Raw genomic sequence first — 72,089 nt, 5'->3', positions numbered from 1 at the left:
AAGTCCGAGGCGTTCTGCACACAAGCATGTGCTGTAACTGGACGTACCGGATCGCACAAGGAATTGAAATATCACCTGTATAAGTTTCAGACACGGAAAAACTGAGTGCGGATGACCTCCCAGGAAACTGCTGGAAGCCATGAACGACAATTCAGGCGTGTGTGACAATCTGATCGTGAGCGATGAGGCCCATGTTTATGCGACAGGCTTTGTTAACAAGCAAAACTTCAGGTAATAGTCCCTTGAAAATACTGATACTCTTCATGAAACGCCAATTCACAGTCAAACTGTGGTGAAGTGGTGGGGCACATCATCATTTGGAATCGTAGGGCCTTACGTTTTCTGGAGACTATTTCGTCAGTGCTGTTACGTTCACATGTTGAACAATTCTCCACTGGGACACCTTGCTAATCTTCCTTTTACTACAGACACATTATTTCAACAAGACGTTGCCAGATGCTACACCTGGCGTCACTCGATTAATGCGCTACAAAACATCTCCTCTGGTCATCTCATCTCCAAGAAACGGAGTATCTACTGGCATCCAAGATGCCCCGATGTTTCAGTGTGTGATTTCTTCTTTTAGGGTCATTTGTAATCTCAGATCTCCGAATGTAACCCACCACACACCTACCGGGAACTGAATGATTGCGGCGTAAGTTAATATAATTACAGTGTCAGTCCTGCAAGATGTCATGTCTAACCTCCATAAACGTCCTTAGAAGTATGTGAAAGCAAATGGTAGCCAGCTAACTAATGTCACTTTAAAGTGGTGCGTATTTTTAATTTCAAGCATCGAAAATTCATATTATATTTCTTTTATATTGCTGTGAACAAATTTGTGTTGCCGGTGGAGGTTTCAAAGTCGTCCGTTTCGCTTCCGCAGCTGTACAAGTGTTTGGTACAGCTTTTTGCAAGAATGTAAAAAGGAACTCCATAGTAGTTAGCTAGGTGATGAACCATCAGTGCCGACAAATAAAAAATCTCATGAGAGTCGGTCTGGTAAGGCACATAACCTGCAGAATTCTATGGGCTGCTTTATTTAAACATCGTTTGTGTTGCCGTGGGAGGATGTTCGATGCATACCGGTTTTGACACTTGACGTGGCCATAGCCTCGTGAAAGGATGTCATCACTGGTCGGTGGTCACTGCCAAGACCGTCTACAGTTTTCACGCCCTAGAGCCTCCATTAACGTGGCAGTTACACCCACTCTCAGGTTTTAAAGCTTACGACAATATTTCTAATTTCGCAGTGCCTCAGTCGCCTGTAACTTACATGGCCTATTGCAGTTGCTGCGTATTGGCTCGGATGTCGAACTTCAGGGCATTTCATTGCTTATTCATAGGTCCTCCTCTGCTTGCGAAAGAAGCGTCCAATGGTTGTAAGACTTACGAAGTTCTCGGTCGATTACACGGCACCACTAGTAAAATGCCATTATAGTGCAAAGAACATTCATGGTAATACAAATGACTACTCGTTTCAATGTGAATTAGTAAAATGAAGCCCTAGACGAAATTCTGTCTGCCTTGGCGTAAGTCATCAATTATGCAAACTGAAGCAAATTTCTGGATTATTTCCAGAAGTACGAGTACTTGATGAATTTTGTAATACATTACTGGACCACGTCATTCTGCCACATAGTTTTATAAAACTGTTAAACCTTTACTGGAATAGTGATTAAAGTGCCGTCAATTACTGACCTGTTCCAAACATAATTTTCTAATGCGTACTCTACAATAATTTGGATTTCAGAAGCTGTTCTTTGTTTCGTCTTGTTTTGAATTTTTTGGCCTCCAGAGATTGTACCCTATTTACATAGAACACGTGACTGTTCCGAGGAAATGCATATTAGTTTTTCTCACAAGAAATATTTAACAGTATGATTAGCAAACTAAACATTTTTATGTTATCAGTTCAGACTATTTCTTAAATTTAATAATAAGCGTTACAAATGAATGAAAATGAGCCCTATTAAGGCCTACAGATTTTTCCCTGTACTCTTAAGAATACTGAGAATCACTTCAGAAAGGCGGATGTTTTGAGACGCTGACTGAAGGAGGAGCTAACCCATATTCATCAAAGTCTTCAAAAGTTCCGGTAGTTCATTGCGAAATTTGGAACACAAAATGTGGTTTAAGTCAGCTTCTCATTCAGAGTCACATTTACATGCAAGGGGATCGTTAATGTTGATATTACATAGATGTACTGGAAATGAGCCATGGTTAAATCGGAGTCAAATGACGGTGGAAATCTTACATCGGTCGAAATGCCTTCTCGGAAACCCTGGACTTGGAGGAATATGAGGTTGTAACGCCGCGTAATATCCACCTTCCCTGTGTTGGGATACAGGATGTTCCTTGCCATTGCTGTTGCTGTTTTCCGTTGCTCTTAACCTCACGTAACACCTCTATAAGGGTAACTTCAACTCGAGGAATGTTCTTGTGGATGTAGTTCGTTTTGCTAAGGCGTCCAGTTTCTCATTATGGTGTATGCCAGCGTGGGTTTTTAACACTATGTATTAAATATAGAAGACTTTCAAGGCACGACAAGGAAACAGTAGCAGGTTTTAACAGAAAAGGGAAAAGTCAACGTGTAGGAAAACACGACTGAGTACAAAGATAAAAAGAGAGAAACTGAGAATGAGGACAAATCGGAGTTTTGTTACCGTGGTGTGTCGATATGAGGTGAAAAGAAGGCAATAAATAATGAGACCCAGGAATGGAAACAAGAATAGCGAAAAAAAAGTGTTTCATTATTACAACCTAATGGAGGAGGACGTGACAACTACATCCAATCAGCTTGTGTCCCCCACCTTTGTTCCCTTTGTTTGACGTAAACGTGCAATAACCACTCACAGCATTAGCAGTGGCAGTTACATAAACTGTACGGGGGTGAGAGGGGGGACGCGGAAAACGGTGTAGGCGTTGTCCCAATGCAGAGACTCAGCGATTTTCAGAACAACATGAACGTCGACTTTCGGGCCACGAGTGGAGGCATTTCCGAAAGGGTTAAGTTTGTGAACAGTTACCGTCCTGCCATGGTTAAAGTATACCATGCACGGCACAATGGCTCTCTATCCAAAACCATCGCCGAGGCAACTCTGGTGCATCTCGGGCTCAAGAAGACAGGTGTCACAACGGCTCTGAAGATGTGACGGGGAAACAGACTTAGGAATAGTGAGCAACTAAACGCCCAGATGAACCAAGCGGCTACCAACTGTTTCCTCAGAGACCGTTCAGAGAACGGTAATGTGATGAGCTCCCGCGCTCATGGCTATTGACGGTTACGGCATAGAATGTCTGAGAGCAAACACCACCAACAATCGTCAAAAGAATAAAGGCTGGCGGAAGGATATGGTCTGGGGAATGTTTTCGTGGCTTTCCTTCGGTTATTTCGTCTTTCTCTCAACAGTTGTGGATGTCCCTTTAATAGAAGCATGTGTAAATTTGTAAACTTAAACAGCCGTCGCGCGAGAATAGTTCTTCCGACTGATATTATTCTCTGTAGCTTTTGAAGAAAAATTTCATGTCTATGATCTGAGAGGACGAGTGAGGTACACACCCTACTTGTTAAAAGAACATAACTTCAACTTCTTCCCTTTGTAGCTGATACTCAACAACAAGTGAAGAAACTTAATACAGATATTTCATAAGCTGACTTCAAAATCAACTATAAGAAGACAAAAATTATGGCGAGCCAAAGTCAGAAAGGGAACAGTGCAAAAAATAACCCCACAGAACGTGGGCTTTTGCGTATAGGGAAGTTCAAAACAAGGAACTGACGGGCAGCAAGAGAAAGGATCAGAAGGTCAAAAATGATATGAAGCAACAATTTTAGTAAACTAAATACGACTGTCCAAAACATTCTTCCGATGTGTGTGGAGACTGAAGTTTACAGTCAGTGGGTATTACGTTTTCAGCTAAGGCATCAGCAGGTAGCCTTCTAATGCAATACCATTCAAAACAAGTGTGTTGCTGAAGCGGCAGTGGAGAGATGCTTAGTGTCGTTGTAGGACGGACAGGTAATGCATCAGAGAACAATTTTGGTATTTATTTTCAGTCATATATCTGCAGCGTTGCAGTTCTGGCGGCAAAACACCGCAGTATGCCGGTAGGAGATCCAAAACAAAATAAGTGTGTCACAAATTTTCGCGAGTGATTAAAAAAAATTAAGAATTCACCTTGTAATAATAAATGTAATGCATTACTTGTATCACTCAACAATATTGATGAACTGAACGATTAATTAAAATTGCAGATAATATACAAATCTGAAGCAAAGGGGGTAGATAGGGAAGGAACTGACATCAGCTGTACCGAGATTTTATGAGGAATCAACAGCGACCTTTAAAATGTGTGCTCGACCGTTTCTTTTCCTCTACTAATTTCCTCACTTCATTGAATAGAAATATCTTTACAGAAAAGGAGAGTGTAATGCTACCGCCATTTTTACCTTAAACTTAAGAAGCACCCCAGGAAAGATCTCCACCACTTCAGTTATTGGCCACTGTCAAGGAGACCCCAGTAACGTCTACCCATCAGCATACGAGGATACAAGACTTTTTATGTTATAATTTCATTTCTTTTGTTATCCATCTCCGGTGCACCAAGGGACTCGAACCCGGGATCTCCTGCTTACTAAGCAGTTGCATTACCCAGTGCACCATTTCGACACAGTGTTCATGACAAAATGCGCGGACTACCTCGACACACTCCCCAGCCGACTCACATTCCCACCTAGCGCTACCTGTCCGCAGTCCGCATCCATGTCTTCCACGCCTGCTTATTTCAGATTCCTATTGGATGTCGAACACACATGTGCTTCAGCACTGAATGTTGTGGTTTCATTGCCACGGTGTGAATCAATTACATTAACGTGTGGCGTCTATTCTCTCAGACCCTCTACAAATTAAATAGCCAAGGGCCAGAAGTGAACTATATAAGGTAGTGTATAGCGCCTCCGGAATACATAATATGTATGTCCCATATACATTTTGATGGGGCAATAAAAAGCCACATATTTGACGTCTAGCCCTTAGCTACATAATTTCCGGTAATTCTCTGGTCTGTTGGAGTGAAACATTAAAGAAAAAAGAAAAAAAAAGAAAATACAAATGAGGGCATGGCATAGTGGGCCGGGAGGCCCAATCCTGGGAAGTTCGGCCTCCAACTGTAAGTCTTCGGTCATTTGACGCCACATTGGGCGACTTGGGCGCCGGTGATGATAAAATGATGATGACAACCCAACACCAAGTCTACGAGCGTAGAAAATCTCCAACCCCGCCGGGAATCGAACCCGGGCCTGCCTGCATGGGAGGCAAGTACATTATCACCCAGCTAAGCAGGTGGATAACATTTCAAATAAGGAATGTCACATATTACATGTGACGTGTAGCTACTCCATAATTTTAATGTGTAACGGTCGCCGTTTCCCTTCCAGCCGATGGCTGGGTTCCACTGAAAGAATGTTGCTGTCTAGATCGCTTTAAGATATTTATTAGATTTTTTTCTTGTGACGTGGTTTGGCTGGTTTTGTCCTAGCAGGTCTCATTGACAATAGCCGCAATGTGTTAAATGGAGTAATCTAACAAACAGATAATCATTAATCTAAGTAAAACACACAACTGTAATGACGTATTACTTCCGTTGTTGAAAATAAGTGGAGGTGGGCGGTATATGTACCCAGGCAAATGAAGGACGATCGTGCGAAAGAGGTACTTTTTGCTGAATGTGAAAGATAGGAATTGGGAAAGTGCCCTACTTCCCTCCGAGGGACATATCCTTGTCGAATATGAGGTGCGACAATAAAGTAATGAGACTCATTTTCTTTGCAAGATGTGGCAACCCTGCAGGCTTGCGTAGGCACAATATCATTGACCTTGGTGTATAAGCTGCTTCTAGTCCCAGCGGCACATCGATGCTCAGTCGTGAGTTGTGCTGTAATAAGTTAACACGTGTTTGTCTCTCTTGTTACGGAAATGGAACCGCATAATACTGCGCAACGGTATGTCATTTCCTTTGCATTAAATTGGGTGAAAACGCGACGACAACTTTCTGTAAGCTTCAGAAGGCATTTCGAGAGGAGGTTACGCCAAGAGCTCAAGTTTTTCATTATTATAAAGTGTTTAGTGAAAGCAAAACGAACGTTCAAGATGAAGACCGCAGTGGACGACCATCGACCTCAGACGGATGTCAGCTTGGCCAGGGTGCATGAACTCCTACGATCTGATCGAAGATTATCCGCGAAAATGATTGCAGAAGAACTGAACATCAATCGACAGACGGTTCGTCTGATAATAACTGAAGATTTTGGTATGAGAAAGATTTATGCAAAAAATAGTTCCCAAAAATATCACACCACAACAGCGGGAAACACGGAAATATGTGGCAGCTGACCTGTTAGAGCAAACGGAAATCAATCCAGAATTGTTCAGCCGTGTTACCACTGGTGATGAAAGTTGGTTTTTTTTTTAGTGCCATCCAGAGACTAAACGCCAAAGTTCGCAATGGTGCTCAAAGGGACCACCCAGACCAAAAAAGCTCGCATGTCAGAGTCAAAAGTGAAATGCATGCTAATGTGCTTCTTTGATTCCAAGGGAATTGTTCATAAGGAGTGAGTGTCTCCAGGACAAACAGTTAACCAATATTACTACAAAGAAATTTTAGACAGACATCGTAAAAGAGTTCCTCGTGTCCGTGCCAAAATTGCTGACAATTGGATTCTGCATCACGAAAAGGCGTCATTCCATACTGCTCTGTCAGTACAACAATTTTTAATCTCAAAACAAATTTCAGTATTACCACAGCCACGTTATTCATCAGATGTCGCTCCGTGAGACTTTTTTCTATTTCCAAGAGTGAAAACGGCGGTCAAGGGACACCACTTTCAAACAACACAAGATGTCCAAAAAGCTGTGACGAGGGTCTTGGGGGATATTACGGAAGATTAGTTCCAGAAGTGTTACCATCAGTGGCAGAAGCGCTGGAAAAAGTGCGTCCAATCAGAAGGGAACTACTTTGAAGGAGACAACACTAAGCTAGACTAAAACGGTAAGCAACATTTTTTCACATCAGTCTCATTACGTCATATATCTTCGGTGTCGAGCGTGAGGTTTGGTGTACATCTGGGAAACTAAAAGCTATGCCAGAAGTTGCCCAGTTACCAGCAGGGCCACCCAAGACGAACAGGCCTCCACAGAGGAGCCACAGAATGTGTGGCACGTCGTAGGGCTTGGAATGAGCGCTCAAAGCGTGCAGAGAAGCGAACCATCCCAGTAGATGAAGCCCTTAACAAATTCAATGTTCTCGACGGAGGGGACTGGGCGAGGTGCCACTAACATTACACTGTTAGAAAGTCATAAGTTAATAGTACGAAACCAAAAGAAAAGTTCCGGGTAACGAATGGGACATACAAAACACGATTTTGACCGAGAAAAAGAACAAAATATTAGGCTACACTAAATTGGAATATATGAACAAGTTCGATGTCTGCAAAAATGAAACAGTTAATTGTGAGAGGTTATCAGGTAGAATATTGTGCATTACGAGAAGCGAGATGGTAAGGGGCAGGATGAAGCAGAAAGGAGAAAAGATCAGTGTGGAATACATTGTGACGATAAAATATATCGATAAAATATATCGATAAAATAAACCGAATATATGGAAGTTGAAAAAGACAACCAAACCGTTTAAAATGATTACGGAGAAGTCCACATGAATTTGAACCTATAAACGAAAGAATCAACAGACCTAGGATGAAAGGGATATTAAGGAATATGCCGTTGATAAGAACATACGTGACACAAGAGGAAGCAGAAGGAATAATATTACTCAACGTCCTATTCACAAATTAGAATTGGAGTGAACAAAAGTCCTTACGTCCGCGTTATCTGCTAATTGTAGTCCATTCAAAGACCCACGATCGGTTTCGCACGTTAAAGTTGCATCCTCAGGTGCATTTCAGTAATCACTTCATGCATGATGATAATTACGATGTTCAAATGCGCAGTTTTAAACTGAAGTGTGTGAGCCCTCAACGGTTGTCATCAAACTAAAAGGTTATTAAACACCGATGGTCAGTATCCTAATTAAAATCTGTAAGCTGAGAAATTGAGGGCGTCTCTTGCACGCAGAAGTGCTCGGTGGAAGTCGCACAGCAACACGCACTGTTAGTTGGACAGAAATGGGTGGAAAAATCTCTCTAATGACCTTCGTTAACTGGATCAAATAGACCCAATTTTAAAAAGATCTTGAAATGACTTCCAGTAAAGTACAAAACAAGACTTATTGCTCGTTTCTGGAGACTTTAAAGGAAAGTTTGTGCGATATGAATCTGGATAAGTATGAAGGAGATACACTTTCAATGAAGAAAATAATTACAATGGAGTTATCACATGCCAATTTCCTGCTAGAAATAATTTGCTCATTAATAGTACCTGTTTTTCACAAAATAGTGTACATCTAGGAACACAGAAATCCAATATTAGTGCAGTAGTTACTAAATTGACGACGTATTTATAAGTGCACGTTATGCTTCGTCAGCCATAGATGTTCGAAGCTGAAATGGTCCGAAGTATGATTCACAATACTATGCAGTAACACGTAGTGAGAGAGAAGTTAGCAGCAGTACATAAACATGGAACAGAAAAGGCATAATGGAATGTAGAATAACTAAATAAACATGAAACTGTAAAGGCGGACCAAAAAAAATTGGAGGTGATTTGACGTAAGACAGAGAAATGATAGGTGACCAAGATATTTAAATTTGGGTTCATAAAGCAGTGAAATAGAAAGTGGAAGAAGCAAAATAAGAAAAGAGCAAAGAAATGAATATTTTGATGTTGAAGGTAGACTACCAATAGAGAGTGAAAATACAGCAATACTAGGAATGTTACACACACACACACACACACACACACACACACACACACACACACACACACTGAAGTCAAGACGTCATAGGATACGCAAGAAAAATAAAATAGAATGATTCAAACTAAAATTCCAAGAGATACAACAACTAAAGGAACAAGGATATTATATTATACAGTAGAACATATAAGGAAAATACTCGACTCAACACTAAACGGAAGTAAAAACTGAAATGATTAGACAGTTAGAGACAACCGCATAAATTACAGAGATCAGTATTATATTTTTAAGGTATGCTCAGAATTAACTCAAATCAAGCATCAAGAGATCTACGTGCACAGTAGAAGAATATATAAAGGAGAATATGGGCGCGAGATAAGAGGTATGGGAAGAAGGGAAAAGACAAACGATGCAAGAGGTGGAGTTGGCGATATGCAAACAGAGAAACAGCAGTGCGCCTGTCGAAGACGGGATACTGACAGAACTCATAGAATTAGGTGGTCAGCAGCTACCATATGAAAAGCAGGCACTAACTGAATAACATATCGGTAAATGAAAGAATCGCTAAGTACCGGAAGGTTGATTAAGGAAATGAAGAAGAGAAACTTTAGCTTGCGAAAACTATGGGACAAAATAATAAATTTTGTACAGTCCACAAGGTATTTTCAGGATTGTTGACCGAAAGGATAAAAAAAGTGTGCTGATAATCTCTTTGGGTAATACCAATGTGGTTTGTAGCCAAACGGAGGCACTTCCGATCCGTTGTTTGTTACTAGTCCAATAATAGAAAAAGTTCATGAACTGAGATATTTACTTCCTGTTTCCGTATTTCAAACACCCTTTTGACAGTGTTAAGAGACCAACATTGTATGAAGCGCTAAAAGACTTGTGCATCTGTGACAAGTTAAGAAGTTTATTTGCGTTGACAAAGACACGAAGACAAAACTAAGGTGAAGAACAAAATTACCTACAGTTTAAACTTACAGCTGGCGCACGAAAAGGGGATAGTCTCTCTACAGTCCTGTTTACCATTACACTGCCTAGACACAAAAGTACTACGATGTACAGTCAGATGCATGCATACGTAGACGTTTCCGAAATTGTGGCAAAATATTTAATGGTAAGGAAATGTCGGAAAGCTTCACCATTTTACATCTCAATACAACATACTAGTTCTGTGCAACATGTAAAACACACAATTACAGAAGAGAAACAACAATCCGAGGTAAAGACAAACTTCAACCAACAGCAGCAAGTGAGAAAAAACGTTTCACATTCGAAAACAGGACACTGACTGCTACGAAAGCCTCTCATGCTCAAGTATACAGTTTAACGAGAACACTAGTTCAGGCATGACAGGCTACACTAAAACAACTAACTAAACTAGACAAATCATATCAAAGACTCCAGAAAAAAAAGGGGCAGCACCGTACGAACCACGATTCGCGACAAGACAATGTCGCTCGCACACACGATCGGCCTCTTGCAGCAACAGCTGAGCACGTTAACGTCCACACCAAGGACGTTTTTTTATTTTTTTAATGGACTTGTAGTCCGGGGTGATAAGTTACAAAGTTACAATACAGCATCACCGGTCTATTGCGGTCTAACTGTGTCGGTGAGGCAGTAAATTTCCACAGGGCAGTGACTGCGTCACTGCAATTCACTTTGGAGGTGTGGCCGTGGAACTTGTAGTCCCGTACCACCCCCTGACGGTGATAGTACTACATGAGTCAGGCAGAAAAATTTTGCCTAACATGGGCAGGTGAAGGTGTGGCAGTGGGACTTGTAGTCCCGTACCGGGGATGACCAAGGACGTGACAGGCCTCGCTGTACCCAGGCGTTTTAACCCATATTCAGCTGCGAGAAAATGGCAAGCTGACAGCTTACACGTGTTGACGGTGAGTCTGCAGTGTCCATCTCGAAGTAGTTTTTTGTACTCGTCAGTGAAGTAATGACTGACGCTCTACATTCAATGTTTTGTACACCGCGTCATCCATACAGGCACCGCATTGTGTGCACACCACCGAGGATTGGCAAGCAGGGCATACCTGATGGCAGCAGCCCATACCTGATGGTAGCAGCCCAGGGCTGCCATAATCACTCGCAGTCGGTCAGCCACAGCCACATCTCAAATACACAAGCTGGTTGCTAGAGGTACACAGATCACCCTGGCCAGTTGACATGCAAATGGCAGAGCATGCATAGAGAGAGCGGTAACGATGAAGATCGTAAAGGCGCTGCAGGTGAAACGCCGAGTGCTATAGCAGAAGTGCCATTCTAATCTGAAGCCTACACTGCCTTGTTTTTGTAAATATTAAGTGGAAGTTCTCCACATTCACCCTTGCATGGTGACCACTCCAAAAGATCCGTGACTTCTGCTTAGGATAGTGTCTAAGAAAAATTCCGCCGGTAATTTCAAGTAAAACCCACACATTTCTCTCGTTGTTATGTTGAAATTTGCTGCTTTTGGCAGAACTCAGCGGAGCTTACACAGTCTCACCTCATTAATATGATGTGTAGACGCAACTGCGAGAGAATTCTGAGAAAGTGGTTTATTCAGTACACTAATTGAGGAACTGGGGAAAAGTAAGGTCAGTATCTTAAGAAAAATCACATTCTTGGTACAAAGTAAATGAGTAAAGTCTTCACTCATCTAGTTTCAAAACCCATACCATTTCTCGTTTCGTCAGCTATTAATGGACGTTAAACATCACATTCTTTCATCGAAAAAGTCTGTAGTAAATGGAATAACACGTTAGATAATGAAGATCCGCATAATAATCATATGGAGAAATACTCTTCTCTTTGCAAGCTATCATTTGCCAAAATCTCATTTCAGCGTCTCAAACCGTTCATGAACTGTAAGGAATGTTACTGGTATTTCACTGTGGTCTTATTGACGGCCCGGCGAGATTGCAAACGAATGCGCTTCATCAGATCAATTTTCTGGAGATCAATAGCAAATAGAGGTCTCAACCCGAGTATAAAGAAAAATTCATTATGTTAACTGAATTTCATACGCAGTAACATCTTACGTAATATGCACCAAAAGCAAGATCATAGCGACCCCTATTTTCCTTGAAAACTTTTTCTATTTCGTGGAATGTCTTAATTCCACATAAATATCACGATAACTGTGACGTTTAACTATATGATGGGCTGATCATCATGAACCTGGCATGTTAAGCTACAAGTAAAGCAAAAAGTACTCTTGTACAAAAAGTTTTTGTAAAATCGTATGAGAAAGATCGTAGCGCGTGCACCTCGATTTTGTCATCACCAACCGCCCGAAAGGTGGCATTCTGGAGACTCTTTCTGCCTCCCCTTCCGAATAAACGAATGAACTTGCCCAGCGCTTTGGACGAAAATTGGTAACTGCGCATCGCTGACTGCATCCTACTTGGACCCTACCCAAGACATTGCAGGGCATGGTATGTTACCGTCCTCATTCATAGGCAGACTCCAGACTGTGTGTCCACAACAACTAATGCTGCTCTACCTCTCCCTCTGCTTTGACCACTGACAACAAGCCCCCACAGTGCACTTGGAGCAAGGCTTTCTGATATTGATGTCCAAAGACGTGTTTTTACGGCTCGAGAATACGTAATTAGAACAACTGTAGATGACCTGAACATGTCCAACAATCGTTTTAAAGGTGTTAGGTCCTGTAATTAACTCTGCTCTTTTAACGAGACGTTGTGTCCTAACCAGGATAGAGTGAAGAGAGTGGGTTTGGGGTCAGTCCTTAATTTCCAAGCGGTGAGGAGCGAATGCAGAAAGACGGATTCCCATTGAAGGACTTTGATGACTTAGATCAGCACCAAACAGTATCACAGGCCACCTACGAGAAGCACGAGTTCTGGGACAGGATGCTTACTGTAGGAGACTAACGGATTCTGTGGGCTGATTAACACTATTTATTAGCGATCAGTATACCTACCACACTGAATGCTGATTCTAAATATCAGAAAAAGCAAAGGAGCCAACAGCGTCTGCAACTGCGTGGGTGGGTGCTGACAGAAAAGCAAACACTAGCAACATGTTAAGTACAAACTTTAGAGGAGCACTCAAAGGAAACAAAAGACATCTCTGGCCACAAACGACACGGAATCGGTGCCCCAACGATCTGACTGAGAAACTCCTCCGAATACAAAAACACGGTATTTTAAAGAATCGTGGCGGAGCACTACTTATTCTTTCCTGTAGTTAACCCACCAATCCACCGGCATTTAACAATCTTCGGCCAGTCTGGCGTGTCGCTCTGCACTACAGGACGCCTCTTGTCAACCACATTTAGATTCCTCCACTTCTCCCACCAGGAAGTAACGATTATTCTGACCTTTCCATTAACAAACTCCAAGTCTGGTATCAACAGCTGTCACCTGAAAGCTAAACATCAGTGCCACTCTTATCGTGCCAGCAACACCAGGGTTTTACGTCATTTCGCCCAGCCCTCGGTCATTTTGAGAGTGGGAGCTACTGTTGTAACTTGTGTAAACCCACTGACGCTGCAGTTCTCAGGAGGATGTATCAAGCTTACTGCCGCTGCTAAGACGGGCCTTTTCGTGGCCATCTACTACTGTGACGCCGTACAACATCGTATAGGCGGTGGATGGAGTTATCAGCTAATTCTCTAGGTTCAAACTTCACCAATGGGACAGGTGCCCCGGGCGTCTGTAATTAGTAGGGCTCTTGCGATACTCTTCAGCTCCGGTAACCTAAATGACACCACTTTCACCTGATTTCTGCGTTTCGAAATCTACCAATTCGCGATCACCTTTTCTAAGATAAACTGTGCCCACTAATCGCTGTACTCAGTGAAGACTGTCTTTGCGTAGTCAAGATGGTGAGTCTAAATGACGTTATTTGATGAGCTGTATATCTTGTCCAATAAGAAGTCAGCATCGCTAGCGGGCGAGCAAAGTGTTGGTTATTAATATTGGGCACAAAGAATCTTGTCTTGATAATGGTCTGTGGCTGGTATGATGTATGTAGGCAGAGAGGTTGGCTGATAGTTGCAGCTTTGGTTTGTATATCAAAACCAGCAATGAGATTTTCTCCCTGCATGTGCTGGGAATGATTCGAAAGCTACGAAGTCGCATTGCTTTGCGCATCTTGTTCTATTACACTGATGCAAAGAATTCATGTCCGTTGTGAGCCATTGCCAGTGATACTATTCAATACATTTCTTAATAGGGGACATAGTCTGGATTCATGTGTGCCAGAATTCATTTCCTCTATGTTACGCATCTGGAAGACCATGCATATAGTCACTGCCGACATTATAAACGTGGTGAAGAATCGCCACTTCAACGAGCAACAACACATCCAAACTTCAGAACCGGTTATTAAAATACTTCCAAAATGACACAATAAAATGTAATTGCTGCTTTTATAGGCACCAACATACATTAGTCGTACTTGCAACAGCTCATTGTCATCAGGAACTCCCGACACTGCAATTAAGTGTGGGTAAATGCAGCAGTCAGACATACTGATACGATTCGTCGTAAGCTTATGGTTCAGTAAGGTAGAAAACATGGAATGACAGATGGTTACAGTGTATATTTTTGGTGGCGGCTATTCTTTGATTCTAAACTTGAATATGCGACACTGGTTTAACAGAACTACGATAGCGTGCGCTGGTGGACGTATTGAAACACAATACGTCCAAATATGATTATACACTACTGGCCATTAAAATTGCTACACCACGAAGATGACGAGCTACAGACGCGAAAGTTAACCGACAGGAAGAAGATGCTGTGATAGGCGAATGATTAGCTTTTCAGAGCATTCACACACGGTTGGCGCCGGTGGCGACACCTACAAAGTGCTGACATGAGGAAAGTTTCCAATAGATTTCTCATACACAAACAGCAGTTGACCGGCGTTGCCTGGTGAAACGTTGTTGTGATGCCTCGTGTAAGGAGGACAAATGCGTACCATCACGTTTCCGACTTTGATAAAGGTCGGATTGTAGCGTATCGCGATTGCGGTTTACTGTACCGTGACATTGCTGCTCGCGTTGGTCGAGATCCAATGACTGTTAGCAGAGTATGGAATCGGTGGGTTCAGGAGGGTAATACGGAACACCGTGCGGGATCTTAACGGTCTCGTATCATTAGCAGTCGAGATGACAGGCATCTTATCCGCATGGCTGTAACGGATCGTGCAGCCACGTCTCGATCCCTGAGTCAATAGATGGGGACGTTTGAAAAACCACAACCATCTGCACGAAGAGTTCGACGACTTTTGCAGCAGCATGGACTGTCAGCTCGGAGACCATGGCTTTGGTTACCTTTGACGCTGCATCACAGACAGGAGCGCCTGCGATGCTGTACTCAACGATGACCCTGGGTGCACTAATGGCAATACGTCATTTTTTCGGATGAATCAAGGTTATGTTTACAGCATAATGATGGTCGCATCCGTGTTTGGCGACAGCGCGGTGAACGCACATTGGAAGCGTGTATTCGGCATCGCCACACTAGCGTATCAGCCGGCGTGATGGTATGGGGTGCCATTGTTTATACGTCTCGGTCACCTGTTGTTCACATTGACGGCACTTTGAACAGTGGACGTCACATTTCAGATGTGTTACGACCGGTGGCTCTACCCTCCATTCGATCCCTGCGAAACCCTACATTTCAGCAGGATAATGCACGACCGCATGTTGCAAGTCCTGTACGGGTCTTTCTGGATACAGAAAATGTTTGACTGCTGTCCTGGCCAGCACATTCTCCACATCGCTCACCAACTGAAAATGTCTGCTCAATGGTGGCCGAGCATCTGGCTCGTCACAGCACGCCAGTCACTACTCTTGGTGAACTGTGGTATCGTGTTGAAGCTGCATGGGCAGCTGTACCTGTACACGTCATCCAAGCTCTGTTTGACTCCACGCCCAGGCGTATCAAGGCCGTTATTACGGCCAGAGGTGGTTGTTCTGGGTACTGATTTCTCAGGATCTATGCACCCAATTTGCGTGAAAATGTAATCACATGTCAGTTCTAGTATAATATATTTGTCCTATGAATACCCGTTTATCATCTGCATTTCTTCTTGGTGTAGCAATTTTAATGGCTATTAGTGTATATTTACCGTGGCGTTCACGTGTGCTGAACGCAAGCTATGGTGTTGGAAGTTGAACCTGTGATAATACTACATAGTTCTGAGATAGTCGGCCTTTTTTAGTGAAACATGTCAGTAAAGAGAAGTGATATGCAACTAGGGGCTGATCAACAATTTTAATTTCAAATGGTCCCTGTTCTACCTACACCGATGCTTGCGCACGCTAAGAATAAAATCACAGTAGCTCTGAGTATGACTTCATCAGAGCCTTCGAGATCTTAAAAATTGCCGGTACATATGTCGCAAAATAGAGGAAAGCGAAGTAATAAAGCGTCAATTAAGAGAGTTAACTGTTCGTATTCGATGGAGCAAACTTCAATATTGAGGCTGTAGGCTTACCGCTGCTTTAACGGCGACGAAATTCTTGCGGAGGGAGGATAACGACGTGTTTATTTATTTATTTGTTTATATATTTATTTTTTTTGTGTCGTGGATCATCAGACTAAGGAATCACCCGGAATAGTGATGACTTTTGTATCGTATTTATGGTTCTTTCGCACTATCTGCCGTATTGACATTATTAGAATATGTCACTAAACAGTAATAATAATAATATCCAAATAAATTCAAATAATATCACATCACAGCCAATACAGATTAAGCGTGGAATCTACCAAGGAGACTCATTAACTATCACAGGTTCAACTTCCAACACCATAGCTTGCGTTCAGCACACGTGAGCCCCACGGTAAATATACACTACTGGCCATGGCAGCAACAGATCAACAACTCAACCAATTACTAAAGATAACAGAAGTATTCAGCAATGATATAAATACGGCTTTTGGAACAGGCAAATGTAAGAAAAATAGCATAGTCAAGGGAAAACACACTAAACAAGAAGATTACATATTGGATAACCACAGCGACTGCATAGAAGCGATGAAAAAAACAGATGCCTACAAATATCTAGGATACAGACAAAAAAATAGGAATGGATAATACAAATATTAAAGAAGAACTAATTGAAAAATATAGACAAAGACTAACAAAGACACTGAAAACAGAATTGACAGCAAGAAACAAGACAAAAACTATAAATACTTATGCTATACCAATATTGACCTACTCATTTGGAGTAGTGAAATGGAGTAACACAGACCTACTCGTAGAAGCACTCAATACACTTACACGATCACAATGCCACAAATATAGAATACACCACAGACATTTAGCAACAGAAAGATTCACATTAAGCAGAAAGGAAGGAGGACGGGGATTTATCGACAAAAAATACCTACCTTATGGACAGGTAGACAATTTAAGAAAATTCTTTCTAGAACGAGCAGAAACTAGCAAAATACACAAAGAAGTCACTCATATAAATACATTGGCTACACCACTGCAATTTCATAACCACTTCTACAACCCTTTAGATCACATAACATCAACAGATACGAAGAAAATAAATTGGAAAAAGAAAACACTACGTGGCAAGCACCCGTATCATCTAACACAGCCACACATCGATCAAGACGCATCCAACACATGGCTAAGAAAAGGCAATATATACAGTGAGAGAGAAGGATTCATGATTTGAAATACAGGATCAAACAATAAACACCAGATATTACTGCAAGAATATTATTAAAGATCCCAATACCACAACAGATAAATGCAGACTTTGCAAACAACTAATAGTAACAGTAGATCACATCACAAGCGGATGTACAATACTAGCAAATACAGAATACCCCAGAAGACATGACAATGTAGCAAAAATAATACATCAACAGCTTGCCTTACAACATAAACTTATAAAACAACATGTTCCCACATACAAGAATGCACCCCAAATGTACTGGAGAATGATGAATAAAAATTATACTGGAACTGAACCATTATAACAGATAAAACAACACCACATAAGAAATCTGACATCATACTCACCAATAAAAAGAAGAAATTAACACAACTAATCGAAATATCCATACCCAATACAACAAATATACAAAAGAAAACAGGAGAAAAAATTGAAAAATACTTCCAACTGGCTGAGGAAGTCAAGGACATGTGGCATTAGGATCAAGTTGACATTATATCAATTATACTATCAACTACAGGAGTCATACCACACAATATCCACCAGTACATCAACGCAATACAGCTACATCCGAACTTATATCTACAACTACAGAAATCTGTAATTATTGATATATGATTATTATTATTATTATTATTATTATTATTATTATTATTATTATTATTATTATTATTATTATTCTAATAATAATAATAATCTCACACGTTATGTCTGTCAAAATTGGAGAGTGACGCTGACCTTGATCAAGCGTGACTTCCATTTAACTGTACTGTATATGTTACATTGCATTTAGGAACTTTCGGGTGATTGAACATGCATCAAGAATTACAGATTTATTATTATTATTATTATTATTATTATTATTATTATTATTATTATTATTATCTGTTGCCAAGCTGGTACAACGTACAGCAAAAAATTAATACTTGTGAACGAACAAAATAGTCAACCACAACCACACGTGTCTGCCCTACTCCATGTTGAACTGCGAAGTGCTGCTTATAACCACACATAGCATTCAGGGGTTGGCGCATTACTTTGGTTAACACAGGTACGGCGTGTTAACTGTAAGGTTAAACTATTTCGAGTTTAATTTGCAACTGCGACTGTGTTTTGTTACGCCAGGAGGCGATTACAGTATTCTCACAAGATGTCTGTAGCTCCTTAAAACTTGTCGGCGGAATTGGAGACGGGTATGATTGACCGCTATAGTACGTTCATATTGTTACTAATATATTTAACGTCGCGTCTTAGTCTCATACGAACCAAGAAGTTGCATGATAAAGACCATGCAACGTCTCATTTTAATGCTCTCCGTGTGCATGGAACGTCTGGGAGTTAAAACGGCTTATTACACGATTAATTGTAGTCTTACCCCATTATGGTATTAAGTTCCCGCTGATGCAGTTAGGGAGCGTTATATTGCAAGTACTGTCGTTAACCAAGGCAATGAGGGGTAGATAATGAGGCATAACTCCCCTGCAGCTAAGAAAAGAGGTTAACGCATCTAAAGTGTGCTTGCGCATTTAATATCCAGTAATCCGCTTGTATTATGTACGATATATCCGTTTACTCTACTCTATTGGTCATCAGAATTACAACACTACCAAAGAGCAGATATAAGCTTAAGCAAGACATGACACTTGCTTCTCCCTCCCGCCGCCCCCATCCCCCTTCCCTCATCCAAGGAATCTGCGATGAAGTGCTGATATACACAGTCCAGCCGTTAGTCTGAACTCCGCCTATGTTCCAAGTCAACGGGCAGTAACCACTCACTGATGGCAGGTGGCAACACTAATAATGGAGGGTATATAGAGCTTGTCAAGGGAACGCGGAAAGAGCAGTCATTGCCGCAATACGAAAATGGAGCGACTCATCTGATGTTCGAAAGGACCTGATAATTGGCTTTCGCTGAAGGATTGGAATCATTTCAGAAAAGGCTCAGTTTGCAAACTGATCGCGTGACCCCGTCGCTAAAGTATACCCTGCATGGCAAAATGGCGCTATCGAAAACCAGTGCCAAGGCAACTGCGGTGCACCACGGGCCACAGATGAAAGGGGTAAACAACGGCTGTGGAGATGTGGAGACGTGCAACTGTTGAGCAACTCTTCGCCCAGTTAAATCAATGGGCTACCAACAGCTTCTCTCACACGACCGTATGGCGAACACTGATCCATATGGGCCTCTGCAGCAGGCGTGTTGTTTATGGACACATACTGACTGCTGTTCATTGGCGACGAAGGCTGCAATTTACACGCCAGTACCGCAACTGGAGGTCCACTGGCGACATGTAGCCTGTTACGATGAATTACACTTTTATGCTCCGTCGGACGTCCAAAGCAAAGACCTGCAACAATCAACGAAGGGTCCAGGACGAAGGAGGGAATACCATAGCCTGGGGAATAGTTTTGTGGCTTTCCGTGGGTGATCCAGTCATTCCGAAGGCAAAATGGAACACCACTTGCGTGCATCTATCCGTCTGGATCATGTCCACCCCCCTAAATAGTAAGTTTCTGCTCGGCACGATGGTATGTACCATCAGACCTATGCAATATGTGACACAGCTTGGAAGAGCACCAGCATGAGGTTGTCGTATCCCTCTGGCCACAAAAATCCACTGGTTGGAACCCAATTGTAATCGATGTGACCACATGGATTGGGCTATTCGCGCCATGGATCTTCAAGCGAGAAACCTAGTGGAGCTGGCCTCTACACCAGAGTCTACATGGCCCCACATTTCTTTCTGTGCTTTCAGAACCTCACTAACACTCTACCAGCTCGGCTCGCCGAGGTCCGAGCTTCAGAATGGGTTCATTCATGCTTTTGAAAGATGGTCACATCACTGTGACCGGATAGTGTACGTTACAGAATTCCCATACTCTACGGGCAATTATCAATTCCTGGTATGTAATAACTTTTTTGTATCTCTTTTAACGTTTAGTTCTCGTAGCATGAAACGTCTCGAAAATGACGAACTCGTTAGCATCAAAAATGGCAATTTTAGCCTTGACCATCTGTATGGAATGGACTCCCATCGGCAGCCCTGTAAGATTTACAAAGTAGCGAACAAGAGGAAAGCCAGGGCATTCCTTTGGATAAAGTGAACACAGAAAGGTCTTACACAACTTAATATTTAGCAAGACTTGATACCTAATATGGATCACTAGCAATCAGCTGTTGAAATCACGCGCTTTCTAACATCCCTTACACAAACTAATCGCAATGAGACCGGTAAATGGCCCGAGGAAATCAAGACAGACACCGGTAGGAAAATAAAGTAATGCTGGGTTAAAGGAAATGATCAAGGTGATAACAAGGAAACAGCTAATAATCTCACCAACAATGCCAAAAGTGAGAAACAACAGAACAGCGACCCCACAAATACCGTGGTCCACAGGTGGTCAAAACGAGTTAAGAAAAGACGCTGTGAACAGAAAACAACTCACCAGTTCATCGTTAGATAATAACCTGAAAGCAGCTGCAGTATCCAGAACAATCTCATCACTGTGGACTACAGAATCTACCAGCCCAACGAGTAGCTTGTGCAACTGCGCATCGCAGGGGGTTAATATTAACGTGGCCACAGATACACCGCCATTTGACGCGAAAAGATTGGAAAAATGGTGGTCAGTCTGACGAGTGGACTTATCCATAGCTACGACCATAGAATATCGGCATGCCGTAAGCCACATGTCACGACGCATCAGACTTCATACCCTCGACTAATGACCCGTTGTAGAGTCGCGGACTTTTCAGCCAAGTACCCGGCGAGCTGGGATTGAGGCAAATGGAGTCCCAGATGGGAAAACCTGCGACGAAATTTCCTGTTTTTGAATTTCATTCAGAAGCAAGATAAAGCTTCTGAATGTCTTGGTCGGAACCGAGGGATGGTGTGGATTTTTTCTTTTTTTTAAAATTCTAATGCGATATGAGCCAGAGAAAAATATGAATGCCTAGTGTACCTGAAAGAGAGTACTTCTTAACCTACATATTGAGTAAATTCGATGACAATCGACTTTTGGGGCGTACCTACGGTGACTCATGTTCATGCAGTACAACATTATCATCAGGCATGACGTTTTCATTTACTTCATTTCTACGTGAAACAAGAGACGTAAGCTCACTTTGAGGAAGTGGAAGTAAAGCGAAAGGACTAGGCGTCAAATAAGCACCATTCGTATAATGAACCACGTACAGAGCGAGTCAGGAGGAAAGGTACATACTTCGAGGGACGTCAGTATTAGTGATTAGCAAAAAGACCTTCCTATGAACATATATTCTATTCCGAATTGTTTCAGACATAGAACACGTCTTGTTTCTATTTTCTGTACTGTTCAAACATTATCATTAATTACAACGTACCACAGTATTGCAGAGGAAGTTGAGACGAAAAATCAGATGGAGACTCATGGTCCATCAAGTCTCGAAACGAAAATTGGCCTACACGAAGTACCTACGCTACGGCACACACTCGTCGTGCGAGATTTTCCTTATTCTCACACTCTCTTGGGGCAAGCTATTAGCCCTACAGAGAAATGAATAGCGCCATTTCTTGTAGGAAATTTAATGTAGTTTAATTTTGTACTGCGACACGGTTTCGTTGGAGGGAACGGTTTTCGAGTTATTCAAGAAAAACATACAAAAGTGATATTAAATGTTTCCTACCTGCGTAACCATTCGGAATAGATTATGTGTAATATTGAAGTTTTTGTTCATAACAACTGTCATCCCTAAAAACGTGTACGTTTCTTCCTGGCTCACCCCGTATTTTACAATATATGATGTGAATCACCTAAAACTTGCATCGCTAATATTGCGGCAATGGAATGTGCTATTGATTTGCGGTTTTCACAGAATGGCTTGGTAGTCAGGGGCTCGTACTGTTACTCAATAAACAGTTTTAATAATACTTAGTAAGTGAATTTTTCATGCTATGAGCGTGGGTCGTCAATCATTCTTCCCAGTCGGTTAGCACTTGCCTACGAAATTCAAAGGTCCTAGATACGAATTTGGGCCTAGCTCAAAGTTTTAATCTGCCAGGAAGGTTCTCTGTAATTATTAATGTACCCGTAAATGTTTACGAACATCAAATTTTAAAGGAAAAATAAAATATATCTCTAGGTTTTTATCACGTATTCACAATTGTACTGTGTTATCTGGCATCCATTCTTATACACTGTAGTATCTCTCTTCACACATACTCATTTTAAATTCGTATCTGTTGATGACGGTGTCGAGTGTGTCATAAGAAAAACTGCAACATCATTGCAATCTACAAAAGAAGTTCGCTATGCAGACAACCGTAACATCATTCGTAATTTTACCAACGAACTCATACGAAAAACATCCACCAGTGGGGTCATTCGAGGATGTGATTGAACTCAGCTGATCGCGTAAGACTTACACCCAATAAAGCATCAGCATCACACTAATACTATCGAAAAGAGAAAATAATCACCGAACTACTAAAAGGAAGAAAAACATGAAAATACGAGGGTTGGAACTTAAATAGTGGCAGCTATTTATTCACAACCGATACAAAAGAGTTACATGCTTGCACCTGTTACTGTCCTTCAAAGTAGTCACCAGCGTCGTGTAGAACCCGTTGCCAGCGATGTAGAACGCGTAGTATACGGTTAGCAGAGCTTGTTCTGTTGACGGTGCGAATAGAGCGGTCTACTGCCTGTCGAATCTCTGGAACAGTTCTGAAGCGAATGGCACGAAGTGGTTCCTTCATCTTCGAAATCAAATCAAAGTCACAAGGACTTAATTGTTGAGGGCATGGTGGATGATACAGTACTTCCCAGTCCCATCGACCGAACAGAGCAGCCACAGCTTGCGCTGTATGCGCCCGAGCGTTGTCGTGAAAAATAATGGGTGGGTTGCGCAGAAAGTGTCGCCGCTCCTTTCGCAAATCTGGTCGCAGTTGATTCTCCAAAAACGAACAGTAATACTGTGCATTGTCAGTACCAGAGATTCGCCACGCAGCAGACCGCTCCATTTGCACCATCAACAGACCAAGCTCTAACGATATACATCGCATTCCACATCGCTGGCAACGGATTCTATACAACGCTGGTGACTACTTTGAAGCACAGTAACAGGGAAAAACGTGTAACTCCTTTGTATCGGTTGTGAATAAATACTTGCCACTATTTAAGTTGCAAAAAAAAATGGCTCTGAGCACTATGGGACTTAACATCTGTGGTCATCAGTCCCCTAGAACTTAGAACTAGTTAAACCTAACTAACCTAAGGACATCACACACATCCATGCCCGAGGCAGAATTCGAACCTGCGACCGTAGCAGTCGCGCGGTTCCGGACTGAGCGCCTAGAACCGCTAGACCACCGTGGCCGGCTAAGTTGCAACCCTCGTAAAATAAATAATGAAAAATACCTCTTAACCTTAAAAGAAAATTATCATGTATACAAACAAACGCTGAAAGGAAGATGCTGCTAAATGATTAAGTGAGTATGGCTAACTACTCACTGTTTACACTGATTGATCATATAATACACGGTGCTTAAGCCAGAACTTAAATCAGCACGCACACATTCACAGAAAAACAGTTGAAATCAAAATATGTGCAAGTTGGTGCCACTTACAGAAACAAATGACACTACACACACAGAAAACAGCAGCTAAATTGCTATAAATTGAAAACAGTGACCAAAAGAAAATATGCATGTTTTCAGCCAGTTTTCAACTGAGAGAGATCTGTTTGCTTAAAATTAATGAATTAGGCGCTTGTCTGTACGTACTTTCGCATTTTATCTTAAAAACCTCAACAAAGTATTTTAAATATGCAACCTGTAAGTGGAAATGGTAACCTTCATGTGCAAACGAAAAACGTATGTAATATTCCAGGACACCCACTGAGAATGGCTTGTAACTAAGGCGAAACGAACGTTGGTGCACCAAATAAATAAAAACATAATGCGTAGCATGCAAAATGTGTTTTCCTTTTGTACTACTGTAATTTATGAAAAGAATATTCCTTACTTTAGTCTACCACGAGATGGTATATCCCTCGAAATCGTTCATACCAGTTCATACATCAGTAAAGGAATACGTCGCATACACTTCTCAAATCATACTTCGTTACTCAACAGCCTACTGAAACATATTTTTTTTTCCTATTCAGATGTTTACCTTAAGATTCTAGACCTTCTTTCCGTAATACGAAACCATTTCAAAGCTGTATTTTCGCCGTGTGAAAAGTATTTGCCTACTGCGACTTAGCCAAGCTGGTTGACGTATTTGCAACAACGCTGACGCATGTACACGTGGAGAGGCGTTATTGCACACGTGCCGCCAGTGGCGAGTCTCGGATAGCGCTGACGGGCATACACAATGCGCGCCGCGATTAGCCAATTTACATAATTAGCTCCAGTATCGGTGGAAGTGCTACGACAGCTGCCGGACACCAAAGCACGCTCCTGGCGGCTGCATACCTACACATATATGTTAACCTATTTTTATAAGCATTATCCAACGGACAGCCGCAAAAGTCACGCTTTATTTAACCAATTCATTAAGTTTGAAAACCTTTAGTACAATAACAAAAAATGGCTCTGAGCACTATGGGATTCGACATCTGAGGTCATCAGTCCCCTAGAACTTAGAACTACTGAAACCTAACTAACGTAAGGACATCACACACATCCATGCCCGAGGCAGGATTCGAACCTACGACCGTAGCAGTCGCACGGTTCTGGACTGAATTACCTAGAACCGCTCGGCCACCGCAGCCAGCACTACAGTAGCAACTAATTTTTAATGTAAAAACATGAAAATCATAGTACAACAGATACCTTATATTTATGCGCTGAGTGTTTATTGCAAGTAGACTGCTACGATGTATAAGAGGTATGCACGAATTATAAGCATTTATTGCCCATTCACCATGTGATCAAAACTATCCTGACACACCCGAAAACATATGTTTTTCATATTAAGTGCATTGTGCTGCCACCTGTTGCCACGAACTCTATATCAGCGACGTCAGTAGTCATTAGACATCTTGAGAGAGCAGAATCGGGCGCTCCGCGGAAATCACGGACTTCGAACGTGGTCAGGTGATGGGGTGTCACTCGAGTCATACGTCTCTATGCGAGATTTCTACACTCCTAAACATCCCTACGTCAACTGTTTCCGATGTGATAGCGAAGTGGAAACGTGAAGTGACACGTACAGCACAAAGGCATAGAGGACTACCTCGTCTGTTGACTGACAGGGACCGGCGAGAATTAAAGAGGGTCGAAGTGTGTAATAGGGAGACATCTATGCAGACCACCACACAGGAATTCCAAACTGCATCAGTATCCACTGCAAGTACTATGGTAGTTAGGCTGGAGGTGACAAAACTAGGATTTCATGGTCGAGCGGGTGCTCATAAGCCACACATCACGCCAGTAAAAACCACACGACGTTTCGCTTTGGTGTAAGGAGCGTAAACACTGGACGATTGAATAGTGGAAAAACGATGTGTGGAATGACGAATCACGGTACACAATGTGGAGATCCGATGTCAATGTGTGGGTATGGCGAATGCCTGGTGAACGTCCCCTACCAGCATGTGCAATTCAGAGGCGGTGGTGTTATGGTGTGGTCGTGTTTAGAATGGAGGTGGCTAGCACCCCTTGTTGCTTTGCGTGGCGCTATCACAGCACAGGCCTACACACCTGTTATTAGCACCATCTAGCTTCCCACTGCTTAAGAGCAGTTCGGGGATGGTGATTGCATCAAGCACGTGTTCATAATTCACAGCCTGTGGCGCAGTGGTTACACGCCTAACATCCCTGATATGGACTGACCTGCACAGGCCTGACCTGAATCCTATAGAACACCATTGGGATGTTTTGGAAAGCCGACTTCCTGCCAGGCCTTACCGACCGACATCGATACCGCTCCTCACTGTAGCACTCCGTGAACAATGGCCTGCCATTCCCCAAGAAACCTTCCAGCACCTGATTGAACGTATGCCTGCGAGAGTGGAAGCTCTCATACAGGCTAAGAGTGGGCCAACACCATACTGAATTCCAGCATTAACAATGGAGGGCGCCACGGACAGTTATAAATCATTTCCAGCCAGGTATCCGGATACTTTTAATCACATAGTGTACATTTCATAGGATTGACGTGACTGCTGTTGCCATATTTTCTACCTTAATGTTGTAGAATTTTGCGGGGTGGTCTGTAAGTCAGATGTCAATCTGAACCCCTCGATTTCATTTAATCTAGTTTTGAGCTTCGTAAGGTTTTCATATGTTGTCTGCTCTGTAAATAATTCATCTTCACTGTAATGGGACAAAAATGAGCACGTTGCACAATTAGTAAGATTTCTGACTTCGTGTGAAATGTAGTCTGTTGTGCACATAGTCTCCAGTCAGTTATGCAACGCTGTGAGCATTCTTATTTGAAGTATAGTAGCAAGCAGTCGAGTTTTTAGAGGAGGCTCCTTGATATTTGTGAATGTGAAATTATCCAGCATAATTTATTCTGGAGATGAAAACTTTGTTTTAAATACTTATTATTGCTTCTATTGCTAGAGACTATTTTTTTTGAGGAATTTTTCAAGCTGTGCATGTGCGAGAATGGAATGTTCGTTTGTCGGAACCATTATCTGAAAGAAATATTTGTCCCTCAGATAAATAACAACATTCATAATTAGTGTTAATTTGATCTCATTCTTTTCATTGCGTGACAAACAACGCAATTGGTTGCAATATCTGCAATTTTTGTATTGAGAGAATATAGTAATTGTTAGTCTCTTCTTTTGTTGTATGGTCTCTTTTGACAATAATCAGAGCTTAAGTTTACAAGAACGACTTTCTTCAACGTAAAACTCTCCTCCATCACTCTTAGTAAAAGTCTGAATGTTTAGTGGTGTGTGCTTTGCACCTTACGCCACGTGAAGGCACAGATTGTTTCTGACAAGAGAAAACAATTTTGTAGCGAATAGTTTTAGCATCTGCTGTTACTTGCTTTAGAGAACATCAGTACACCAGACACAAAACATGCTAAGCATGAGGCTAGTTAATTTTATTTTAGGTCAGAGCTCACTTTACTTTCTTATGAAGCGGCACTGTCATTTGGAAAAGGAAAAGTCAGATTTGGTGCAATATTTCTGAGTGCACAAGTTACAGCGAGGTGCAGGCCTGTTTACAGTGAGTTACCCTCACCAGCAGTTGCGAAGTAAAATAGAGGCGACAGGGGGCGTAGAACCGCCCGAAAAAGTACACGCAGTGGTTTGCATGGCAAGTCACAGGCAGAAGGAGCCCACTGGCCAACCTAAGTGTTATGAGTACGTGACACAGAGCGGAGCATTTAGCAAAAACGAGGCGCAGAGCCGCATATAAATAGGTGACAGCTCACTAACAAAGCATTCAAGTGCGGCAGCTGTCCTGGACGGCGGGGTGGGTCACACCACCAGCTACACGCAGCAGCAGATGGGGCGCCAATGATCCAGTCCACGGCGACTCACTGGTTCGACCCTCTGTGGCCGACGTGGGGTCCGTAGCCAGACATTGGCAAGCCATTCCACAGTTCGCTACTGCGGGTAGTCGTCTTGGCTCCCAACACACACCTGAGACATCCAGGGCGAGGGCTGCCGATTCACCTGCAGTATGGCGAGCACTTGTTGTCGCCGCGACCCAAGCCACAACAGCGGGGATGCACGGTGTGGGCCACCTTGCAGTTCTTAGTGGGCAGCGCTAAGGCAGTGCGGGATGAAGGCTGCTGAGTTGGCTGCCAGGGCAGCCTTGACGCCGTCATATCACCGCAGTGGCCGTACATGGCCGACACATTAGCAGAACACTTGATGGGTCCTGAGGTGGCGTCCTCAGCATTGCAGGACCCAGTGACACAGGCCGAGGGGAATGCAGCCCTGTAGTTGGAAACAATAAATCACTTGCAAAGCTCAGACGAGTGCTAACACAGTGCCTCTTACCTCTTCCCACTACATTTGGCGTTGCTGTTGCATTCGGTGTCAGTAGTTGTTATTACGCTTATAAGGAAACAGTTCCTAGCCGGAATTAACAGGTGTTGTGCAAAGTGAACAGATTAATTTGCAGTGACTGTGTGGGGTGACCTCAATCAGTTATTTTTCTTATGAGCAGAAAGTAATTACTTTTTTGAGGACATTTCAAGTTAGAAATTGCGTTTCACGTCACGCAGTTTTCATCATGGACCTCAGTACTGAGTTCCAGTAAAATAGTTTTCACAACATACAGAAATACATTTGGTGTTTAATTATATAAGTTTTCATTATTTCAGATTCAGTGTTCCAGTTCACATCTGCAACTCAGTGCCAACCAGCATTCGGTATTGCTAAGCAGTGGAACATGATACGTGAGGCACACGTTACATGATGAGAAAGTTTTCGAAGAAAGAAAGGAAATATTCAGGATTTTAATGTATAGAGAAATGTCAGAGAAAGCTTACACCTTGACTAGTGTTTCCTATCCCCATGCACTTCAATTTTTAGATACATTTTGACTGAATGTAAAAAAATGTTTCTTATTTGCTTGGTAGTAATAGAATCATGGCTTGAACTTTCATAATCTTAGGCTGTAATACAGTTTACATGGCATAGCACTTTAAATAAACCATTTGTTGATTATCGTTGCAAACACAAAAGATAAAATGCAGTTCTCACTAGTGGTTTCTGTAGTTGAAAATTTAACTTTGTGCACTCTGATCTGTTACGTGAGAATATGCATAACACCAACTGATATCCTGCTATGAATGTATGATCTTTAATTTGCAAAACTATGTTCTTGCAACTCTGATCTTGCTTTTTAGAAATGAAACACTGTATCATTACTGTAACTGATTACGAAATTAAACATGTCTTACTCTACTTTAGTCTTTGAAATGCACTGAAAATTACTCTTATCACACGTACAGAAGTTATAGTATGCAATGTTTTCCAAACATAAAAGATGCAGTGGATTTTTTAACATTTGAACAGTATTGATTGCCACGGCTCACAAGAGAGCATGAAACTAAAAATGAAAATGATTTCAATATTACTAGCCGGACCAAAATTCAACACAGCAAAAGATCTCACACAAGTAAAGTTTTAACTCTGAGTTATGTAAATTATTTGCGTAATTAATATTGTACTAGCAGTTGCCAATTTCCATCTGAAAATGACATAATAAAATCTAAAATTATTTCTTTCTGCTTCCCGGAGACCACAGAGGAGAATTTCAATGTACAACAACCTGCCCGCTTAGTTGCGGGAAAACTGCTTTCATTCAATTACAGTTTGAAGTTGCCGCTGCAGCGGCTCCCGCAACGTGGCTCAGTACTGCGTCACAAAAAATACTAAATTCGCTGAAAAGGGCTAAAAATTTGGGATAAAGTACTGAATAAGCGAACTTCAAGTTATTACAAGTACTTTTAACAATTTCTATATTCATAAAACTCAAAGCACACACCCTACTTTATACATAAGTGCCCAATGGCGTCTTTCTCGAACAAAAAACAAATGAAATAAACTAAGCGTTCGAGAGAGCATCACAGGCTCTTACAACATTCACGGCTACGAGAAGACAGAGGTAGTCCGATATTTATAAGCAATTTAATATGCTAATGTATATCTTTGTTATATTTTTAATTATCATTGTCTGTTTTGGTTTCCACACTCGCCGACCACAGGCGTTATTTGCAAAATTGACACTCATAATATTATACAAACATAAAAATGCAAAATGATTATTTCTTTTATACTGAATCCACAATCGATAACTGTTCATACAGAAATGAAATATAAGAACACAGATAACTATTTTGCATATTTTACACAGTTATTACAAATGTCTTGCCCGGAGACGTCACACTAGTAGCGTTAAGTCAGATGACACCAGCAGTCTGAAGTTATATGGTTTGTTATCGGAGAAAGAGTGAATAGAAAGTTAACCAAAGAGCACCACGTACTTGTCTACCAAATATGGTAAAACGTTCAGTGATATTTGTGATTTGGTCGTGAACGTCTTCCGAATATCGAATCTCCATCTCGTCAAGATATCTGCAGGTTAAATTAAAAATTTGAAGAAACTGCGTCTGTTGTGAAGCTACCTCGTTCACGTTGGCCAAAGTCTGTTGCTACATTCTTTAACCTCAATGTTTTACGCAGTCACCAACTAAATGTCAAAGAGAAGCGTCCAAGGAGTGAGGAATAGCAAGAACAAGCCTACGGAGGAGCCAGAAAAAGCTGAAATTCAGACCATATAGGATTTAACAAAAGGCCTCAACGAAGAATATGTCGGAAGAGAAATGGAATTCAGTGACTGGCTCAAAATCAGAAAGAAGGTAATAAGAAGTTTCAAAACAGCATTCTTTTGAGCGACGAACCGATTTTTAAGGTGAAATTTGGCGAAAAGACACCACGTTGTCTACTACCACTATATGAATCCCCTTGTTGCGATGGAGTGTGTGTTACTCTCCTGACGTGAGTGTATGGGCAGGGATTTTGAGCAGTGGGCTAATCGTGACTTATTTCTTAATGAAACTGTCAGTTTTCTACATTACATACAAAAAGTTTTGGAAATATTGTTATAACGGGAAAATAGACCAGTTTTGTATAATTGCAGCCGCTTAATAGAAGTTGATACGCCAATAACATGGAGTAGTTCCCTATTACGGATTTATCGAAAGACCTTTTCTAAGTGAAACCTTGATGAGTAGGCTGGCAGACGGGCAACTATTGAAAGGCCTCCACGATCACCAGATATAACACCCATGGATTTATGGCTGGAATATACAATGAAATGTGGCTAATGCCGTAAGGATTCCTGATGCTGAGGATTTGAAGAAGTGAATCCGATCAGGATTTGAAAGCCCACAGCCCCAGAAGGTTTGTGACAAAAGTTCTAAATCGGTGTTGAAAAGATAAAATGTTTTGTTAGAACAGCGTGGTGACCACTTAGAGCGTCTATTGCACGTTCAATGAACTGTATGGGAATCTCTTTGTTTTTTAATAAATCTGTACTCCCATTTGTCTAATATTATTGCACCAAACGCATTTTCCACCATCGACTTATGGCCCATCCTGCGTTATCAGTTCTTCTGTCTTACATCTCTTTTTCATTAGTATAACCTGCAAGTGTCCGACTAAATGATGAAGTTTCGAAATACGGGTGCAAAAATTAAAAAAAAATAATTTCATTCTTCTTCCAGTATTAGGTTTATGTTAAAAATTACGGATCTGACGTATAAGAACATCAGAGAAACAGCCATATTCCTGATGGCTCTATAAAAAAATAACTGGTTTGAAAGTGCTTTTGACTAGTATCCCACGTGGATGCCATATACAGGGCATGTAGGTAAAGGTTTCGGAATCTTTTGGGCATATTCCTCCCAATAAGAACAAAAAGCCATGTGGGTGCACGTTTAATGTAGTTCCATTTTAGAGTTACAATGAGAGTTTGAGAACAACTCGGTCAAGTAAAAAACAACAGCATGCTGAAGATTCTGATCAATAACGCAAATTGACTGTGTGCCTAATATAGTTATTTAGGCATAGTTAGCAATTGAAAGATTTTGATAGAGAACAAAAAATGTATTTACCTTAATAGCGTTCAAAAGTCATATTATCAGTTTATGACATCCAGTCTTACAAATATCCTTTTTTTCTGACGGACACACGTAAAGATCGTCCGCTCACAGTAACTTCTCAAAACTCTGGCATATCTCTCCCCACTGTTGGCAGCTCACCTCCAACTGCCCAACGCTATGCGCTGTTCACATCCAATTGCCCAACACTACAATAGCGAATAATGCAATAATGAGTCCAACCAGCCACAGACTCCACACAGCGGGTAAGTGATTTTCATACAGAGCACTACTGGGCGTTACCAACATAAAAACCTAAACAGCCTACTTGCAATCGAAATGATGTTTTGGCGAAAGATAGCACGCAAAGAGATATGGTTGTTTTGGAAATTGGAAATTTGTGGTAAGGACTATGGGACCAAACTGCTGAGGTCATCGGTCCCTAGACTTACGCACTACTTTAACTTGCGCTAAGGACAACACACACACACACACACACACACACACACACACACACACACACACTTCATTATCTACCATGTTATTCCACTAACTACAGACTTTCTATGAAAAAACGTAATTTTTATAGCTTGTAAAATGAGAAATGCAATGGGTTTTGGAACAAAAGATATTGCACATTTATTTCTGTGCCGAGGATGTGCACTTTCATAAGCTGCCAACCTTTCTTCCCTCCAGTTCCTAACTTAATGAATATAATAAGACTATTTCAGAATTCTGTAGCAATTACGTCCGCACAACATGTTACAGAAGTGGCGTTCTGTAAACTCATATACGTTTTGGGAAAAGAAGCAAATTTTAACATTGTCGGAAGAGAAATCCGTAGGTTTTACTTCAAATAATTCGCCACTCGTAACGGTTCTTGGTAATCTGCAAATCGTTAACAAGCCAGGCTGTAATAAACCGCTGCTTTTGTTCAATTTTTGAGCAGAAATATTTCTAGGTAGTAACCAAAGCAGAAGTTCCTCATCTTTCTGAATAGTCACCGTGCCAGTGTAGGTGTAAAGGGCTCCAGCTATTACATTCAAAAAATGTGAGCCTAGGCTTTAGTTTCGAACAGCACTTCCCCCGTCAGCACTCGGCATTTCCCCTGCAGCGCCTGCCAGTAATAATCGCCTCTGCTTTTCTCTCCACCCACGTCCTGTCGGACAGTTTGTTCTGCGCGGCCTCTACAACAGCTGAAACTGCCCAGCACATTTTGTTTTCTCCTGCCTAGCGAAAATAATTACTGCTCGTTACATCTTTCATTTGACACCAAAAGCCGTCAGAAAGCGTCAATTTTTTTCTCCATTGCAAACATTATTTTTAAATCCGAATTTTACGTGCCCATTCGACAAATGCTTCCAAATTGGTCTAGTGCAATATTCGTGATATCGGTACGTATTAACAGAGAGAATAAAACTGTAATCTAGCAGCGACTCAGTAGCGCGCATGCTTGGCGAGGGAAGTCAGTACCAGCCAGGCAGTGCTAACGCTGCTTTGGTATTCTTCTTAGTTTTAGTGTCCCTGTTTATACACTATGTGATCAAAAGTATCCGAACACCACCGAAACATAAGTTTGTCATATTAGGTGCAGTGTGCTGCCACCTACTGCCAGGTACTCCATATCAGCCACCTCAGTAGTCATTAGACATCGTGAGAGAGTAGAATGGGGCGCTCTGCGGAACTCAGGGACTACGAACGTGGTCAGGTGATGGGGTGTCACTTGTGTCATACGTTCTTACGCGAAATTTTCACTCTCCTAATTATCCCTACGTCAACTGTTTCCAATGTGATAGTGAAGTGGAAACGTGAACGGACACGTACAGCACTTACGCGGACAGGCAGACCTCGTCTGTTGACTGACACAGACCGCGGGCAGTTAAAAAGGCTCGTAATGTGTAATAGGCAAACATCTATCCACACAATCACACAGGAATTCCAAACTGCATTATGATCCACTGCAAGTACTGTGACATTTAGGCGAGAGGTGAGAAAACATGGATTCCACGGTCGAGAGGCTGCTCATAAGCCACACATGACGCCGGTAGATGCCAAACGACGCCTCGCTTGGTGTAAGGAGCGAAAACATTAGACGATTGAACAGTGGAAAAATGTTTTATGGAGTGACGAAACACAGTACACAATGTGGTGATCCGATGGCAGGGTTTGGGTATGGCGAATGCCCCGTGGCCGTCCTCTGCCAGCGCGTATAGCGCCAACAGTAAAATTCAGAGGCGGTGGTGTTACGGAGTGATCGTGTTGGTTGTGAATGGAGGAGGCTTGCACCCTTGTTGTTATGCGTAGCACTATCACAGCACAGTCCCATGTTGATGTTTAAAGCACCTTCTTGCTTCCCATTGTTGGAGAGCAATTCGGGGATGGCGACTGCATCTTTCAACACGATCGAGCACCCGTTCATAATGCACGGTCAGTGGCGCAGTGGTTACAGTGTAAGACGTGTATATTTCTATTGTCAAATCACAATTTATGAAAGATGTTTATATTTTATTAATAGGATTAAGTAGGAATAATTAATATTTGTCATGTTGGAAATAATTGTGGTAGCAGGGAATATCTGCACCAAAGTATTGTTGATATAATTTTAAAAAGAGCGGGAGAAACGGCGTACTGATACATTTTAAGAAAAGAGCGGGAAAGACCGCGCATTGATACATTTTGTAATGGTAGTAGGGATTGTCTGCACCAGAAAGCATTGCTGGCAGGAGAGACCGCACTTTAGCGTTCGTAGGTCAGTAGTAAGCGAGAAGTGAAGAGAGTCGGTAGCACGTCTGAAGCGAGAGGTTGAGAGGAGCGGTGTGCCTGCCAGCCACTAGCTATGATTTACAAGAGATTATAAACGGATGTACAGACACATCAGCTAACTACTATAATAAAAGGAACTAATATTATTGAATAAATTTTTTGAGAAACTCAAGACTACTGAAGGTATGTTTGCGCCTTGCTAGTTGTAAGATTATTGTAAAAAGTAAGTCCCATTTGAACGTTTGTAATATCATTTCATTCAGTATATAATTAACTTTTGCCAGCAATATTGCATTTCTAATTATAATCCATCCCAAAAACCATCACGTAAAACTTTGCAAAATTTTATTGTTGTCAAGAAAAAGTTTGACTATGAATTACGTAACTCAAGTCAAACTAATTAAAGAATAACGTCACTTTGCTATTAAAGAATTACGTCAGCTTTGGTAATAAATACAGCCACTTATTATGAAAGCCCACCAGCAGCTAAAAGTGTGTAGTAAAACAAAGTAAGTATATTCATGTCGCAGTTCGATGTAGCAGTCAGATGGCGATCCAGTAACAGTAAAAAAAGATAAGGAACAGTTTTGGGTTATTGCACATAACGACTGAGGGCCACGACGACGACTCATTCTATGTTTCGTCGAAATAATCAGAAAATCACTTTTAATAAGCAGCAATTAAATTTGTATGCGAAGATTGAGAAAGACAATAAATTTCAAAGGGAAGATTTCATTTGTTATTATTTAGCAAGAGATAGAAATCCTAAGGGAAGGTTCCATAGTTTATTGTAAAAGGGAAAGTTGCGTAACAAAAGAGATATAGAGGAGACTGGAAGGTTTCAACAGGACAATAACATCCCTGTAATGGACTGGTCTGCACAGAGTCCTGACCTGAATCCTGCAGAACATCTTTGGGATGAAATGGAACGCAGACTTCGTGCCAGGCCTCAGCGACCGACCTCGATACCTCTTCTAAGTGCAGCACTGCATGAAGAATGGGCTGTCGTTCCCCAAGAAACCTTCCAGCACCTGTCTGAACGTATGCCTGCGAGAGTGGAAGCTGTCATCAAGGATAAGGGTGGGCACCATATTGAATTCCATCATCACCTATGGAGGGCGTCACGGACACTTGCAAGTCATTTTCAGCCAGGGGTCCGGATACTTTTGATCGTACAGTTTTTTTTTGTCATCTGTCTACTGACTGGTTTGATGCGGCCCGCCACGAATTCCTTTCCTGTGCTAACCTCTTCATCTCAGAGTAGCACTTGCAACCTACGTCCTCAATTATTTGCTTGACGTATTCCAATCTCTGTCTTCCTCTACAGTTTTTGCCCTCTACAGCTCCCTCTAGTACCATGGAAGTCATTCCCTCATGTCTTAGCAGATGTCATATCATCCTGTCCCTTCTCCTTATCAGTGTTTTCCACATATTCCTTTCCTCTCCGATTCTGCGTAGAACCTCCTCATTCCTTACCTTACCAGTCCACCTAATTTTCAACATTCGTCTATAGCACCACATCTCAAATGCTTCGATTCTCTTCTGTTCCGATTTTCCCACAGTCCCTGTTTCACTACCATACAATGCTTTACTCCAGACGTACATCCTAAGAAATGTCGTCCTCAAATTAAGGCCGGTATTTGATATTAGTAGACTTCTCTTGGCCAGAAATGCCTTTTTTCCCATAGCGAGTCTGCTTTTGATGTCCTCCTTGCTCCGTCCGTCATTGGTTATTTTACAGCCTAGATAGCAGAATTCCTTAACTTCATTGACTTCGTGACCATCAATCCTGATGTTAAGTTTCTCGCTGTTCTCATTTCTACTACTTCTCATTACCTTCGTCTTTCTCCGATTTACTCTCAAACCATACTGTGTACTCATTAGACTGTTCATTCCGTTCAGCAGATCATTTAATTCTTCTTCACTTTCACTCAGGATAGCAATGTCATCAGCGAATCGTATCATTGATATCCTTTCACCTTGTATTTTAATTCTACTCCTGAACCTTTCTTTTATTTCCATCACTGCTTCATCGATGTACAGATTGAAGAGTAGGGGCGAAAGGCTACAGCCTTGTCTTACACCCTTCTTAATACGAGCACTTCGTTCTTGATCGTCCACTCCTATTATTCCCTCTTGGTTGTTGTACATATTGTATATGACCCGTCTCTCCCTATAGCTTACCCCTACTTTTTTCAGAATCTCGAAGAGCTTGCACCATTTTATATTGTCGAACGCTTTTTCCGGGTCGACAAATCCTATGAAAGTGTCTTGATTTTTCTTTAGCCTTGCTTCTATTATTATCCGTAACGTCAGAATTGCCTCTCTCGTCCCTTTACTTTTCCTAAAGCCAAACTGATCGTCACCTAGCACATTCTCAATTTTCTTTTCCATTCTTCTGTATATTATTCTTGTAAGCAGCTTCGATGCATGAGCTGTTAAGCTGATTGTGCGATAATTCTCGCACTTGTCAGCTCTTGACGTCTTCGGAATTGTGTGGATGATGCTTTTTCGAAAGTCAGATGGTATATCGCCAGACTCATATATTCTACACACCAACGTGAATAGTCGTTTTGTTGCCACTTCCCCCAATGATTTTAGAAATTCTGATGGAATGTTATCTATCCCTTCCGCCTTCTTTGACCGTAAGTCCTGCAAAGCTCTTTTAAATTCCAATTCTAATACTGGATCCCCTATCTCTTCTAAATCGACTCCTATTTCTTCTTCTATCACATCAGACAAATTTTCACCCTCATAGAGGCTTTCAATGTATTCTTTCCACCTATCTGCTCTCTCCTTTGCATTTAACAGTGGAATTCCCGTTGCACTCTTAATGTTACCACCGTTGCTTTTAATGTCACCAAAGGTTGTTTTGACTTTCCTGTACTTCATTGATGGCCCTTTTTAGAGATGTCCATTCCTCTTCAACTGTACTGCCTACTGCGCTATTCCTTATTGCTGTATCTATATCGTTAGAGAACTTCAAACGTATCTCGTCATTCCTTAGTACTTCCGTATCCCATTTCTTTGCGTATTGATTCTTCCTGACTAATGTCTTGAACTGCAGCCTACTCTTCACCACTACTATATTGTGATCCGAGTCTATATCTCCTCCTGGGTACGCCTTACAATCCAGTATCTGATTTCGGAATCTCTGTCTGACCATGATGGAATCTAATTGAAATCTTCCCATATTTCCCGGCCTTTTCCAAGTATACCTCCTCCTCTTGTGATTCTTGAACAGGGTATTCGCTATTAGTAGCTGAAACTTGTTACAGAACTCAATTAGTCTTTCTCCTCTTTCATTCCTAGTCCCAAGCCCATATTCTCCTGTAACCTTTTCTTCTACTCCTTTCCCTACAACTGCATTCCAGTCGCCCATGACTATTAGATATTCGTCCCCCTTTACATACTGCATTACCCTTTCAGTATCCTCATACACTTTCTCTATCTGTTCAACTTCAGCTTGCGACGTCAGCATGTATACCTGAACTATCGCTGTCGGTGTTGGTCTGCTGTCGATTCTGATTAGAACAACCCGGTCACTGAACTGTTCACAGTAACACACCCTCTGCCCTACCTTCCTATTCATAATGAACCCTACACCTGTTGTACCATTTTCTGATGCTGTTGATATTACCCGATACTGACCTGACCAGAAATCCTTGTCTTCCTTCCACTTCACTTCACTGACCCTTACTATATCTAGATTGAGCCTTTGCATTTCCCTTTTCAGATTTTCTAGTTTCCCTACCACGTTCAAGCTTCTGACATTCCACGCCCCGACTCGTAGACCGTTATCTTTTCGGTGATTATTCAATCTTTTTCTCATGGTAACCTCCCTCTTGGCAGTCCCCTCCCGGAGATCCGAATGGGGGACTATTACGGAATCATCATGACACTTCTTCAGTTACAGGCCACATGTCCTGTGGATACACGTTACGTGTCTTTAATGCAGTGGTTTCCATTGCCTTCTGCATGCTCATGTTGTTGATCATTGCTGATTCTTCCGCCTTTATGGGCAATTTCCCACCCCTAGGACAAGAGAGTGCCCTGAACCTCTATCCGCTCCTCCGCCCTCTTTGACAAGGCCGTTGGCAGACTGAGGCTGACTTCTTATGCCGGTAGTCTTCGGCCGCCAATGCTGATTATTTATCAAAATTTAGGCAGTGGCGGGGATCGAACCCGGGACCGAAGACATTTTGATTATGAATCAAAGACACTACCCCTAGACCATACAGTATACGTACTAATAAAACGAATATCGCGCTAATCACAGACCACTATATCGAATGAAGACGTAAAATTTCGGTTTAAATTAATTTTGTTTGTAACAGGAAAGGAACACATGATTTACGCCGACAATGGGCGTAGCATGAAAGACGTGGTCAGCTCTATTTGTTTGGGCTGACTCCAGCTACACAGTGCAAAAAGAATCTGCGAGTATCTGCTGAAACACCAGAGGAAATGGGCCTGGTGATTCTTGAGAGAGACGTGTTTTTGTATGTAATTATATGACAGACATACTTCTACAACATAAAAGAAACTAATTCAGTGTACCCATTTTTCGAGTAAGTTATGTCGTTGCTACTTACATCCACAGTATACTACAGTATAATCATGTATCTGTTCGAAGATTGTCTGCAAAATGGAGCAGTTTCTGAGATCATATCAGCGATTGTAGATTGTCTGCAAAATGGAGCAATTTCTGAGATCATATCAGCGATTGTTTTTAAACATCCTGGTGACAGCTTCAGCGCTACGTCCAAAGCATTGATAATGGAGTTAGAAAGCGTTCAAAGTGGTCTGATAGTAAATTTCAACGAAACAGTAGCTCCTTGTTGGATTTCCTCCCTGTATCACATCAAGAAAAGGAGTCCATGAACGAGCAGATGGCTATGAGCACTACGGGACTTAACATCTGAGTTACAACTGCTTAAACCTAACTAACCTAAGGACATCACACACATCCATGCTCGAGGCAGGATTCGAACCTGTGACCGTAGCAGTAGCGCGGTTCCGGACCGAAACGCAAAAACGGCCGGCGAACGAGCAGACGCTAGTTGAAGTCAGTCGTGGCAAAAAAGCATTGTTCACCTGGCGCTATTGTTTAGTTAATATAAATCAATTGGTCTCTTTATCTGTAAACTAGGTATCTTCTCCAAGAACGACGAAACAATTGTCTGTCTTCGCTCTTTTTAAGAATGACATTTTGATTTTCACACTTCCTTAAAAATTGCGTTTTAATGGCAATCGATTGGCTAGAAAAGTCAAAATTTTGCATAATAAAATTAGAGGATCCAATGATTCACAAATATTTTCAAATATACCTTGTAACACTGCCCGATAAATTTAATATGGGCGTCACCGAGGTTAGTTGGCATAAGGGGCTACTTGTCACACAGCTTCTACTTCATACCGCCGTGCAACTAGTGCGCTGCCGTCATGCTAGTAGATCGTGTAGGCAAAGGTACATCATCAACTGTAACTTCAGTCTGTTTTTCAATGGTAATTTTTTTTCTGGGGAACCTGTAGATCGGGTTGAGTGGCTGTTGAAGGCAATTTTCGAAAGAGTTTGTTGCATGCATACATCACAATGTTTTTGTTTCGGATGGATGAGGTTGTGTGGTATCCATCTTGTTTTTGATGTCCCTCTACGGCTACTTGGCATAATTAGGTACTGGGCCAGTTGGCTTAGTTGTACCAACCGATCGCATCGAACAACACCCACAAGGAGTCCAGGTGCACCTGATCACCCCGAATACATTTACATGACGTTGTTATGATGAAGTACCATGCCCGTCAGTACACTGGGAAGAGTATCGAAACCGATGGCAACGATATTCATGTATCCACTATGGTCATAAAGGGGGAAACTGGAGATAGCCACATGAGGCTGATTCAGTTTTGTACGACGAAAGGAAAATTAAACCCACATGTTCAAATAAACGAGTGCACAATTCCTTAATTCGAAGTTGGTTTAAAAGATGGAACTAATTCTAATTGAATAACTATTTTTCTTGGCGAATTCATTTGTTCACACATTTAAGTTACTATCGTTGTTCATACACTCAAACAGAATGTATTTTTGTTCGAGTATTATCTCATATCGAAGAATTTGTTCTCGGATGAACCTAATCTTGGAAAAGGAAATTATCTCAATATTGATAAAATAAAATTTTTTTCTCGAAATCTGCTGCGTTGTGCCGACGCATCTCTATACGTGTCAAGTTATGTCAGCTCGCACCTAGGGTTATGCCAACTAACAACACCCCCCCCCCCCCCCCCCCCACACACACACACACACACCTGGGGTTAGCTGGTATAGTTGCAAGTCCTGGGAAAAGTGTTTCTGGGGTTACAAACATAAGTATTTAATTAATGGCTCCTACATAATTCTGCAGTTCAAAAGTAAAGCTATCCTCTACGCTCAATAGAATCTGAGTACTGTAGAAAAGAAAGGAAGAGCCACTACCAAACTCATTGAAGACTAGCTCCAGTCTTCCCCTATTCTGCAATTTTTTCTTTCTTATGGCGTACGAAGAGTGAACTCTCACTAAATAACTTCGGTGCAGCACTTCAATATTTAATTTGTAATTTGCAACAATGGAACATTTGAGGCTTATGGTATACCTTATCTTATAAATGATCCTGTTCCTGACTCCTTATTACACTTTGAGTATGGAAGAAAGAAGCTGTTGAATTGATTGATGCTTCAGTTAAGCACATCAAGTAACTCTCATCAAAGACTTCATTCAGTAGCTAAAACAAAGCTTCAGTCTAAACACTATTTTAATTTTCATATGGAGTTTCAGTACAACAAGATGACTAACCGTTTATTTAATGTACACCTAGGAAAAGTCATTGGGATCTCATACGTATCTTTTTAATGCGAAAATATCTTATTACGACAACAGTTACCTTTTTTTCTCCTGTGGTTTCTACAGTGGCATACAACAGCGCACAGTTTAATAACTGAGAAGCAGATATATGCTGTCCACAGGGCGTTTATCAGGCGTGCCTTATAATGCTATCTTTTCAAATTCAAGAAAATGTGGCAGATTTTGTAGTACTCATATACAAAGTGCTAAAAGAAAGTTACACATGACACGTCTTATTGCATTCTAAGATGGTGCTTTCATGCCTTTTCAAACGATAAAATGTCAGAATCCTTCAGTTGTCTTGTGGGGAGGGGGGGGGGGAGGAATCTCAGCCTCTTATCTGTGTTGCGTTGGTTGAAAGCACAATGCAAGTCTATGATGTATATGGTTCACTGACTAATTACTGACTTAATTTATGTGACAGTGTTTTATTTGAAATACACTTTCTCCATATCATTAATCAGTCAGAAATGTAAATCGATGTTTTCACAGAAGACCGACTTCAATAGGATTGCAACGGAACTGTTCAATGACGAAACGATTAGAGTTTAATATTGGATCTTTCGTTAAGAATACTCGCACTAACAAGGGAACTATCTTCTTAAGAGATGAATTTCGATAATATTTCTTTTTCTTACACTCTCACGGTGTAAGATTTTTATTGACATTCTAGGTCAAACGTCAGTGGACGATGATTGGAGCCAGTCATTAGCGTAAGCATCCGACGATCGGAGAATAGTAATGTAACCTTTTTTTTAATATTCAAATAATTAAATATTCTTACCGCAGCTATTCAGAGAACGGAAAGGAGAAATAATTCCATGGCTGTTGGTATGTACATTCTTGATGCGGCAAAACTCATACGAGAATCTTTTCAATTATTCGCATCCTTTGATGTCGCTTAACTGGTGCCTTTTTCTTTCCTGTGTACAATTTTCTTTAGTAAGAAGGCACGTTGCACCGTATCTCTTTTCCGCCTATAACCGGCAGCACATTTTATTAAATTACAGCCGATAGCAACACGATAACTACAATAGAAAGAAAGGAAGGAAGGAAAGAGGGAAGGGAGAATGGATCGATGGCTAAGAGCTTATCTTCCCGTCAACGTCGTGACCGTTAGCGCCAGAGTGCTTTCTCACCAAGGTGAGGCTTGAAGACACCTAACTTATGTTTCGGCACTGATCTGCCATCAGTGTGGGTCTCACATGGTTTCCTAAAGCGTGTAATTTCCAGAACGTGGTACACAAGGGGCGAAACACATGAGGGTATCTAAAAGAGCCAAAAAGAGCGCTTTGTTTGGCATGAAGCGAATTCGTAATAGTAAAATTTGTTACGCACACTTATATCAAGATAAGACGTGAAGTGTTAATATTATTATTGGTTTATTTCTTTGCGATTCTGTTTAATTATTCAGTCTTTGCTAATATCTTTGGGACGACTTCATTAATGTCTGGAATGGAATTTTGCAGCGCGCTCACAATTACTCATGTGGTTTTCGTATTTTTTTAAAGTTATCTATCAACATTTGTCCTGTTCTCCCTCAGTTTATCTAATATTTCCATTTAATAGTTAATTACATCTCTCAAGATGACAGTGGAAGTTCCCACTCACCTTTCGTAACATTTATAAAACTATTTCATTTAACTTCTTGACAGTGTGTTTCGGCTTCAGTCTCGTGGGACTAATATTTGAAGCAGGTATACCATAGCTCATTTAGAGCACTAATTAACAACACATGCTTTCACGTTATTGTTCACGATTAGCAAACTTTATCAGTTACCCAGAATAAGAGTTTCACTTTGGATTAAACACGAAGGTTCTTGTACTGATAACAATCACATATGACAATTACTTTCATCCACATAGGATCATTCCAAGAACATAAACGGCGACAATCAGAGAAATTGACTGATTGCTTTAAATTTTATTCGTCTCTTCAAGAAATTTGTGAGCACAATAATTCCTGAACTGCAAACCTGTCCATAGACTGAGAATTATTTATCAAAGTTACTTAATATTCAGCTCCTCAGTTTCTCTTCAGTTAGAACAAACTGTACTGAAAAATAATTATTCTCGGTATAAGTTTTCTATTCCGCGAGCAGTTCAAAATTACCTCCCTCAGCTAATAGTTCAGATTCCTATCAGGGCCAACAGGATTCATACTTCCCTCCTGTGCACAAGCCAATCAAGCTATTCTTTCAGCAACATATAGTCTGCAGCTCGTGGTCTCGCGGTAGCGTTCTCCCTTCCCGGGGATCCCGGGTTCGATTCCCGACAGGGTCAGGGGTTTTCACCTGCTCGAGATGACTGGGTGCTGTTGTGTGGTCTACATCATCATCATCACCACCATTCATCCCCATTATGGTCGGAGGAAGGCAATGACAAACCACCTCATCTAAGACCTACCCTAGTACAGCAGTGCAGATCTCCCTCATCGTTCCCCTGCGGCCTACGCTCTGTCAAGGAGTATGGGACTTCCTCTTCATCAGCAACGTATACAAGCAATCCGCGCGAATTCATTGCTGCTGATTACATCGAAAGTGACTCCCCGTTTCGTGCCCTCTTACTGAACTTAACATTTTCTCAACACACAGACATGACCCAAAAGAGTATAAATGAGGAAGATATGAACTTCTACACCAGTCTAGGAGTGCCTTTAGAAAATTATAAGTTCATTTTCGATAGTTTAAATGTAATGATTCCCCATTTAACAGACGTGGCTGGTAAGCCACAGTTTTACGATAAACTGTAAATTTCGATGGGTGACAGCAGTACTTTGATGCAAATTGGCTTTTCAGGGTGTAATCGAATTCGAGGTAATGGCTGAACGACGGAGTGTTGCTTTTAGAAGATTTGTTTCTGCGTCCATTAGCTGGTGGCAAAATTCTAGATTGTTATAGCAGAGAGCATTGTCCGGGTCTGATTAAGCGCGTTCAGAGAATTTAATGTGACACATTTTCTTCTTTATTTGCAGGTAAGGAACGCAACGTGGTATGCAGTTCGTAAAACTTGGGACCGATATCAGATGATACCCGGGACTACACCGACACAACAAAACTCACTTGGTGAGTATGTGATGGTAATGTACTTCTCCACTCGTCACATCATTAATGGGATACTGGTTATTCACACTTCAAGTTTTTCGCTATTTATCCAACTCCGAAAAGGCTCGTTATATGAAGTTTGGAAGTAATTATAGGTCTATTTGTACAGTGTATGCAATGAAATTAACTTTTATGTGGTTACGACATTCGCATCTTTGACAGCAACGGCTAACTTCTCGCCACGCAGAAGCATTTCCGCTACTGAGCAAGAACATTATCACCACCTACTTAGCTGCGTATTGGCACCTTTAAAATGCACTTCAGTAGCTATTGCGCATTGCATGGATTCGATATATCTTTGGTAGGATTCTGGTGGAATCTGGGATCAGGTATCTCCACGTGAGTCATGCTATTCGCATATATTGCATGACGTGGGTTTGCGGGCGCGGATCTGGATCACAATAGCGTCCCAGATGTGCTCCATCAGCTTCAGACAGGTGAGTTCGGTGTGAGCTATCGTACTGGACGATACCACTGTCTTTGGGAATACACCAAGTACGAAGAGACCCAGGTAGTCCGCAATAATATTCACGTAGTTGCCTGCGGAGGCGCTGCATTAGATTACTGCGACAGGCGCAATGGAAGCCAAGGAAAAGATCTCCTGTGGCATAATACTGTCTTGTATGACCTCTGTTCGTGGCACGATACATCTTTTGAACAGCCGTTACTTTGGATTAATGTTCATCACTACAGAGCGAACAGCCTGGTATAACAACAGACGTGATTCATCCGGCGACGCGACACGCTCCCATTGATCTACAGCCCAGCCTCGAGTATGTAATGTCCACTGCAATCGTAACTGAAGATATCGTGGGGTCAACATGAGGACACGAGATGGTGGTGTGCTGTGGAGTCCCACACTCAACAACGTGCACTGAGCTCAACAATTGTGTGATACCAACATTGTACTTGTTGTCAGGTATGCCATAGATCAGTCATTCCAGTTTACTGAGTGGGCAAACTTCTGACCTCCACGTACTGTGATGTGGCATGTATATTCAATACCTAGTCACCTACTCATACACTCACTGCCCTTCAACCACGGTCCATTATCTCACGAGTTGGGAAACAGTACGGGAACAAGGCGATAAATAAAGCTAGAACATAAATGCAGACGCTAGCAAAGCCTGCAGGTTACTCTATTGTGTCTGACAACGAATGGAATCTCTGTATGTTGCAAATGCCAGTCCTATGTAGAACAGAGTCCTGTATGGTCTTAATGCACTATTTCGGAGCTGAGTGAATTCGACCATGGGCAAGTCGTTGCAGCTCGTATGGTGGGTACTCCCATAACCAACATAGACGAACCGTTTGGGCTTTCACCAGAGATCGTATAGAAGATTTGTATCACATAACCAAAAAATGGTCTAGCGGTTCTAGGCGCTCAGTCCGGAACCGCACGACTGCTACGGTCGCAGGTTCGAATCCTGCCTCGGGCATGGATGTGTATGATGTCCTTAGGTTAGTTAGGTTTAAGTAGTTCTAAGTTCTAGGGGACCGATGACCACAGATGTTAAGTCCCATAGTGCTCAGAGCCATTTGAACCATTTTTGAACCAAAAAATGGGGCAACATCATCTGCTAAGTCACAACGCGGACAAAGTTGTGCATTGAGTGGTCTTGACGGACGGTCGTTGAACCGGATTATGACGAAAGTAAGAGAACAACAGCTGCAAAAGTCACTGCAGAAATGAACGTCGCACTCGCGAAACCTGTCAGCACCAGAACAACACGAAGGGCATAAGCAAGAAATTGTAGGGCGTGCTGAAATTCCAAAACCGCGACTGAAACATGGCGAGTGTTGGGTGGTGACTTGGGCAGCCATAACATAGTATTCCATGGGTCCCTTGATTACCCTGCAAGGCTGCATTATTGCCAAGAATTTTGTAAACATTTTGGCTGGTCGCATCGCCAACGACTGATTTTGTGAGCACAAGGGTCAGCTGTAGCATCTCCACTGTCCACCACAGTCAACAGACCTATACTGTAGAGCGTGTTTGCCCCTATTATCGTTACTCGAAATTGCCACTGTTAGTTACATCCGACATTGCCTCAGAAGGAGAATACGATCAAACACAGATATCCTAAAATTTGAAAAAAAAAAATGTTTTCATAATTGTATGGATGACACAAATTGTAACACAACAAAATGCGATGTTTCGTTTCAGTTGAACAAGCAAAAGCAACCATTTTCAACTCATCAAGCAGGGAACAGGAAACTGCCTTAAGAAGGGAAACCACATTCGGAGGCTGTATGACACTGATTGTTTGGTTTTTTTTTTTTTTTTTATGGGAAGAATTAATTAGAATGTAAGCAAATTCTGACATCATTTCATTTATATTTTGAACAGTTTTTGTGAATTTTTTCAATAATTTCAGCCAAAAATAACTAAGTTACGCTGTGATGTCCGTACAAGGTTGTGAGTATAGTTCTAGAATTGCGCGCAGTGTGGCCATTCCGACTTCAATCTGAAATCAAAAAAGGTTTTGATTTGACATTAATAACTTATTTTCTAAGAATGTGAATCTCAATGCAGGTGAAAATAATGAAAATTAAAAACTTTGCAGGCGTTGGAACAATTACTTCGATTTTCACCATTTGTTCTCTAATTATGCAAAGTAAAATACCCTTAAAATCAGGATATCATCTCACGAGTTGGTTCATATAATTCGCAATTTTATAAAGATCGTACTATCAATTGTCATAATGATCGGTTTTATACTTTGAGTTAGACTTGCGCACATGTGAAAAAAGTCATTTCGAGATAAACGCGTGTGAAAAATAAATTCTTGGAAACTAGAAATTCAAGGAAGTTAACAATACCGTAAAATGCATGCCATTTAATTACGATTCCAGCACTATATAGTAATCCTTCTTCTTTCTCGTAGGTTTCATTTTGTGCTTACAGTAGTGCTTACCGCCCTCCCTTCGATTCCAATGAACTAAGCCGATTCTGGCGGCTCACGCGCTGGTTATCCATTTGTTCGGCATAAGAGAAGTTTTGCGTGCCTACAACAATTCCTGCCTCGTTCATGACCATCACAAGGGATGAATTTCCTTCATTGAATAAGCCCGCTGCTAAATACGATGCCAGTTCAACGACTTTTAGTCCGGAGTGCAAGCGTTTAGGAGATAATCGCCAAATAGTGGAATTAAAACTTTCATTTGCATTATGTGTGTGGAATCCTAAAGATCTCTCCAGTTATTCATTCCTTCATAAATCTTAATATATTGGAAGAATTTCCGTCTGTACGTCGGGGTGCAATGGAGTAGGATGCGGTCCATGTTCCATTCCAAGGGCTGTTCGTTTCTGCCACTCGCACCAGCTGTCTTCTCCCTCTGGACAATTATCGGGTCGAGGATTTTCATCTGTGGAAATCATACGATACTATGTTGCCCTTGTTATCTAAGGATTTCTACTAGATCATTTTTACCCATTCGGTCTTCAGCTGCCTTCACTATTTCATCTATCAAAGTAGCCATTCGTCTTTTACTGTAATCCTTTTTGTTATTTTTGTCTGTCTGCTCTAGAGCCTATACCCGATGTGCACTCTGTTCTATGCTCATAAAATCTAAACGAATGCGAATTTCGCTTTGAAATTTTGGCAGGGTGTTCTTGGATAGTTAAGCTGACGATTTAAGCAATAGAAAATGGGATTTTTCGAACCTCTTAATGTGGTTTCCCCCCTTGAGTTAAATTTTACCAATAAGAGCTTAATTTTACCAATAAGAGCTTAATTTTACCAATAAGAGCTTAATTTTACCAATAAGAGCTTAATTTTACCAATAACAGCTTGATCTTACAACAATTTTGATGAAATAAATCAGAGTAATAACATAAAGCTCCTGCTAAAATGCAGCATAATGACAAAATTTGTATGGGCTATGTAGCTTGGGCTACTTAAGAGAAGTGACAATCACATTAGAGTACATATAAATTCAAAATTAAAGAACTGTCCCCCTTTTTAGGAAAAATGGTATAAGATCCCCTTGAAAAGCGTACAGGATTTGTATCTATTCATTCCGAGACGGAGACGACTGGAAGCTGTTTCGTAAGCCAAGGCAGCCGTGCTAGCGTGTTGTGTTTTTGGTGTTTGTCTATTTTTCCCACTGTACTCCCGAACACAAGAGGTGAAAAACTGACCGGCTTCGCCGTTTCTGGGATGTTACCGTCCTACAACGAGCCATAACGATCTGCCCTTTGTCACAGTCGCGTATATCGGCGGGTTTACATATTTGTCGCTGATATGATTCCCCATTCGTATCTGCTCAGCTTATATACTTTCCTTATAATGTCAAGCAGGCCACAACTCCTCCAGATGTCCTGCAATCCCTCTGCAGTTTGGCCCGTCATTCTACTTCGGGTGAGGCGCCTCAATAGCTAAGATATTGGACCATCATTCTCGAGGACGACTGTTGAAAACCCCCACCAGGATATCTGGATTTACATCGAAAAGGATACTCTGCAAATCACATTTAAGTGCCTGGCAGAGGGTTCATCGAACCACCTTCACAATAATTCTATATTATTCGAATCTCGTACAGAGCACGGAAAAAGCGAACACCTACACCTTTCGATGCTAGCTCTGATTTCCCTTATTTTATTATGGTTAAAGTCTCTCCCTACGTAGGTCGGTGTCAACAAAATATTTTCGCATTCGGAGGAGAAAGCTGATGATTGAAATTTCGTGAGAAGATTCAGCTGCAACGAAAACCGGCTTTACATTAATGATGTCCACACCAAATCCTGTATCATTTCAAAGACGCTCTCCCCACTATTTATCGATAATACAAAACATGCTGTCCTTATTAGAATTTTCTCGACGTACTTCGTCAATCCTGTGTGGTAAGGATCCCACACCACGCAGCAGTATTTTAAAAGAGGACAGACAAGCCTGGTATAGGCAGTGTCTTTACTATATCCGCTGCATATTCTAACTTTCCTGCTGAATGGTGGCTACACTGAGTCACAGCGCCAGAGATTACGCCAAAGGTTATTCCGCCGCCTCCACTGGGTGCAGTAATAGTTCAGACGATGTGGAGAGCAGTCGTTGTTCTGTTGGGCGAGAGAGTAGATGATCTGAGTGTTGACTGAAATGTTGTACTGTTCGGTTGGAGTAATGTATAGATGGAAGAAGATGCAATTGTCAGAATGTATTTGAGAAAGGAGATGGGCTTTTGATGTATGATGCTGGGGTAATGGAATACTTTCGTCAATATATAATGAGGTAAAAAGGTATTACAGTTTTCTTTAATAACAATCCCTCTTGCTCAAGGTACAGTCAACAAAGAATCTGGCTCGTGTTCAATTATTAGACTTGTAATTCTGGTTTCTATGTGCAATTATAGTATTTCTGGATTTTCAATTAGTTCATTGTAAATGGTGTTCAAAATATTTTGTCGTACTGAGAAAGAACCGAGCCAGGTACATGTACGTTGAGTCATACTACCACACGCAGAACAGTTACACTTGTACTTCGTTGTTTCGTAGCTCTTATAGTTGCAGGGGACTTAATTAATCAGTTGTGTTAATGGAAATTCCTTGTCATTCTTTATTTTTATTTTATGCAGTCAGATTGCGTGCTAATACTAGTCAGGGCCAACTGGTTACGAGACTTCGTAACCGGTCACACAGCTAGTAAAATTATTGCATTTGTTCATTAATATTAGTCTTTTATTTTTAAATAAGCCCCCATGCACTGCCAGTAATACGCTGTCTTCGGTTAGCCTTCTCCACAAAGTTTTCTTTGCGATTTTTTCAATTAACTTCTTCGTAATTATAATTCTTAGGTGTTTCGTAGAACTCACGACATTTATCTACATCCACATCTCTACATCTACATCCATACTCCGCAAGCCACCTGACGGTGTGTGGCGGAGGGTACCTTGAGTACCTCTATCGGTTCTCCCTTCTACTCCAGTCTCGTATTGTTCGTGGAAAGAAGGATTGTCGGTATGCCTCTGTGTGGGCTCTAATCTCTCTGATTTTATCCTCATGGTCTCTTCGCGAGATATACGTAGGAGGGAGCAATATACTGCTTGACTCTTCGGTGAAGGTATGTTCTCGAAACTTTAACAAAAGCCCGTACCGAGCTACTGAGCGTCTCTCCTGCAAAGTCTTCCACTGGAGTTTATCTATCATCTCCGTAACGCTTTCGCGATTACTAAATGATCCTGTAACGAAGCGCGCTGCTCTCCGTTGGATCTTCTCTGTCTCTTCTATCAACCCTATCTGGTAAGGATCCCACACTGCTGAGTAGTATTCAACCAGTGGGCGAAGAAGCGTACTGTAACCTACTTCCTTTGTTTTCGGATTGCATATCCTTAGGATTCTTCCAATGAATCTCAGCCTGGCATTTGCTTTACCGACGATCAACTTTATATGATCATTCCATTTTAAATCACTCCTAATGCGTACTCCCAGATAATTTATGGAATTAACTGCTTCCAGTTGCTGACCTGCTATTTTGTAGCTAAGTGATAAGGGATCTATCTTTCTATGTATTCGCAGCACATTACACTTGTCTACATTGAGATTCAATTGCCAGCACCATGCGTCAATTCGCTGCAGATCCTCCTGCATTTCAGTACAGTTTTCCATTGTTACAACCTCTCGATACACCACAGCATCATCTGCAAAAAGCCTCAGTGAACTTCCGATGTCATCCACCAGGTCATTTATGTATATTGTGAATAGCAACGGTCCTATGACACTCCCCTGCGGCACACCTGAAATCACTCTTACTTCGGAAGACTTCTCTCCATTGAGAATGACATGCTGCGTTCTGTTATCTAGGAACTCCTCAATCCAATCACACAATTGGTCTGATAGTCCATATGATCTTACTTTGTTCATTAAACGACTGTGGGGAACTGTATCGAACGCCTTGCGGAAGTCAGGAAACGCGGCATCTACCTGTGAACCCGTGTCTATGGCTCTCTGAGTCTGCCGGCCGGTGTGGCCGTGCGTTTCTAAGCGCTTCAGTTTGGAACCGCGTGACCGCTACGGTCGCAGGTTCGAATCCTGCCTCGGGCATGGATGTGTGTGATGTCCTTAGGTTAGTTAGGTTTAACTAGTTCTAAGTTCTAGGGGACTGATGACCTCAGAAGTTAAGTCCCATAGTGCTCAGAGCCAGCCCTCTGAGTCTCGTGGACGAATAGCGCGAGTTGGGTTTCACACGACCGTCTTTTTCGAAACCCATGCTGATTCCTGCAGAATAGATTTCTAGTCTCCAGAAAAGTCATTATACTCGAACATCATATGTGTTCCAAAATTCTACAACTGATCGACGTTAGAGATATAGATCTATAGTTCCGCACATCTGTTCGACGTCCCTTCTTGAAAACGGGGATGACCTGTGCCCTTTTCCAATCCTTTGGAACGTTTCGCTCTTCGAGAGACTTACGGTACACCGCTGCAAGAAGGGGGGCAAGTTCCTTCGCGTACTCTGTGTAAAATCGAACTGGTATCCCATCAGTTCCAGAGGCCTTTCCTCTTTTGAGCGATTTTAATTGTTTCTCTATCCCTCTGTCGTCTATTTCGATATCTACCATTTAGTCATTTGTGCGACAATCTAGAGAAGGAACTACAGTGCAGTCTTACTCTGTGAAACAACTTTGGAAAAAGACGTTTAGTGTTTCGGCCTTTAGTCTGTCATCCTCTGTTTCAGTACAATTTTGGTCACAGAGTGTCTGGACATTTTGTTTTGCTCCACCTACCGCTTTGACATAAGACCAAAATTTCTTAGGATTTTCTGCCAAGTCAGTACATAGAATTTACTTTCGTATTCATTGAACGCCTCTCGCATAGCACTCCTCACACTACATTTCGCTTCGCGTAATTTTTGTTTGTCTGCAAGGCTTTGGCTAAGTTTATGTTTACTGTGAAGTTCCCTTCGCTTCAGCAGCAGTTTTCTAACTCGGTTGTTGTACCACGGTGGCTCTTTTCCATCTCTTACGATCTTGCTTGGCACATACTCATCTAACGCATAATGTACGATGGTTTTGAACTTTGTCCACTGATCCTCAACACTATCTGTACTTGAAACAAAACTTTTGTGTTGAGCCATCAGGTACACTGAAATCTGCTTTTTGTCACTTTTGCTAAACAGAAAAATCTTCCTACCCTTTTTAATATTTCTATTTACGGCTGAAATCATCGATGCCGTAACCGCTTTATGATCGCTAATTCTCTGTTCTGCGTTAACTGTTTCAAATAGTTCGGGTCTGTTTGTCACCAGAAGGTCTAATATGTTATCGCCACGAGTCGGTTCTCTGTTTAACCGCTCAAGGTAGTTTTCAGATAAAGCACTTAAAAAAATTTCACTGGGTTCTTTGTCCCTGCCACCCGTTATGAACGTTTGAGTCTCCCAGTCTATATCCGGCAAATTAAAATCTCCACCATGAACTATAACATGGTGGGGAAATCTACTCGAAATATTTTCCAAGTTATCCTTCAGGTGCTCAGCCACAAGAGCTGCTGAGCCAGGGGGCCTATAGAGACATCCAATTACCATGTCTGAGCCTCCTTTAACCGTGACCTTCACCCAAATCATTTCACATTTCGGATCTCCGTCAATTTCCTTCGATACTATTGCACTTCTTATCGCTATAAACACGCCTCCCCCTTCACTGTCCAGCCTGTTTCTGCGGTATACATTCCAATCTGAGTTTAGGATTTCATTACTGTTTACGTCTGGCTTCAACCAACTTTCTGTCCCTAGTGCTATATGGGCGTTGTGACCGTTTATTAATGAGAGCAGTAATCGTGTAATCGAAGTTTGACGGATTCCTTTTAGCACTCACGTGTATCACCTTACACTATTAGTTATTTAGGGTCAATTGCCAGTTTTTGCACCATGCAAATATCTTTTTTAAATCGTAATTTGTTCTGATCTGATGACTTTACCAGTCGATTAACGACAGCGTCATCTGCAAACGACCTAAGGCGGTTGCTTAGGTTGTCTACCAAATCGTTTAAATACTTAAGGAACAGCAAAGGGCCTACAACACTACCCTAGGGAACGCCACAGATTACTTCCTTTTTACTTGATGAATTTCCATCAACTACTACGAACTGTGACCTCTCTGACAGGAAATCACGAATCCTGTCACACAACTCAGACGATATTCCATAAGAATGCAATTTCACTACAAGCTGCTTATGTTGTACAGTGTCAAATGCCTTCCGGAAATCCAGAATTACGGAATCAATTTGAAATCCCTTGTCAAAACCACTCAACACTTCGTACAAATAAAGAGCTATTTGTGTTTCACGAGAGCGATGTTTTCTAATCCCAAGTTGACTGTGTGTCAATAGACTGTTCTCTTCCAGGTAATTCATAATGTTTGAACAAATATATGTCCCAAAATCCTGTTGAATGTCAACGTTAATGATACGAGGTTGTGATTTAGTGGATTACTCCTACTACCTTTCTTGATATTGGTGTGACCTGTGAAACTTTCCAGTCCACGGATACGGAGCTTTCGTCGAGAGAACGGTTGTATACGATTGTTAAGTATGGAGCTACTGTATCAGAATACTCTAAAAGGAACTTAATTGATATACGGTCTGAACCTGAAGGCTAGCTTTTGTTAACTGATTTAAGTTGCTTCATTACGTTACTCATGTTGTCAGCTGTTCTTGATTCTAATTCCGCAGTATTTACTTGGTCTTCTTCGGTGAAGGAATTTCGGAAGGGTGTGTTTAGTAATTATGCTTTGGCAGCATTGTCGCCCATAGTATTTCTACTGCTATCGTACAGAGAAGGCATAGATTGTGTCTTGCCGCTAGCATACTTAACATAGGACCAGAATTTCTTTGGAAATTTCGCAAGGTTTCGAGTCAAAGTCTCGTTTAGCTTTTTCATTGTTTCCCTAAATCACTCAAGGGGGAATGCTGATATGATTACATTCAGAAAAGCATATACAGTTTTCTACCCCATTCCTCTATACTCTGAGCTTGTGCTGTACCTCTAAATACCTTGATTATGACTGGACGTAACATATCTATCTTTCCTTCCTTTTACAAAACTTACTGTGGTATGAATTTTTCAGAAAGCGATTTAATCACATTAACATCTGTTTCTGCATTAGCAGTTTGATCTCATCTGTTGGAAGTAGTTACAAACTAATTAAAAGATACTTCTGTATTTCAGTCAGATGATGCCATATTTTTTCGAGTTTCTCAACTATGGCTAACTCATTGGGCTGCTGAAGGCGAGCATCGTGCCTCCAAACGTTATTCAGTAGAGGATGATACGTAATACGGTTTGGAATATTTGCCACCTCAAACGGTCCCTTTCAAACATCGAAACAATTGGAAACCGCGTAATCCATCTCCTTTGATTTCTCATTGGTTTTATCTAAAACTTAACCCCCAGTATTTATTTTTGTATTTTAAATTTTTTCGTAATGCTTGTTTTTCAAGTTATTGCATTATTTTCCTATATCATCCTCAGCTTTTATAATTTTTCTTCCTGTTTTATGTCTGTCTTTGGAGACAGACTCTTTCCATTAAACTTTTTCTGTTAAACAGAGGTTTCTGAGCACATATAACGTCACACGAGGTAAACGTAATCGTTTCATATGTAACCCTATAAATACCAACGCATTTTACATAAAGCTCATTATCAAGGGGGCTGGGATACTTTAAGTCCATCCCAAAAAAGTAAAATAAAATCGTTGATTATTGTCGACTTATATTAACAGCATAATTTTTATAGAGGTACTGGTGACGTGCATTACCGAGCTGGGGATACTATCTGACCACAAGAAATTTAAAAATTGCCGATTTTGTTAATTGTTGCTGACTTTTTAAAGAGATACTGGTGTGTAAATAAATTACTGAACCGGAAAATATTTAACATGACACTCCTTTTGGAAAGTGCCTTCACTACTAATCCTTAAATTTTTGGGTTAAGATCAACTGAAAAATTGAAAATAATTAGGAAATCTGATAGAAGAATTCATTAGAAGCAATAATTTTTTTCAAACTTTTAAAATATAAAGTTACAGCCTAAATTACGACATTTTCGTAAAGTGGGCGCGAAGTAGCCACCTTCGTTTGTATTGCACTTCTGTTAACCCATAGTACAGGTACCCAGCATAACGCAACTGTTCCACTTGGCTGGAGTCAACAGTAAACAAAAGGAAACAAAAGAAAAATGTACATCGGTCGTTCTTGAACTGTCTTTAGTTGAAGGTTTTGCGTGTGTGTAATGTACACCAATAAAGATAGAAATGCTACCTATCTGCGAACAATCTAAGTTAGCAGAATAGTAATGGCAATTATGTTTTCTTATTTACAATACGAGAAGTTTTAGTGCAGTTGAAAATGGTTGAAATGGCTCTGAGTACTATGGGACTTAACTTCTGAGGTCATCAGTCCCCTAGAACATAGAACTACTTAAACCTAACTAACCTATGGACGTCACACACATCCATGCCCGAGGCAGGATTCGAACCTGCGACCGTAGCGGTCGCGCGGTTCCGTACTGAAGCGCCTAGGACTGCTCGTCCACTACGGTCGGCTTTAGTGCAGTGTTGCAACATCTGTAAACGATGGTCTGTGTATAGTAAAGACAGTCCATCTCTAAAGATAGCATTTCCATATTCTGTTCAATGGCGTACAAAATTTAGAGGGGAACTAACAGTAGGATGGGGGTGATAATGACGCCGCAACTAAGAAAATGATTTTTCTGTTACAGACTTTCACCCTAATGGGACTGTACATACTGAAGTATTTACTAATGGACTGCGAGGTTGCTTAAGTAAAAATTGGTCAGGAAAGGATAAGCTTCGACAAGCAAGAGCTTTATTAAGAAGAGATAACATTGAGCTCAATAATTTACCGAAGATTCTTAGAGGTGTTGCATTGAGATGTGAAAGAAGCTTTTACTTGAGAATCTTGTTATCATTGGAAAATTCATAGAGGAATGGTGTGAACATTTAACCAAATAGTTAAAGTATTTGAAATAACTATGTTATGATACTGGAGTGGTAGACAACCAGATGGAGAATTGCGAGTTAGTTAAACATCTTTTACACTATCTAGAAATCGATATATTTTCAATATCCCATCTAACAACTTTTTTTCAGAAATGCTTCAATGGCAGTATTTCACACAATTTTAATTATAAAAGGATAGGATTACAAAATTTCCCATAATATAGCTTCTGTTGTATTCTACTCATAAGTTGATAAGTCATACATAGAAGTTTCAAGTTTTCTGTGAAAACTAACTGTGGTCAACAAAACAATACAGTTCATAGGTTTGTTTAAAACTATAAATAAGAAAGAAGAACAAACATTTTGTCTAATGGTTCAGATGCTCTGCGGCCTCAATTAAAACTGGCGACAGGACGGCAGGAGAGAAGCAGGAACTACACATTTTCACGTGACTGCATACCACAGCGTTTTCTTTCTCCCAGTCAGTTTTAACCGAAAACTTGCCCATTTTTTCTTAAAAAGAAATAGCCTAAATCCGGATGAATGTTTGTTAGAATAATGTGAAAAATTTTGAAGTAAATAGCTAAAGAGCTTTCCGAGATTTCTGCTATAAACGTTCCCTCTTTAAGTATACACATAATAAAAAATGTTACCCATGTCTGTCCTAATTTTGATCAAATTATCAAGTAAATCAGTGGAAATCTTTTCGGGACTTTGCTAACAGTCTTTGTTTTGATGTACCATTGTATATATGTGATCAAATGTATCCGGACACCCCCAAAACATATTTTCTCGTATTAGGTGCATTGTGCTGGCACCTACTGCCAGGTAGTTCCTATCAGCGGTCCCAGCTGTCATTAGACATCGTGAGCGAGCAGAATGGGGCGCTCCGCAGAACTCACGGACTTCGAATGCGATCAGGTGATTGGGTGTCACTTGTGTCACACGTCTGTACGCGAGATTTCCACACTCCTAAATATTTCTAGGTCCACTGTTTACGATGTGATAGTGAAGTGGAAACGTGGAGGGACACGTACAGCACAAGAGCGTACGGGCCGACCTCGTCTGATGACTGACAGAGACTGCCGACAGTTGAAGAGGGTTGTAATCTGTATTAGGCAGACATCTATGTAGACCATCACACAGGAATTCCAAACTGCATCGGGATCCACTGCAAGCACTACGACAGTTAGGCGGGAGGTGAGAAAACTTGGATTACGCCTCGCTTTGTGTAATGAGCGTAAACATTGGACGATTGAACAGTGGAAAAACGATGTGTAGAGTAACAAATCACAGTTCAAAATGTGGCGATCCGATGGCAGGGTGTGGGTATGGCGAATGCCCGGTGCACGTCATCTGCAGGCGTGTGTGTTGCCAACAGTAAAATTCGGTGGCGGTGGTGTTACGGTGTGGTCGTGTTTCGAATGGGGGAGGCTGTGCACCCATTGTTGTTTTGCGTGGCACTACCACAGCATAGGCCTACATTGGTGTCTTAAGCACCTTCTTGGTCCCCACTGTTGTAGAGCAATTCAGCGCCGGTGATTGCATCTTTCAACACGATCGAGCACCTGTTCATAACGCACCGCCTGTGGCGGAGTGGTTACACGACAACAACATCCCTGTAATGGACTGGCCTGCACAGCGTCCTGACCTGACTCCTGTAGAACTCCTTTAGGATGTTTTGGAACGCCGACTTCTTGCCAGGCCTCACCGACCGACCTCGATACCTCTCCTCAGTGCAGCACTCCGTGAAGAATGGGCTGCCATTGCCGAAGAAACCTTCAAGAACCTGATTGAACGTATGGCTGTGAGAGTGGAATCTATCATCAAGGCTAAGGGTGGGCCAACACCGTACTGAAATCCAGCAATACCGATGGAAGGCGTCACGAACTTGTAAATCACTTTCATACAGGTATCAAGATACTTTTGGTCATATAGTGTGTATATATGTAAGAAATGTGACTTGGGTCTTTCCGAGCTTTTATTAGAACTTAATGTGAAACTTTTAAGTAAATTATTCAAGAGCCTTTCGGGATTTTGGCTAAGAACGTTTCCCCTTTAATCCCTATATATATATACATATATATATATATATATATATATATATATATATATATATATATATATATATATATATATATGTGTGTGTGTGTGTATGTATAAAAGCAATGTCCTCACTGACTCATCGTCGCTGACTCATCGTCGCCCAGTCCAATCCGCTAGGGATACAAACTTCAGATTTGGAGAAGCTGTGGATTTTATACTGAAAGCGTCGTTTAAGAAGGGATTTCTCGAAATTCCAACTGTAAGGGTTTGAAGTAGGGGATGAGGTATTTTTATGGAAATATTTTATTATGAAAGGATTTTGAAGCTGAATATATGTATAGTTAAATTTAGATTCTCAGTTCGAAATAAAAAATACGTTTCACTGTTTTTGGAAATTCAACCCAAAAGGGGGTAAAAATGGGGTTGAAATGTTTTATGGAAATCGGCGTTCCGCTTCTCGGTCAGATACGAAAAAATGGACGCTTCACTTTTTTTGGAAATTAAAATCCTAAGGGGGTGAAATAAGCTCAGGCTGATTCATTGACTCGTCATCGTCCAACCCAAACCACTAAGGATAGAAACTTGAAGTTATGAAAGGGTGTGGGTCTTGTACTGTAGGCATCGTTTAGGTATGGATTGCCCGGAATGCCACTCGTAAAGAGGGAAATATCGGATGAAAGAACTGTATCTCGCTATTAAGGGAATTCTGAAGCTAGAACTACGAAAACTTGTATTTGGTCTCTCAGGCAGAAAATAAAAAATACATGTTTCATCGTTTGTGCACATTCAACCACTAAGAAGGTAAAACAGTGTGTGAAACTATTTTTGAAAAGAAATTATTACTAAGGAATTACTAAAGGGTTTTTAAGGCTACATCTATGATAGTTGGAACCTGTGTTCTCGGTTGGAAAGAAAAAAAAAGTTTTTGAAAGGGTTTACTGAGGCGTACTTGTATGTGGCACCCGAATTTGATAAGAATATTAATGTAAACTGAACTGAAACTATGATATTTTAAACGATATATGACTCTGATAGGCTTTATAAAGCGGATCGCTTACTGCGTACGACCGCAGAGCCAAAGATACTGTTTCTGGTCTGAGTTAGTAGTGTTAGAGAGCCCTTGGAGCTAAGTTGTTTGTTGCTATCTGTGAGCGACAGAGGATGGACTAGGCAGTTTCTGTGGTGTGCTCTGTGAAGACACCAAGTATTAGGTTAATGTAGGTATGTCAATATTGTTGAACGTGTAATCAGAAGTCTTCATGCAAGCAAGGTAAAGATGTTAAATAATTATGATTTTTGTTTTGCCAGCGCTTTAGTACAGATGAGTTGGCTGATAATTTGTAATTGTTGAGTAACCCCAGAATATACGTAAACTGATTTGATAAAACGCCTAGCTAAATATTATACTTCTGTAATGTTTCTATGATTTGTTAACAAAGCTACATATATGTATATATAATACGTTAGAGACATGAATACATCGCGTTCCACTGTTGCTTCTGTAGAGGTACGACAATTTTATTTATTTATTTATTTATTTATTTATTTTTTTTTTTGTTATGTGCACAGGGACCAAAGTTAAGTTTTGAACAGGGTCAGAGAATTCAGTACCTAAGGGGCTGAATGTGTTTTGGAGTGCATTGACTGTATTTCTTTATTGGTATGGGAGTTACATTGCCCAAACTGTTCGTATAAAGTTTTTGCTAACAATAATACAGAGCAAGCACACCACTTGGACTAACATCACAATACACGATAATTCGAGTTCAGTACCCATTCAACAGTTCAAATATTCATTCAACGTAATAGTATAGCTTTCTTTTTAAAAGAACGTTCAAGTGTTCCAGTGTTTGTGGCAATTCAGCACCTAAGGGAGTTCCATAGGAGATGAAAATTTCTAAGAAAATATTTCGTTACGTTAAGAAATTAAAACTAATGACAATTGTTCATTATCTTCTGGGTTACATATAAAGAAATATTTGCTATGGGGTGGAAATTGCTATGGAAATATCTCCACAGGAACGCAAAAGGCATAATTATCAAGAACTTTGGACTCCAGCTACCAGAATCGCTTTTTTGGTCAAAAGTGCATTCAGAAAAGCCCTTCATTGTATGGCCTTAATTAGCATGAAAAGCTTAGAAGGTGTTACAGTTTGTAAACAACATAAAAATCCAACAAAATAAAAACAAAAATAAAATCTCTGCAGGCCGTACAGTCTACATGAGTGAAACAGCGGGCCCTAAGCTAACGGTATATATGTATTTATATACCATATATATTAAGCAGATATGCAGCCTATGTCCGTCCGATCGTTTATTAGAGTGTTGTGTAAACAGCTGTAGCAAATCAGTCAACTTCACGATAATTTGTTACTAGCGTTTCCCATTTACATAGTGAATATATATTTATATACCACAGGTGTAGCCCATGGACGCCCAAATGTTCATTAGGATATTGTACGTTGCGTATTTTGTATAAGTCTGAAGTAAGTCAGTCAAGTTCTTTCGGTAAGGGTGGAGATAAAATGGATAATATGTTGGAAAGGCAAAAGTAAGGGAAAGTGTTGAAATGGAAGCGCTGAATGCCTCGTGAAAAGGTTTACATAATAATGAGAGGAATGTGGTCGATGGGAGGCTGAGTAAGCCTATTACGAAGTAAGTGATGGTGCAGTTTACCTTAAACCGAATGTTGAAAGAAAATAAATTTATAGCGATTTTTTAACATATGGACAGTAATTATTCTTGGAGTGATTTGGTTAGTTCAATATAAAGTGTAAATGAATTGTGATGAGTATTATTTAAAATTTAAAGTTGATGAGACATTTATGAAACTAAAATTACAAGAAATGATGCTTGACAAGAATCATTCAGTAGTTAGTTTGGGACGGATCGCTGTTGAGCCAAAGCATTGTCAAAAAATTTAAATACATTGCATGATTGGGTTCAACAGAAGGCGGATGGAAACGACGATAAAGTTATAGTGGTAAAAATAACACAGAGACAGCTTGATCAATTGAAACAGGTCTTGTGGGCAAACATATGAGTATTTTCAGAAAAACTACGGATAGTTTAAAATTATTACCGGTATGGGGAATTAAATCACGTGAGTCATTTTCAGTCGAAATTGCCATCCGTCTATGCAAAATGTCAAACTTACTGAAGTTGTGGAATTACTGCTTGTGGACCTTAATGGGCCTTTGCTTAATTCTGTGTTGTCTCGAAGTGAGGGAGGTTGGACCTTTTGCAAAAATCATTTGCGAAGGTAATGTCTGCAGGAAAAGAGGGAGAGTATTTTGTGTAGAGTTGCAAACCAGACATCGTATTATCGGGTAACGGTTCTCACTTTGTATTTAACGCTCTTCAGTACATTTTCTACGAAGTTCTCCCACATACTGTAGCTTTTGTTACAGTAAGTTCTACATAACCATGCCATTTCACACGTATATCTCACAGTGAAATTACTGATGGTGTGATAAAGTGAAATACATAAACCAGTTTTACTCAAAGTGAGGCCACGCTATCTATCCATACGTTAGTAAAGTCGTGTTCACGTTAGTGGCGTAGTGTGATAAGTTTTCATGTAGGTCTTGAGGAGACAAAGTGTGTTACTGTATAATGCACTGCAGCTCATGTCATCTTTACGAACGAAGTTACGTGAAAAACAGTCGTACTGGTTAATGTTCTCCTCATTACCTGAACAAAATTTGTTTTGTACCTTTCTTTTCTTCTTCTTCATTTTCCTTTAAAAGAAATTACATATCCACAGAATGTCATTTGGGGTCGTCTAGATAAGAAATACTCGTTATATGTTATAATTACAACAACAAATACCGTATGGAATAAAAATCGCGTCAGTGATAAAAGTATGAGATATTACAGTACCATTAACAAATAGCAGCCTCAACATGAATTTAGTGCTCAAAAGAAACAGCAATGGAATTGACTTTTAAACACATTAATTCACGTAATGAATAACTAAACTTTCGGCAAACCCCACTGGCGAATTTGTAATGAATGGGAAACGCGAATTAACGCTACAAGCCTAGATTAATACTGGTAGACGCAGAAAATGTGATTAAAATTCGTATCGACAGAAGTTCACAAATTCTCCTGCAGATAGCACGTGCAGCGCGAAGTTTACTCGCTTTGGAGATTGGAGAAACGTCCGACAGATGGCAGAAGCTCCGTGGCGTCGTCTGGTCCCGGCCACGCCTTCCGTAAACACTTCTGCGGGCTATGCGGAACGCGCGACGGAATGGGACGCACCAAGTTTGAAGAGTGACACAGGGACTGGAGATGGCTGAAACTTGACGCGGATTAAAGTTTGCACTGTAAAGAGCGGAATACAATACTATGAATCTCGTGGCTGCACAAGATGTATCAGGTTTCATATTAGACAAACCTACATCTCGAATTCCTGTTTATCTTCCCAGTAGTATGGGAGGCTTCGAAAGCATGTAAACATTTGGAACCGCTTATGAGTAGAAAAGTACAATGTTCTGTCAACAGTAAAGTGTTTTGGCTTCAGAGATTTTATGATGCACGGAAAGCTGTTTTTCTATTTTACACCACAGTGGTGACGAAGGAGAGTGAAGTAAACAATAAAAAAGTGCTTTCAGCATCCATGACGCAGAAATATTCTGCTGCGATAGACGGTCTGTTGTGCTATCAATGGGGCTGTATCCCATTTCCACCGCTTCCCCCCTGTCTTGCTTTTAGTCGTTTCTGTAAATCCTCGTACACAGTTCACTTTCAGTAACAGTATTGTCGGAGCGGTACTTCTGGAGAAAGACTGGTTCAAATGGCTCTGAGCACTATGGGACTTAACATCTGAGGTCATAAGTCCCCTAGAACTTAGAACTATTTAAGGCTAACTAAGGACATCACACACACACACACACACACACACACACACACGGACACGCCCGAGGCAGGATTAGAACCTGCGTCCGTAGCGGTCTCGCAGTTACAGACTGAAGCGCCTAGAACCACTCGGCCACCATGGCCGGCGGAGAAAGACTGAAATATCTTTTGCGTCCAACGAATTATTCCACTCATTCGAGCAAAAATCTAGATTTGCTACAAACTTAAAGTACACTTTGCTGAAGTACTTACGAGGAGTAATTGATACAGGACGATGAATTTTAAATTCGTCTTGAAAGCCATTTCGATGCTGAGTAAGTATAGAATTCTTTGAATTCAGCACCTTAACATGCCATAATTTAACACAAAAGCTTCGTAAAACTCGTTACAAAGATCAATTCTACACCATCTCCCAGATTTGTCACACAATTTTTGGGTTGGTGTCAGAAGCTGTGTGGTAAGGCTTACAATAAGGAATTTTCAGAATCTGAGACGTAAGTAAAATATCCACAATGAGAATCTTAACGTTTAATTCTAAATACCATATATTAGCAGACGGAGATAGGTATATACTTGCCAACGACTTTCGTTATGGCTCAAATAAGCTTATAAACACAATTTTCGAAGACAATTTAGTATCGACGCAATGTTTTCTTCTCTGGCTCTGCTCACCTGCAAATGGCCAGTTGAAATCTTTTCCAATCAATAAGCCACGATTTGAGAATTTATGCGCTATATTTTCGAAAAATCTCTAAATTTTCTCCCAGCTATGATATTTGGTATAGGTGGACGACAGAAAAATACGATTACTCTTATAATTACTCTTCTCTTCACCAATATTACCTTTCATTCACTTAATTTATTTACGTCATTTGAAATTGAGGAAATATTCACAGCGTTAAATACCCATTAACCATTGGTATTTAGTCCATAGCTCTTCAAAGTTTATCTTCTATTAAATACCAGCCTCAACGAATTTTCTATTCCAAGAATTTAATTTGCATATTATTATTATTATTATTATTATTTCCTTTCTCAGACGTTATGTCTGGTTAAAAATGGAAAGTGACGCCGACCTTGATCAAGCGTGATGTAGTGGTGGATATTGTGTGGTATGACTCCTGTAGTTGATAGTATAATTGGTATAATGTCAACTTTATCCTGATGCCACATGTCTTTGACTTCCTCAGCCAATTGGATGTATTTTTCAATTTTTTCTCCAGTATATTTGTTGTATTGGGTATGGATATTTCGATTAGTTGTGTTAATTTCTTCTTTTTATTGGTGAGTATGATGTCAGGTTTGTTATGTGGTGTTATTTTATCTGTTATAATGGTTCCGTTCCAGTATAATATTTATTCATCATTCTCCAGTACATTTTGTGGTGCATACTTGTATGTGGGAACGTGTTGTTTTATAAGTTTATGTTGTAAGACAAGCTGTTGATGTATCATTTTTGCTACATTGTCATGTCTTCTGGGGTATTCTGTATTTGCTAGTATTGTACACCCGCTTGTGATGTGATCTACTGTTTCTATTTGTTGTTTGCAAAGTCTGCATTTATCTGTTGTGGTATTGGGATCTTTAATAATATGCTTGCTGTAATATCTGGTGTTTATTGTTTGATCCTGTATTGCAATCATGAATCCTTCCGTCTCAATGTATATATTGCCTTTTCTTAGCCATGTGTTGGATGCGTCTTGATCGATGTGTGGCTGTGTTAGATGATAAGGGTGCTTTCCATGTAGTGATTTCCTTTTCTAATTTTCTTTCTTCGTATCTGTTGATGTTATGTGATCTAAAGGGTTGTAGAAGTGGTTATGAAATTGCAGTGGTGTAGCTGATGTATTTATATGAGTGATTGTGTATTTTGCTAGTTTCTGCTCGTTCTAGAAAAAATTTTCTTAAATTGTCTACCTGTTCATAATGTAGGTTTTTTATGTCGATAAATCCCCTTCCTCCTTCCTTTCTGCTTAATGTGATTTCTGTTGCTGAATGTATGTGATGTATTCTATATTTGTGGCATTGTGATCGTGTAAGTGTATTGAGTGCTTCTAATCCATTTCACTACTCCAGATGAGTAGGTCAATATTGGTAAAGCACAGGTATTTATAGCTTTTGTCTTGTTTCTTGCTGTCAATTATGTTTTCAGAATTTTTGTTAGTCTTTGTCTATATTTTTCTTTTAGTTCTTCTTAATATTTGTATTATCTATTCCTATTTTTTGTCTGTATCCTAGATATTAATAGGCATCTGTTTTTTCCATCGCTTCTATGCAGTCGCTGTGTTGTCCAATATGTAATCTTCTTGTTTAGTGTATTTTCCCTTGACTATGCTATTTTTCTTACATTTGTCTGTTCCAAAAGCCATATTTATATCATTGCTGACTACTCCTGCTATCTTTAGTAATTGGTTGAGTTGTTGATTAGTTGCTGCCAGTAGTTTTAGATCATCCATGTATAACAGATGTGTGATTTTGTGTGGGTATGTTCCAGTAATAATGTATCCACAATTTGTATTATTTAGCACGTTTGATAGTGGGTTCAGAGCAAGGCAGAACCAGAAAGAACTTAATGAGTCTCCTTGGTATATTCCACGCTTAATCTGTATTGGGTGTGATGTGGTATTATTTGAATTTGTTTGGATATTAAGTGTGGTTTTCCAATTTTTCTGTACTATGTTTAGGAACTGTATCAATTTAGGATCTACTTTGTATATTTTAATATTTGTAGTAACCATGAGTGGGGTACACTATCAACAGCTTTTTGGTAATTACTGTATGCATAGTGTAGCGACCTTTTTTTAGTTTTAGCTTGATATGTCACCTCTGCATCTATTATCAGTTGCTCTTTACATCCTCGTGCTCCTTTGCCACAGTCTTTTTGTTCTTCATTTATAATTTTGTTCTGTGTTGTATGTGTCATTAATTTCTGTGTAATGACTGAAGTTAATATTTTGTATATTGTTGGTAGGCATGTTATGGGGCGATATTTTGCTGGGTTTGGTGTGTCTGCTTGATCTTTAGGTTTCAGATAAGTTATTCCTTGTGTAAGTGTTTCAGGGACTGTGTATGGGTCTGCAATGTAACTGTTAAATAATTTAGTTACATGTGAATGTGTTGAGGTGAACTTCTTTAGCCAGAAATTCGCTATTTTGTCTTTTCCAGGGGCTTTCCTATTGTGAGTAGAATTAATTGCTCGGGTGACTCCATGTTGCAAAATTATCACTTCAGGCATTTGCGGTATCATCTTGTATGTGTCTGTTTCTGCTTGTATCCACCGTGCATGTCTGTTATGTTGTACCGGGATTGACCATATGTTGCTCCAGAAGTGTTCCATGCCTGTTATGTTTGGTGGACTGTCTATTTTAATGTGTGTGGTATCTATTGTCTGGTAAAGTTTCTTTTGGTTTGTGTTGAATGTTTGGTTTTGTTTCCTTCTATTTTCACTTTTTTTGTACCTTCTAAGTCGTTTGGCCAATGCTTGTAATTTCTGCTTCTTTTCATCTAATTGCTCTATCGCTTCTTATTGCTAGATTTTACCTAACCTTTTTCGTTTTTTGTCTGATATTTCATTTCGTATAAATTGTGTTAGCTGTCCGATGTTTTTTCTCAGTTTTTCTATTCTGATCTGTAGCCTGTGTTGCCATGCTGGTTTTGTGGGTTTCTTCTGTGTGTTGGTTGGTTCTGATCTCTGCCTAGTGTGTATATTTAGTCTAGTGAGTGCTCCTATATGAACCAGTACCGAGCGAGGTGGCGCAGTGGTTAGCACACTGGACTTGCATTCGGGAGGACGACGGTTCAATCCCGTCTCCGGCCACCCTGATTTAGGTTTTCCGTGATTTCGCTAAATCCTTTCCGGCAAATGCCGGGATGGTTCCTTTGAAAGGGCACGGCCGATTTCCTTCCCCGTCCTTCCCTAACCCGAGCTTGCGCTCCGCCTCTAATGACCTCGTTGTCGACTGGACGTTAAACCCTAATCTCCTCCTCCTCCTGAACCAGTAGTTGTAACTCTTCCATAGTTGTGTATTTTGTCGTGTATGAATGTGTTGATGGTTTTTATTGTTGTTTCGACTTCTGGGTTATTTGGCGGTCTATGCAAGAATGGTCTAATGTCTGTATTTGTGTCTTTGTATTCTGTATATGTCAGCTGAAATTTTTCTTCTATATCTAACATGTGTGTCACTTCGTGTTCTATTTGTGCTTGTTCTGGTGGCTGTCTTAAGATTTCTTTTTCCTCTGATTGTTTAATTGATGTGTGGTGTTCTTTGTTTGTTTGCTCTGGGATGTTTGACTCCATTACTGTATTTTCTTCTTCTTCTTCTGATTGTACATTATTTTGTTCCAGTATTTGTTGTACTTGTTGTTTGACGTTTTCTATTTCTGACTGGGGTATCCTGTTACTTTTGATTATTACATGGGTCTGATCAGCCAAGCGTTGTTCTGTTAAAAATTTTAATTCAGGGTATCTGGTAATAAATGTTTGGTATACTTGTGATCTGTATCCAGTTGTGTTGGTTCCTAAGTTTGTTGCTTGGTAATAACAGAACATGAGGTGTTGGTTAACTTCATCTGACCATCTCATCCTCTGTCTTTATTTTCCTTTTAGGAAAGCATATCCTGGAAAACATTTCTATTTGGATTTAAATCATTTTCCAGTTGGCTAGCAGTGTCGTTACCATTGTGGGCTGGCATATGGTTCAAGCGTCTTCCCCGAGCATGATGGCGCTTGTCCGAGGCTTCTTTAGTTCTGTCCTGAACCAACCAATCACACTAAAAGGGGGGTTAGCCCTATCAGTGGTTTGTTCTTTTCGTCACCGTTTACGACTGGCAGAACATACCGGAGGCCTATTCTTTACTTTTAATATTATTATTATTATTATTATTATTGTTATTATTATTATTATTATTATTATTATTACTATTGATGAGTGAGAGTAATCGTGGATCCTTAGCCAGTACACCTCTGCAGTTAACTAAAATAAGGTCAACATGATCTCGATTTATCGTAAAGCAATGTACTTTCCTCATCACAAAAGCCGAACGACAGGTAGTTTGTTTTTTTGCCTCGTTGCGTTTTACATCTAAATAATAATCCAGTACCTACAGCGACTTCTATGTTTTAAAAAAAATCTCTTGTCCAAGCTATATATTCTGCCAACAGAGCATTATGTCCGAATTAACCAGTTTTGCAGGAAAGTAGCCAGTGTACGTGATTGCTGGCCAGGGCGGTAATGGGAATATAAGATCGCTATAAGACCGACTGCGGACGGTCACCTGGCTCTGTCGTGTTTAGCGTATGGCTGTGGCGATCGCACTGTAATTACAGAAGCAATTCGAGCAGCAGTGGGCACCACAGTGACACAACGAACCGTTACAAATCGGTTACTTCAAGCACAGTTCCCAACACCTATAGCGTGCATTTCAGTGATCGGAAACCATGGCTGTTTGGAACTTCGGTGGTGCCAAGCTAGAATTCATTGGAGGGTGGAGCAGAGCTCTGTTGTTTCTTAATGAAAGTCGGTACTGCATCGGTGCAGGTTAATTAATAAACCAAAGAAATTACATACTTCGCACTCAAACATAACAGTGCCTTTCTTAATGTACATAATAGTTACAATGTTTTGGAAAGTAGCGTTTACAGATAATAATCCGTAAACTAAACTGTGGCGAACCGGGACTGCAGGGCTCGAAGTAGTTCCGAGGCTTTCAGACCAATCTGGCTCCGATAGGCTAATACTTCTCTATTTCTGTCGATGTCTTTGGTATCATCTATTATAATATCTGCTTGAAATTTGTAAACATATACAAAACTGTCGTTTTTGGAAAAGAAATGTTACTAAAAGACGGAAGGAAAAGCAGTGAAAGTTCTGTAAGTGACAAAACCGAGAAACAAGTTCCAGGAAAAATTCAGCGGGATGGATATGAGTACGTTATGAAAAGTGTAAACGCTACACAAGGTTGGTGCCAGTTTGATATTGACAGACATTGAGAAAGACAATGTTTTATTAGGATTTTGTAAATTAAGCGAATATAACTTGCAATATGCTGTCTTTTTGGGGAGAGCTGCTATATAATTATTTTCTTTGAAAAATGGAAATATTGAGTGTGTAAGGATGAGTCCGAAATCGTTTTAGATCTAGTTTCTATCCCTAAAAAACGTGTGCAGCCGCTACGACAGGAGCCATGAGTCATGTAGGTTTCAGGGATGAAGTAAATAGAGATGTTGAAAGTCAGTCAGTCTCTTCAGTCATTCTATGTCGTTACAACATTCAGACGAACGTGGCACACACAGTAACTGAAAAAAAGCTTAGTGATCTTAAAACTACTGTTGTAGTCAACGATATTAAAATGTTTCTTTAATGTACGATTCACATTGGAAGACCTAAGAAACAAAACTGAGGAAATCAGGAAACTGACAGAAAAACAAACCAGACTGCAAAGGAGAATCAACAAACAGACAATAGGGAGGGTGATTTCCGATGAAGAAAGAAGGATGAGATCCGAGAGAATGAAGAGGTACTGGGCTGACAGGAAACTGAACTTTTTTTGTATAAAGCTGGCTAGAGTGGTCCAGTGAAGGCCAAAAAATGTAAATAATAATACCACTCACTGCAGTAAGAACAAAAATCTCAACAAAAGTTTCATTAGAAGTGCTTCATCTATAATAGAAATGTACAAACTATGCATAAAAGACACATGTGGAGATAATATAGGCTTACCTGCGAAATATGAAAACTATCTGGGTATTATCAACGAAAACTTTAATACTGGGTTTAAATTACCAATATCACAAGGCTGCTTTTCGAAAATAAACTTGAATCACAACCACTCCTTTTCAATATAGCGTCAAATGTGTGACCTATGTGACGTCGGTGCCATTTGTTACGTCATATACAAAAGAAATTACATATATATTTTATATGTTTTATTTTTAATTTATTAGCATGCTTCTTTCTCTTAGGGATATTGTCTTTTCTTATCACTTTTACTTAGTGCATAAGTTGTTGGAAGGGCCTCAGTTATTCATGCACCAACTTTAGGTTTTGAACGTGATGACTAAAATATAGTTGCCATTAACTGAATTGAACGTAATTTTGTTAATTTCTATTCATTGATTGCAAAGCAAGGCTCGAGAGAATTTAACTTGTTACCATGGAGCGGCCAAGATAAAACTTACTGAACTCGTGGAATCTGTACAATTTAAAAAAAAATTAACTTTAACGTAAATTAGTTATCTGTTGCAATTTAATAAGTTTCTTACAACGAAATCTCTCGCATTTACAGATACTGTTAACACTGAAAAATAAATTAATACTGCGGCGTGTAATGGCCGACCTGAAGCTGCATGGGAAGATTAGCTTCTCGCAGCACAAATTACTGAAAAAATTCTTATTAAAAATAATTAACCACTGCGAGCATTTGAGGTGACAACTATTACAAAGAAATGCATTTTGTGATAATAAAAATTTTATTTTAGCAGTAAATACGAATAACTTACATAAAATGTGTAGCCGCTCAATGGCTGCCTTCCGTACCACGAAACAAAACAGTGTATGTGTGTCATAAAATACGTCCTTCCTTCTCGGCCGTGCAATCGCGTCTCTTTCGATCCTTTTTTTATTTTCATAGACATTAAAAAAAGATGCTACTCTTAAATTATAGGTGATTATAAGTTGTTTGAAGTACATTAACTATATCTATTATACCAATTATATTCACAAAATACGTTTACAACCGATAAAAATGTCAATATTTAAGTGACGTACCGTCGCACCTACAAGAAGCAATGCCACTGCCTAAAATACCCATTGAAAAATAATTTGAGTCAGTTGTGGATTTATAACCTTATTTTCACGCACGTAATAATAACAAACTCTCCGTATGAATGTGGCCAGGAAACATAGTGTCCTGGCTCCTGTGAAACTGGGTCCCGTGTATACAAAGTGCTATTAGACACTACTATCGTGCAACATAAAAATAAGCTGCAGTTCTTTTATGACTCTTGCAGTGGGCAAAATAGGATTATGGTAGTTTTTATTATTGTATTATATTATATTTTGGTTTACTTAATTTTATGAAATCTTTCATTCCTTTCTCATATACAGGCACGGTCTCATGCCAGTTGACAGGGATTTTGGTGTAAGTGAGAAACAAACTTGAGAACAAGACTAGTTTTTTATTGTAAATCACTGGTTAAAAGTTGTTAGAGAATGTAGGGTCAAAGATGCTTTAAAAGTGGTTGACATGGAGATTCGGATCTTTTGAACCAACAAACACTGTTACGTACAGTGTCAAAAGCCAGTATGAGTGGCGATAAAAGGAAAGTTGGCAACAGAGATGCTATGTGTTTAAGAATAGTTCATTGGTAAC

This window comes from Schistocerca americana, chromosome 6 (genome assembly GCF_021461395.2).
Source record: "Schistocerca americana isolate TAMUIC-IGC-003095 chromosome 6, iqSchAmer2.1, whole genome shotgun sequence".
Classification (NCBI taxonomy): Eukaryota; Metazoa; Arthropoda; class Insecta; order Orthoptera; family Acrididae; genus Schistocerca; species Schistocerca americana.
Note: the sequence above shows the minus strand (reverse complement) of the source record.